This window comes from Canis aureus, chromosome 18, assembly GCF_053574225.1.
Source record: "Canis aureus isolate CA01 chromosome 18, VMU_Caureus_v.1.0, whole genome shotgun sequence".
In the NCBI taxonomy this organism is placed as follows: Eukaryota; Metazoa; Chordata; class Mammalia; order Carnivora; family Canidae; genus Canis; species Canis aureus.
Window position 1 is genome coordinate 60,701,212 of NC_135628.1, and position 52,800 is coordinate 60,754,011.

The 52,800-nt window shown below is 56.2% G+C and overlaps 1 protein-coding gene across 2 annotated transcripts; it reads right to left on the bottom strand.

Moving 5' to 3' along the window:
* Positions 1 to 4,289: 4,289 nt before the first annotated feature.
* On the bottom strand, positions 4,290 to 24,923 carry WNT9A (Wnt family member 9A). 2 transcript variants are annotated; one of them, XM_077857449.1, is made up of 4 exons: positions 24,731 to 24,923; positions 9,991 to 10,247; positions 8,799 to 9,061; positions 4,290 to 7,142 (listed from the first exon to the last, which is right to left on the bottom strand). In XM_077857449.1, exons 1-4 carry the CDS (start codon positions 24,823 to 24,825, stop codon positions 6,660 to 6,662), a joined length of 1,098 nt encoding a protein of 365 aa, XP_077713575.1. In that variant the 5' UTR covers positions 24,826 to 24,923; the 3' UTR covers positions 4,290 to 6,659. The 2 variants fall into 2 exon arrangements, with proteins under 2 accessions (XP_077713575.1, XP_077713576.1); XM_077857450.1 differs by lacking the exon at positions 24,731 to 24,923 and adding an exon at positions 18,602 to 18,703.
* Positions 24,924 to 52,800: the final 27,877 nt, after the last annotated feature.

Consider the following 52,800-nt stretch of genomic DNA (forward strand, 5'->3'; position numbering starts at 1 on the left):
AGGCGGGGAGGGGGGCCTCTGGGCCGCGCTGCCCCCTCCAGAAGGCCATCCCCAGCCACACTCCACTCTGCTCTGCGGAGTGCCTTCTGCCTCTTCCAGGGTCGCTCCCAACATCCAGGACGGCCCAGGTGCCCTCCCCACCCAGTCCGGAGAAAGGAGGCACTGGGGGAGAGGGTGGCCCTGTCACTCTGTCCTGCGCAGCCACGGCATTGTAGGAAGCACTTGGGAAGCCAGAGACACCGTGTTCTTCACTGGATGTGGGCAGCGAGGGATCAGGAAGCGCACAGTCCCCTGCGGTGACCACTGGCGGCGACATGCCTGCACAGCACCCGACCATCCCCTGGGGGCCAACGGCCATGTCCGAGGTCCAGACCCGGGTTACAAAGTGACAGCTCCTGGCAGGCAGCCTGGAGCGGTCTTGTGGGTGAGCGCCCACTGCCCTGGGACACCCCCGAGTCCTGCCCAGGTGACAGCTGCAATGGCGCCACTAGTTCTCAAGGCTCCACACAGATGCCTATGTTCTCGCAGGGAGGACAGAGCCCACGGGGCTGCCTCATCACCTGGTACATCTGGTGCTGGGGCATGGGGGGGCGGGGTGTACGGGGCTTCTCCCCTCCCCCTCCCTCCTCTGCTCTCCACCCTCTTCCCCTCCGCCTCTCTCCTCTGCCCTCCCTTCCCCTTCTCCCTCCCCCTCCTTTGCCCTCCCCTTGTCCTCCCCTCTCCATTTCCTTCCTCAGGTCTCTCTCCCTCTTCCTCTCCTTCTCCTCCCCTCTCCCTCCCTCCCCCATCCTCCTCCCTCCCCTTTCTGCCCCTCTTCCTCTTTCCCTCCTCTCCCTCCCCTCCCTGCCCAGCTAATAACCACAGCAGGAGCCTCTGGGCTCTGGGCTCCCTCTCCCCCCCAGCTCCAGCCTGTTTCCATGGATGAGGGCCCAACACAAACACAAGATGGGATGCAGCAGCTCCCCTGCCAGCCCCCGACCCCCCACAGCCCAGGGTTGGTGGGCAGATGAGGTCATGGCCTCAGGGGCCCTCTAGGCCTGGGGGGGCACTATTTGTTTGGTCTTGTTTCTGTGGCAACCTGCTAGACCCTCCTCCACTCTGTCTAAGGGGCAAGGCCTGTGCCCTGAACCCCCAGCTCTGCCTCACACTTGCAGAATCCCAGGCTGTCAGGAAGCAGCTGTGACCTCGGTCCCACCTCCAAGCCATGCATAGGGAAACTGAGGCCCAGGTAGCAGGCAGAGGCAAGAGCATGCAGCACCAGAGCACTTGTCCTCAGACTGGGGACCCCCTTGTCTAGGAGCTCAGACAGCAGGGGTACCCAGGCACAGAACTTCATGCTGCTCTGCCCAGGTCTGTCCTGCCTAGGGGGGTGGTTAGCTCCCCAACCTGTGTACTGCACAGTGGGCAAGAGAAGGTCCTGGGCAGGGAGCACTCAGAGGGCACAGCTGCTTCCAGGGGGAGCTCAGTAGCCAGGCAGGAGGTGGGGACACAGCCACCCAGGGGGCGGGTGCGTCACAGGTGGGGGTGAAGAGGAAGGGGAGGCGGAGGAGGAGCCCAGGAGCAGGGGCAGGTCCAGCCCGCCACGCTGTCCATCCTCCCACAGCCATCTCAGGAGGGGTGGGGTTGACTCAGAGAACCCCCACCCAGAGCAGGTTCCCTGACAGGGGCCCTGTACCCACTGGGAGGGGGCCACAGTGACCTTGACCTGCTCATGGCTTCTGAGTGGACAGTCCCTCCAAGCTCTGGGCCCCCGACTCCTGGGTGGTGGGCTCCTTGCACCCCTCAGGGGCTGCTTCTGGGGCACCTGCTTCCTGCTGCCTGACTGGGTCCCCTCAAGCCTCCCTGGCCACGCTCCCAGTGGTCCCGGGGCACCCCCCCCGCCCCCCGGGTCCCACAGCAAGGTGACCTGGGGCCCTGCTGGGGCCTGTCCAGGCACTAGCTGCCTTTCCTGGTCTCCCCCCTCCCCTCCCCCCACTTCCCCCCCCTTCCTCCCTCCTCCTTCCCTCCTCCCCCATGCTTCTACACTCATCCTCCATCTCTGAAGTCACCAGGGAAAGCAGGCGCTCCAGCTGATCACCTTCCTGTCTGAGACATTACCTAACTGGCCTTACCTAATCCCCCAGACGTCCCCCCCACCAGGGCCGGGCCACCTGTGTGTCCGGAGCTGCCTGGGCACCTGTGCAAGGCAGGGGAGGCCAGGGGCTCTGAGCAGCCTCCAGCCTGCCCTGGGGCTCCTCTGCTCTGGCCCCCTCACCCAATGTGTGCCAGCAAGCCTGCGGGGATGCCACATCCTCTCGAATTTCCTGGGCCTCCTTGCTGTCCCAAGTGGGCAAGAAGCACCCTGCAGCCTCTGGGGTGTCTGCGCACCGGCCAGTGTGCTGGGATGGCCAGGTCTTCTACCTCAGGCTCTGCGCTGGACGTTAGGAGCTTGGCAGCTGGAGGAGGCCAGACACGGGGTGGGGGAGACCACAGCCACCAGTCAGCAGGCAGGGCAGGTGCTAGAGGAGAGGGACAGCCGCCCTATCCTCAGGGTGCTAACACACAGACACACATGCAGACACGGACACACACGGAGCATATCCACATATCCACTGTACACAGAGCCACGGACAGACGGGAAGCCCTGGGGTCCCCAGGCAACAGGAAGGTCAGCGGTGCGGGAGGCTATGTGGCCCTGTCCAGCCCACCCACCCCAGCACCTCCTTTCCTCTGCCTGTCCAGCCCCCGGCCCAGTGCCCCCTTCCTCTGAGGCCTGTCTAGGCCACCCAGCCCAGCGACCCCTTCCTCTGACTGTCCAGCCCACCCCCCCACAGCCTGCACCAGAGCTGTTATCAGCTGCAGGAAGAACAACCCCATTTGGGCCTTCTGTTCCGTGGCTGGGCCACTCACCATCCCCTCCCGCCCACGGGCAGAGGCCTGAGCCCCCTTCCTGCACCCCAGTGTCAGTGCGTGGGGAGAGGCCTGGATTTCCACCAACTGCTGCCCTGTGGGTTCCCCAGCTCCCCCTGCTGAGCAATCACCCCGTACCTCACCTACAGAGCCCAGCACCCTGCAGAGGGGCCTCAGCCACAGCCTGGCAGAGGTCTGACCCCAGAAGTGTCCTTTGTCTCAGCGGTGGCGTCCACGGGGGTGGGGGGAGGTGCCACGACCCTTCTGCTGCCCCCCACAGCCCAAGGGCTCTCCTCATCACCCCCCAAAGGACACAGGCCTTGAGGTGAGGAGGAAAGGGCTGTTCCAGGAGGAAGACACATGCTCTGTCGGGCCCAGCCCAGCCCCACCCTGGCGGAGAGCACAGTACCCACAGTGGAGCTGCCCCACCCACCAAGCTATCACCCACTTTAACCTCAGGACGTGATCTTTTTTTGAAATGGGGGTCTTCACAGATGTGATCAAGGGTCCCCAGACGGAAGCATGCTGAATAGTCAGCAAGGTTCTGCGTCCCGTACGTAACAGATGTAAGGCGAGAAGGGGTAAGTAGAGGCTGGGGCGGAGCCCATGAGCCCAGGACTGCCTGGGTCCCCATAGCTGAGAGGGGAGGCGGGAAGGACGTGCCCCCAGGGGTGAAACCCAGCCCACAGTCTGGTATTTGGGCCTTCAGGAGTGCAAGAGGAAGGCCTGTTGCCAACAGCCCTCTTGGACATGGACACAGTGGCTCCAGGGAGACAAGCAGACATGGCCAGGCCAGGCCCACGGCTGCCGACAAGGCTGGCCAGGCTCACATGGCCCTCCCTGAAAGTCCTGGAAGGCGAGGCTGGGTGCCAGGACAGGGGTCAAGCTGGACAGCCCCAGGGGCCCCAGCACCACGTTGACCTGTAAGCAGGTGCACAGAGCTCCGACCCTGCTGGGACCTCTGCACAGGGGAGGTACAGCCTTTGCATTGAGGACAGTGCAGCACACCTCCACCTCTGCAGCCCAGCCCGCTGCGTGCTGCTTGCCCACAAGGGAACTCCTGCTCCTAAGCCTGTACCTCCTCCCCACACACACACTCCTCCTCCACGAGACCCTCCTCCTTCATCAGACCCTCCTCCACCCTCAGACCCTCCTCCTCTGTTAGACCCTCCTTCCCCTCAGGCCTTCCTCCCCCCTGGGGCCTTCCTCCTCCTTTAGACCCTCCTCCCTCATTAGGCCCTCCTCCCCACTCAGACCCTCCTCCCCCTCCGGCTCTCGGGCTCTCCTTCCCCCCCTCATATCCTCTTCCTCCCCAGGCCCTCCTCCCCACCCCCCTCCCTCACACATTCCTCCCTCAGGCCTTCCAGAACCCCTCTGAAGGGAGCAGACTCAGATGGGGCTATAATTTAAAATACATTTATTTAGTGTCCATTTGGTTTCTGTTCCATTACACAAAGCGTTAAATAAATACATTCTCCAAGTCACTCGAGTACATGCTATCGCTGTACAGATGAGGTAGAGAAATGCTAGGCTCGCAAGAGAGAGACGCACTCGGTGCAGAGATGAGAGCTCGCATGTGAATGCCCGCACCTGGTGCGACCCCGTCTGAGTGGCCAGCGGGGAGCAGGTGGCCGGGACCCGCCTGGCCCTCCGCATGGCTCCCGCCTGTGGCCCCCTCCCCTTCCCAGAGAGGCTGACCCAGGGGCCCAGGCCTGGCCCCAGAATACAGCTTCTTCTAGAGGATCCCTCCTGCACCGAAGAGAAGTGAGCTGGGAGGCTCCATCGGGAGGAGTTGCTTCTTTGTTTAGCATGATATTCTGATATATATTTATACATAAACACACCAGCCAGCAGACGTTTCCAGCCTGCCTTGTTTAAAAAAATACTTTATATTTATGACATAGAGCTAAATGTGGTATCTGGTTAAAACGATCTCCTTCCTCTGGCATGCTGCCTTTGCAGACCCAGAAGTGACTGAGCTACAGTCTTGTCATGGGCGTGGCTGGCTGCACCTGCGCTGGGCCCGGTCCCCCTCATGATGTCCCCCCTCAGGATGCACGTATTCACGGGGAGCTTCTCTGAACCACAGAATAGACTTTACTATTTACACTATGACCAGGGACGGAGCCCCACAGCCACATAAATAGGTTTCCTTTTAAAAACACAGTCCCCAGGGTTCCCTGGAGCCCATGGGACTCCAGGGAACCCCCTCACTCAGTAGTTCCCAAGTCTGCACCGCACCCTCGCACTGTGTCCCCCCAGGGACACGGCCACTCAGCTGGGGGTTGGGGGACACTGCACCCTGCCACCAAACAGCCACAGCTGGAGGACCTGGGAGCCAGGGCTGCAGTTCATGCCAACAGGGGAAGGGCCACTCCACCCTAAGGAAGGACTGCAGGTGAGGTCGCCCCAGCTGACCACTGACCGTGCCAACACAGCGCGCACAGGCACACACCACAGATACACGTAGGCACGTGTTCACCCACATGCACGCATGCGTATCACATGTGCACATGGACACACAACCACACATGCTCTCACACATGCACACGGCACATATGTTTGTGCTCATACAAGCCCCCATGTACTCCCATGTACACTCACACAGATACACACCATAGGCTCACACATTCTCATGTGTGTACACACATAATACATGCTCACAAGCACACACGCAACACAGACACATGCAGGTGCTCATGCACAAACATGCAGGCGCATTCATGCACACGTGCTTCCCACACGCGTGTGCTCATGCACACTCGTGCAGGCATACACACACACATGCACACACACTCAAACCAAACCAGGTCAGTGTCGCCCATCCACTTTCCTTCCCTGCAAAGACAACAGCCTGGCCAAGGAGAGCAGCCCACCCTCTGCCAAATCCTAGCCCCAGATTCTCACTGTCCACACCCGTCCTTACCTCCGCCTCCTCCCACAGTAACACTAACAAGAAGCAAGCTATGGAATGGCCCCTTCCCTTTTGCCCAGCCCCCTGCAGCCTCCAACCCCACGCAGAAGAGCCTGGAGTGCAGGAATGCATGCCCAAAGTTGCCCAGAGTAGGGTCCCTGGGGACAGCTGGCTTGGGCTACTGGATACAACCTGCTTTACTATTTTAAACACAACAGCAACATCCCTCTCAATTTAGTGGTTTCAAACGACAAAGCAGATCAGGCAAAGAGGTTAGGAGGGGCTTGGGGGGAGGGAGGGAAGGAACCCTCCAGACTAGGCTCCCTCCAGAGTAGAGGAAGCTGAGGCCTGAGACAGAGTGGGGGTGGAAAAATAATTATTATATATTAGTTAAATAAAAATAATTTAAAAGTCACCGGTATCACTCCCGAGAGAAGCGCTCCATGTCAGAGGGGATGGCAGTGACCCCCACACCCGGGCAGCTGGGCTGTCTCTCTCCTAGTGGTTTGACTCTCTAAGCCAGTGCTGGAGCAGGACAGCCCACAGGCGGCCACACAGGGGACCTATGTGATCACAAAGATGTGCCTGCCGCTCGCTTGGCAGAGGGAGCCCAGAGCAGGGAGGGGCACCACTCTGCAGGAACTGGCCTCTTAGGGACGGAAACAGCTTAGAAAGCATGGTATAGCGCTCTCAGGTCATGAGGTGGGGGCGGACAGGGATGCGGGGCCACACCAGGGCCACCTCCCACCCTCAGTCTTGGAGAAGGGGGACAGAGGGGCAGAGACAGTCCATCCAGCCCATCCCCAGGCTCCTGCCGCCATGTGCCAGGTGTACCGGGGGCTCCAACCCGAGGGGCTCAGCTCTTGCAGGTGTAGACCTCCTCACGCTGGGTACACTGCCTGCACTCCACATAGCAGCACCAGCGCACCTGGCACTGGCACGGCCGCGTCACCACCCGGCTCTGCGTGTTGTGGCCACGCCCACAGCAGATGCTCTCACAGTTCTTCTCCCGGTGGCACCTGCGGCCAGCGGTGCCTGGGGAAAAGCGGCTGGCCAAGCAGAAGCTCGGCGAGTCATCCAGGTGCACGAGCTCCGGTGTGCGGGGCAACGGGTCACTGCCGCTTGTCCCTGTAGCCCGGCCCCGAGGTGGCGAGATGGCACCAGCCTCACCAGTGGCCTCGTTGGTGGTGCTGCCCACCTTGAGCGCCGTCTCATACTTGTGTTTCAGGCGCTTGCCCACCTCATGGAAGGGTGCCAGCTGCCGCCAGCATGTCCGCACGGTGCAGGAGCCTGACACACCATGGCACTTACACGTGGTCTCCACCCCGGCTTTGATTACCTGGTGGGGGGGGAGGGGAGCTGGGCATGAGGGCCACACTGTGAGGCTGGGTGAACAGCCCCTACAGCTGACCCCCAGGCCCCCCCAGGTCCCAGCCCAACCTGGCGGATTATCACTACCCATCACCCAGGCTCCTGGCTCATGTGCCTATCCCTCCCCTCTCCAAGCCTCTGATGGCCTAGGACAGATGCCTTACATCCAGGACCTGGCCCCACAGTAGAGGCCTTTGGTGGGGACAGTCCCTCCCTGCATCCAGGGCTGCCCGCCGCAGGGGCTGAGCATGCCACCCCACCCGGGGAGCCTCACTACCAACGCCCCACCAGGACCTCCCAGTCTGGTCTCAGCATCCTGCTTCCTGGAGGGAGGGAGGACAAGTGAGTTACTTGCCCAGTCACTGGGTTGGCTCCCAGCAGCTTTCTGCAGAGAAGGGATCCGGGCAGGCCTTGTAGCAGACCCCAGCCTTGATACTGGAGGCCAGTCAGATCCTCCAGAGAGGAGGAGCGGTACCCGCATGTACACACACACAGGGCTGCACGGAGGGGCCTCCTGTCTGACCACCCACACGGGGATCCCTGACAGCAGAGAGGGGAGGCCCTCCCCAGGGCACCCCATCCCCAAGCCAGGCCAGAGCTCCCACGCTGCCCCCAGGGAGGGCCCACTGGCTTGAGGGGGATTAGGAAACGTAGCTGCCCTCTGGCCAGGCAATAGAAGAGTCACATTTAATGACACTTTGCTGAGAAACTCGGACAAATTTAATTAAAGTGCTGCTTCCCTGGCCCAGCAGAGCTAATAGAGCACTTTCCATATTCTGACTTTTCATTAATAGCTTACAAAAGAGAGAATGCAAAAGAAAAGGAGCCTCGCCTTAGGGATTTAATCTGTTCCCGCCCCTCCCGGGAGGGCACAAAGGGGGGCACAGCTCCAAAGAGAAAAGGGGAAATTGATTCTTTAATAAGCACAGGACTCAGAACTCTTGTTTCTCAATAAAGAGGGCTCAGAGCAGGGCTGGCTCTAATTACAGCCCCCCCCAACCAAGGCTGAGCTCCACATCCCAGGGGCAGCCTGCTGAGCACGCAGAGCCCCTGACCATCCCACAGCCCCACAGAGCCTCAGGGGGTGTCTGGTGGTCCCACGTGTGTGGGGGCTATGGGGATGGGGTGCTCTGTCCACATGGGGGGGATGGCCCTCGTGATGGGCACCAGGCCTCCTCTGGCACTGAGGGGCTGCAAGGAGGGTGGAGGATGGCGCTGAGCCAGGCAGCCCCAGGTCCAACCCGCCTGGAGCCAGCGGCCCCCAGAACACCCCCAGACCCCCTACCTCATGAGAGGTCACAGCGGCACCTAGCATCCCCGGAAGACAGTGAGCCTGACAGGCAGGGAGGCTCCAGGGCCCGGCTGGCAGCTCAAGGCTGGCACTGACCCCCAAGCAGCAGCCCCAGCCCATTCCCATGGATGCCCCACCCCGCCCCCATGCCCCGCAGACACCCCGCCCCACTGACACCCCGCCCCCAGAGATGCCCCGCCCCACAGACACCCAGCCCCGAGTGATGCCCCGCCCACAGATCCCCCACCCTGCCCGCCCCAGACAGCCTGCTGCCCACAGACGCCCTGTCCTGTGGACTCCCCGCCCCACCCCGCCGTGCCCCGCCCCGCTTGCCTTCACACCCACGAGGTTGTTGTGGAAGTCCACGCGCGCTCGCAGGTCCTTGCTCGACCTTCGGCCCAGGAACTCCTTGACGAACTTGCTGCTGTACTTGAGGTTGTCCCCACAGCCACCCCACTGCCAGGCCTCCCGGTTCTCCAGGTCCGGGGCCTCGTCGCAGGTGCAGCGCTCCATGCGGCCCGCGCTGCACGCCTTGGCCAGCGCATGGGTCAGGCCAGCAGACGAGATGGCGTAGAGGAAGGCAGTCTCCTTGAAGCCTGCGGGGTGCGGGGGGTGGCGCAGGGACGATAGGGCCGGTGAGCCGGCGGGAGCACCCCCCATGTGGCCCAGGCATAGCCAAGCCGGGGCAGTCCGGCCGGAGCCCTGACTCCTGGCCGCAGGTAGGGTCCATGGGAAGGACCCTGGCTGATGATCGCCTTGGATAGGGGCGTACCTGCCTGGGCTGCCGTGGAGGCCCGCAGGGAGGAGGCATGCTCCCTCTGCCCCGGGGTTGGATGGAAGAGGACACAGAGAGTTCACAGCACCTGGAGACCCAGCTCTGCCCAGGGATCAGAAATTTCGTCCTTCGAGGTCACCTACCCACCAGACTGGCAGCGAGCCCCGCCCTGCCCTGGGTCTCAGGTCCCCAGTTTTTAAAGGAGGCTGTTGAGAAGCTCAGATCAGAGTCCAAGGGAGACATAAGGAAGAAGGCTCTCTACTCACGGCACCAGGTGGACCTCATGCCCAGCCGCTGGGCCCCGGTCACCACCATGTGGCCAGAGCCATCAGAGCTGCCTTAGGCTGCATCAAAGCACCCAAATATGCCTCCTGGGGCAAGTTTTCCCCAAGGAGGGGCAAGGCAAGAGGAAAGGCGAGTCAAGGGTCTGGGTGGGAAGAGAGCAGGGTAGGAGTTAGGGGCAGGTGGGAAGGAAGGGGCAGGGACAGGACCAGGTGGCAGGGCTGGAGACTAGACTGGCAGTTCAGAAGGAGGGAGGAACTGCAGGTGGATGGACGGATGGACCAGAAGGGAAGGGTGATCAAGTGAAGACTGAGCCACGAGGGAGTGAGCGGTCGGTAGGAAGTGAAGCACCCAGGCTTCCTAAGCCACTGGGGGGGGGGGGGGGGGGCTTTAGGACCAGGTGAAGGAGCGGTGCCCCGGGGGCACAGACCCAGCTGGAAGGCCTGCCAGGCACTATGGCGCACTCACCTCGCTTGAGCAGGCTGGCCCGGTAGCGACCCTCCAGAGTACAGTTCCAGCGCTCGAACCGGAACTGGTACTGGCACTCCAGGGCGCTCATGCTAACCGCCTCCACCAGCGTCTCGGCCACACCTGGGTCTCGGCGGCACATGCGCCTCTGCTTGCGCTCCAGCTTCAGTCGGTCGCAGGCCTTGTAGTGTGCCTGCGCTGCAGCCTCGGGCTCCAGGGTCAGCGGGAGGATGGTCAGGGGCTCGCTGCCAGTCAGCCTGGGTGCAGAGGGGCCGGGGTGAGGGCCGTTCAGGAGGTGAGCATCACCACACATACCCACACCTGGGGAGGGCAGCCCAGCACAGCATGTGTGCCGAGGGCACAGCTGGTCAGGGCAGGGAGGGGTGTCAGAGCCCAGGGGGGACCACATGGACACATGTGCTTACCCAGCCGGAGCAGGCACTCCTCCAGGACCCCAGCTGGGGTGGCCCAGCTCCTCGGCCTGCAGCCTCTGGGAGAGGGCCCTGGGCTACTCCCTGCCCACTTGCCACCTCTGCAGATGGCCCTGCAGGACCCAGTGGGGTCTCCCGGAACTCCTGGGCACAGAGGACCTCCCGGCAGAACCCAGGCTGGTTCCTGGTTCTCCTGCAGCTCCACATCTCTCATCTGAGCTAAGGTCCAGACCTTGAGGGTCAACCACCAGTTCTTAGGCTTTCCCCAACCCCCATTTCATATGCTTCACCCAGGGATGGACCAGTTCGGACCTCCTGCCTGCTCTGGGCTCCGACCCAGAGGTTTGTGTCCTCACACACCATTGCCCAGCATCTGCCAGACCCTTAGTCCTCAGGACAAGGTGGGGGGGGAGTGCCCAACCAGATGTGGGTGGGGCTTAGACCCTCCCCACATGCACATCACAGGAAACAAGCCTCCCCACCCCAGCCAACCAGCCCAGAGGAGCCAGGGGTGCCAGGCATCCCCAGACACTTAATCCGACACTTTGCTCCATCCCTCTTCCTGCTGCCACTCGAAAGCCCCCTCAAGGGCATGGTGGCCACTGGGTTGGCTCCCAGCAGCTTTCTGCAGAGAAGGGATCCGGGCAGGCCTTGTAGCAGACCCCAGCCTTGATACTGGAGGCCAGGCTCCCTGGGAACAGCCTAAGGTCCTGGCTTCCAAAGCCCCAGCCTTCCCCCTTGCCCTTCACATCCCCCTGTGTGGCCTCTCCTTGGCCCTGCCTGCTGCGGGGGCTTGGGGTGTGTGTGTGTTGAGGCGGATCCACACCTACTCTGCCAAGGGCAGGGCTTATGCAGGGTAGAGCCCATCCCTGCTCCAAGGGTCCCGGACCCAGGCCCCTGAAGGAGCAGCACCTGTCTTGCCTTTCTGGTCAGCTCCCTGTGGACAGGAGGCCAGGGTGCTAAAGCCCAGGCAGGAGCAGGGCAAGGCTGCGGGGATGCCACCGCAGATGGTCTGGGCCTAGGGTGCAGAGGGGAGCAGGCGGTCAGGTGGCAGATAGGCAGCTCTGCGCACACAGCCTGCAGGGTGAAGCTACGAAAGCAGGGCCTGAGGCCAGTGATGCACCCGGAGGGGAAAGAACCAACCCCACCACCCTCTTCACACTGGTGGCTGGCGGCTTCCTGAGAACAGCCACCCCAGACTTTGGCCCTCTTCCCCATGGTGCTCCAAGCCAGCCAGCACCAGAGAGCTCGTGGGCACGAGCGGAGAGTTCCAACTGGCCCCATGGACAAGGGCGCTGCCGAGCAGAACCCAAAGCATATTCCTACGAGCCTGAGTCCATACAGACGCTGCAGGGCACGTGCCTGGGGACACTCTGGGCCAGGAGGGCCCACTGGTGCACAGTGACCAGTGTGGATGTGAGCCGATGAGAAGCCCAACAGGATCCCAGAGCACAGACAGGCCTCACATGGGCAGCAAGGCCTTTGGGGAGAAGGTACGTGTGAGCCCGGAGCTAGGACACCGTGCTGGATGAGCCACAGGACAGGGAGGAGGCAGTGACACATCCTGGGTTAGGGCTTCACGCCCAAAGACATGGGTATGTGTAGGGGTGGACATTGGGCGGCTCCTACACTCCCAGGCCTCATGCCGGAGCTCAGACAGCCCCAAACACAAGGACAGCTGCCAAGCTGGGCCAGGGGCATGCAGGAGCCTGACGATGCCACGCCAGGGGCTGGAAGAGCCACTCCCCACACAAAGGCAGCTCACACGGTGGCGACTGGTCCCCAGACAGGAATGTCAACAGCTGTGCCCACGACGGCACGCCACCACACATCAGAGAGCTGTGGCCTGCAACCTGCATGTCCCCCAGACTGGATTCTCCAAGATTAACCAGCTCCAGGCTGGTGCCAAGACATCCTGGGTCCAAACAGACCAACTATGGCAAGGCCATCCCCAGAGTACCTGGGGCTGTGTTGGGAAGGGCAGCTGTGGGTGTGGATGAGGAGAGGCAGTGAGATGGTGGGTGACACCACCCCCAGCCCACCTGGAAGTGCTGTGTCCACATGGCCCACAGGGCTGAGGCCAGGGCTCCCCTGGGGCTGGCCTGCATCCACATGGCCCTTAAAAATGCAGTGAGTTCCTGTGCCTCCAAAAGGACAGGAACCTGTGCCCAGCAAAGGGCTGCAGAGTCCAAAAACCAGAAGACATGTCTCAGGGGATACATGGACACAGGAGCCAGCGTCCTCCGTGTGTGCAGGTGCATGCGGACTTGCCTGTGGAGCAGCAACAAAAGGAGCCGGTGGCGAGTGGACATGAGATAGCAGCACGGAGCTTAAGGAGAGGGAACACATCTCGTAAAACTTACAAGAGGCTCCACCCGACTCAGAAACACCACAGATGCATCCTTGGAGGTACAGAGATCAGGACAGTTGGGACACGGTGGGGGCTCAGTCCTGCAGGCTGGGAGTCTGGACACAGGCCCCCCAGGTCTGTCTCCAGAATTACAGGCTCCAGATGTAGGTCGAAAAAGCATGCACACTCATGTCACATACTTGAAACCCACGCCTGCCATGACACGACCCTGGGAGCGCCGTGTCACACCGCGAGGCCCACAGCTGGCTGAACAATGGGGCTATCCATACCGTGGAGCTTGGCAGGTACCAGGAAGCCACAACCTGCTGCACCAGGGGGCCCAGGGCAGGAGTCAGCCCAGAACACAGGAGGCCCCGGGCAGCAGCAGCTCGCTTCCATCCCCGAGAGCTTGTCACATGTGCAAGGGACGGCGGGGGCCCATGCAAACCAGCAATGCTCCACATGCAGCCCCGCAGGCCAGCCTCCACCTACAGGGCCTGTGATCTGATGCTGCTTGGTCCAGCCCCAATGGTGCCCCAGGCCCCTGGCACAGCTCAGGCCCTGCCCAGCTGCTCACCCTGACCCCACCCCAGCTGGCTGCCCTCTGCCCGTGCTGGGCCAGGAGGCTGAGCAGCAGCCCCACACCATGTGACAGGTACGGGCCCTGTGCTGGTCGGTTCCTGACCAGGAGCGGGACATGCAGCTGAGCCGACGTGAGCTGGCCTCCTGTGCGCCCACCGTGTGGGGATTCGCCTCCAACAGCATCCAGAGGCTGTGTCCTGTCATGCAGTCTGCAGACAGATGAGGCTGCTGGCTTTCTCTTTCCATCCCAGGGACCCTTGCTGCCTTCCTGCTCCATGAGGGCTTTGAGCACCACGGTGCACAATCTGCCCACTGCTCCGTGGGGCCCAGCGCCTCGATGGTTCCTCGTGCTGGCAGGGAGGTGTGCCCTGCGTGAGAGAGAGACACGGGCTCCGGGGCCAGGATGCAGGGAACCTCGCCCTTGCTCACCTGTACCACATGCCGAAACCTGCGTCCCTGCCACCCAGACCCAACCCCGGGAGGTGCAGAGGCCCTGCAGGTGACGGAGCACCAGAGGCCAGAGCCGGAGCATCACAGTGCTCACCTGGCCGGAACACCATCGCCGCAGACACACCGCCATCCTGCCCGAGGGTCTGAGACATCACAGGCAGCCACAGCATCCTTGCCTGAGTCCTGGTCCTCATGGGAAGCTCTGGCCGTTTCAACCACGAGCATGTGGTTCGAGGCTGCCTCTAGGCTAAAGAAGTTCCCCCCACTTTACGTCTGCTCCAAGCTTTTCAAAACTCACCAATGGATGTTAAGGGTCATCAGAGGTAGCCCCTGCCCCTGCGGGCATGTGACTCCTGTGCTGTCATCTGTTTAAACCAGCCACTCCCTGCTCTCCCGGAGTGACAGCGGGGTGCCTTGGCCTCCCTCACACCCTAGCTGCTGTCCCAGGATGCTGTGTCTAGGCCCCTGCATCTGCATTTCTAATTTTCTCTTCCACACTCATCCTGCCAGGTTTCCAGGTTTCCGCACCTCAGCAAGAATTCGCTCTATAACTTTGCTGGAAGACAGGTCAGACTAGCATCATGTTGTCCTAACTGTTTGGTAGGACTTGCTGCGAAGCCACGTGGCCTGACCTCTGCTGGATGAAAAGATCTTCCTTCTGATCCAAGTACTTTTCTCTTTTCCAATCAGCTTTGCAGAGGTATGATTCACATGCCATAAAATCACTCACCTGAGGTCTCGGAATCAGGGTCTTGCACACATTCCCAGATGTGTGCAAACACCTCCAGGTCGACTGCAGGGCATTTCACAGTCTCATAAAGAAAGGCACTGCTGCGGCCCCCACCTCTGCCGCCCACTAATCCATTTGGTGGGTTTGCCTGTCCAGACGTTTCGTCCCCAGTTTTCTGCGTTTCCTCAGAACCTGCAGCCGCACTGGCATCTAAGTGTCCGGCATCCCTCTTCTGTCTGCAGAATCTGGGGGACTTCCTGGTAGAGGAGTGCTCTGAGTGTCTCCGCTGCATCTGACTCATCACATCTTCCCAGAGAGTGATTTCCTCATCTTAGATGCACAGGTGTCACGTGTGCATTTCTGCACTGCGTCTGCGTTCTTCAGGTGTAGCTTACTGTTCCTTTCCTTAAATCCGGGACCGATGCTTGCTGAGTGTTTCCAGGCTTCTCCACTTCTTAAATATGCATTTCAGCAACTACTACACCTGCATCACAGTCAGACCACCCGGTAGAGCCTGGGTCACAGCCTGGAAACTGTGTAGAGCCTCAATCACAGCTCAGGTCACCATGCAGAGCCTGGGTCACACCTCAGGTCACCATGCAGAGCCTGGGTCACAACCTGGGCCATTGTGCAGATCCTGGGTCATAGCCCGAGTCACCGTGTGAGCCTGGGCCACAGCCTGGAGATAGTGTTCAGCCTCAATCACAACTCAGGTCACCATGCAGAGGCTGAGTCACACCTCAGGTCACCATGCAGAGCCTGGGTCACAACCTGGGCCATTGTGCAGAGCCTGGGTCACAGCCCGAGTCACTGTGTGAGCCTGGGCCACAGCCTGGAGATAGTTTAGCCTCAATCACAACTCAGGTCACCATGCAGAGCGTAGGTCACAGCTCAGGTCACTGTATAGAACCTGGGTGACAACGTGGGTCATCATGCAGAGCGTAGGTCACAGCCTGGGTCACTTTACAGAGCATAAACTATAGCCCGAGTCACCTTGCAGAGCCTGGGTCACCGCTTGGGTCACCATGCAGAGCCTGAGTCACAGCTCCAGTCACTGTGCAGAGCTTGGGTTACCATGCAGAGCCTGGGTCACAGCCCCAGTCATTGTGCAGAGTCCAGGTCACCATGTAGAGCCTGGATTGTGGCGCCCACTGCTTCTCTGTCCCTCCTATAGTTCTACTCTCTCCCTAAGGTCCACTGAGTTGGTGTGTCCTCTCTCCATCCTCCCAAGTGCCCTGTGCTTACATCTGTGTCGCCCACGAGCCCGCGATAAGACTGAGGAGCCCGCTACAACCCCGATCCTCTCTCCTTGCAGCTGGGGCATGTCCTGTACTGGGTGCTGGGGCTGTCGCTTACCTTTTCCACTGGCCACACCTATTGTTTCTCTTGTTTCTCTTTCTGCCTTCCCTGTGGTGTTTCAGTCCATCTGCCCCCGCAATCTGAAGTTTCACATTCCCATTACTTTCATGTCTGCTGCACATGGACACCCGTCTGTGGCTCACCCACATCTGGCGGCAACTCCAGGCCTGAGGACACAGGCCAGCAGGCTCCCCAAAATGTGTGCCATCATGCACTCCACTGTTAGGACCCGACGAGATGCTGTTCAGCACCCACATACCCAGTCCTGGGCATCCTCGCTCCTGTACAGCATCCTCGTCCCCAGGGTAGCTTGTACTTGTTCGAAAACACCTCCCTCGGACGCCCCAGGAGGTAGCAGTCCGCACAGCCCCTGTGCACCTTCTCCTCCGCAGCTCGTGAGACCTTATCTGCATCTGTTTTCCTAGGTAGCTCTTCATCTTGGGAATTTTGCATTTCCAGTTCCTTATGTTCTGGTATGATTTTTGCATTTTCTGCTTGAGACTCCTTGGGGCCTCCCGAATCCTGTAGTGACCCTAACAAATTCTGAGAATTTCGGAAAATCCCAGGCCATTCTCTTCAGACAGGACCTCTGTCCACCAGCCCGAGTCTGGCATCTGGCCTGCAGGGACACTGAGGGGACCCCCGGGGCCACGGCCCCTCTCAACCTCCACGGGCCATACTCGGTGCAACCTCTCCTGCCCCACCTTCCAACCTCAGCTATTCCCTTCAGCTATTTCTAATCTGCTTTCAAATCAATCGACAGATCACATCTCCCCCACCCCCCAATTCCATTTGGTTTTCCAAACCTGCAGGGTTAGTTTTTGTGGTCTTTTATTCCTTATAGAAATTCCAAGCTTAAAAAAAAAGAAAAGAAAAGAAAAGAAAAGAAAAGAAAAGAAAAGAAAAGAAAAGAAAAGAAAAGAAAAGAAAAGAAAAGAGAAAGAAATTCCAAGCTTATCTCACTCAAAGCACATGGAGAGCGTCCACCGAGCCTGTGAGGCCAGGCTCATAGGGCTGCTGCCACACTTCGTGGGGCGCACAGAGGCTTCTCCATGCATGCACGCCCAGCTACCTCGACCCATGTTGGTCACCATATGCCAGCAGCAGAAGACACAGGTCCCCACATTCACACCCTCTGGAAGCTTGGAATGTACCCTGTTTGGAACGAGGACCTCTGTGGATGTAACTGAGAAAAGGCTCTTGAGAGAAGGTCACGCTGGACAAGGTTCTGTGCTGCTGAAGGCCCATCCTCCTGACCAGCCCAGAGCAGCTCAGAGGAACGCCCAGCCCAGCCCAGTCCCACCAGGAGTGAAAAGAACCCAGGACAGATACAGCCAAGTCTGGGGCCCATCCCCCTCCACAGGCCAGGCCTCAGACTGTTCAGTGGCCTAGGGACGGGGCCGCCCCTCCAAGCACCTAGCTGGTCACATACTGTCCCAAATCTGCCCCCAAAGGCAGTGAGGTGGCTGGACTGGCAGTGCTGGCGAGGGGCTGGGAGGCCCTCGTCCTCAGGCAGAAGCCTGGGAGCCTGGGAGCCTGGTCCCCAAAGCGCTTGCTCCTTCCCACTCCACAGTGGGAGCGGATTTCAACGGCCCTTCCTCCTGCCAACAGGCCAAGCCACCCCAAGGGCCACCCTGCCCACAAACCCAGCTCCCTGGGCTGGGCAGAGGGAGAAGAGGCCGGAGTTCCAGAAGCCACAGCACCCTGCCAAGGAAACCTCAGCCCCACCAGACGGCGTTTAATTTCTGTGTGAATCAAATTCAAAACAAATTCCAATGCTGAGAAACTGGTTCTGAGATTAACCCTCCGTCCTCCTGAGGCCTGCTGCCTGACGCCGTCCTGCCCAGTTTCCTGCCCAAGCACGTAGGTCGAGGGGGTGGGGCGGGGTGGGTGCAGACATCCCCGGACCCCAGGTGCTCCCGGCAGGCTCCACTGCCATCTGGGGCCCTGATAGACAAGGAGGTGGCAGAGGACACCGGCCACGGCAAGCAGGGCAGGAGGACGGCCCCGGCCAACAGGCCACTCGTGCGCTCTGGGCGGACAGGCCGAGCACCCTTGTGTCTGTGACAGCTGTCACCACCGTCAGCTGCGAGAGCTGCAGGGCCCCACATTCCAGGGCCCCGCGTCCATGCAGGCATCCTGGGTGGGCAGCATGGATGCTCCAGGGTAGCTCCTGGCTTGGGTTGGGCTGGGGGTCGGCTGGCAGACACAGGCCTCGGCCACACCTGGCAAACGGCACTGCACAAGGCCTGCTGCCCCTGAGCCCCACAGAAACGTCCCTGCACACGCTTGGCACCCCTGGGGCCAACAGCACCCCCAGGACAGCAGAGGGCAGAGGCGGGAAGCAGCCAGGACACCCCCATCACCCCGGCCCAGGCCTCACAACAACAGGAGCCCAACGAGCTGTGACAGAAGGGACAGGCAGGACCTGGCACAGGTCCTGGGAAAGCTGCCAGTGGTGCCGCCTCCACGGTGTCACCTCCGCGACCCCCTTGCTGCCCAGAGCTGACCTCTCACGTGCCCAGCCCCGAGGGGGACACCGGGGCAGCCCAGCCCCGAGGGATGTCCTGCCCCGGGGGCTGGTGGTGGTGCTGGGTGGCTGCTGCGGCTCCGCAGGCCAGGAGGGGGCCGGCCGTGACGCGCGCAGGTCTGGGCGCCCCTGGGGGCCTCCCCCCTGCCCAGCCAGACCACTTCCCTGGCCGCGTCTACCTCAGGTATCGCTAAGAAAAACAAACGCAGCTTGAGGCTTGCGTTTTTCCATTCTCTCGTCCGGCTGCCGGCCTCGAGATGCTGGGCCTGCCAGCTGGGCGGCCGGGTTTCCTCCTGCGGCCAGAGGCGCTGGGCCAGCCAGGAACCGCGCCGGGAGGGGCAGCGGAGGACGGCGGGCCGGGCCCACGGGTCACGGAGCCGGGCGGCCCCCGCCACCCAGGTCGGCGCTGCCCTCCCGTGGAGGCCCCTGCCGCGCAGCTCCCAGCTCCCACCCAGCCCAGGGGATACCCTGGGCCCCAAGACACATACACTCCGCCCCCTCGGGGCTCCAGGGGCCCACGATGCCCGCATCTGACGGCTGGGTCTGGGTCTGCGGCGCCAGAGGGAGGGTAGTGTGGGTGCCGCGGGGGACACAGGGCCGGGGGGGGCGGGGGGGGGGCGCTGCGGCTCTGAGCACAGAGCCCTGCTCTCCAGGGCAGCCCAGAGAACAGCCCCGCAGGCCAGGGGCGACCCTGCCAGGCTCTGGCTGGCTTCCTGGAGGAGGCGACAGCTAAGGCCGACCCTGGAGCAGCGGAGGCCACCCGCTGCCAGAGGACACTTGCAGGGGGGCCCAGGCCTCTCGCCCTCTCGGCCCCCCCCGGGGGCAGCGCGGGTATGGCAGGGGCGGCCCTACCGCCCAGGGCACAATACACAAAGGAGCCTGCAGCCCTGCAAGCCTGGACGGGGGTGGGGGCCGGCTCTGCTGACAGGTGTCCTCTTTCTGTGTCCAGGAAACCAACCCAGGCCCCTGATCAGCTCATCTCCTGCGTCCATCCAGGTCCGATGGCCCCAGGGCAATCGTAGGTGTGCATTCTTCCCAGGAGTGAAACTACCCACTCACTTCTCTGACTGTCCTTGACACCCAGCCCAGGCAGGGTCCCACAAGTGCCCCCAACACAGTGGCAAGGATGGGGGTGAGATTAGGCCAGCTGTCCCCCCGTCCAGACGGCTGCCGGCTGTGGCAGGACATCTGCTCCCACAGCTGCGGGGGGCCAGGTGGCCATGGCTTCCTTCTCACCTCAGGCTGGCCACGAGGCCTGGGCTGGCGCTCAGCACCTGCCTCTACTGCCTCTGTGCTGGGGCGGGGGGTGGGGGCACAGAGCCCGCAGAGCAAACTGGCCCGGACAAGACAGGAAGGGACAGACTGTGGAGAACAGAGAGGATCCGGGGCTGCATCCCCACCCCTGCCTACTTGCTCCATCCACCTGCCTCTCCATGCCTGCTCCTGCCCCAGGGTCCCGCTCCCCCGCCCACTGCCCTGCATCCCCTCTTCCCCAGAGCCACATCCCCTCCCCACGTCCCCCTCACCCACAGGGCCACTCCCGAGGGTCCTCACACATTCCCTGCGGCCCCTTGTGTGGGTCCCTACTCAGCTCCCACCTCAGACCCCCCTCTGCACGCCCCCCTCTGCGGGCCCCCCTCTGCAGGACCTCCCCACCGACGCTAGACCTGAGGCCTTGCACAGCTGCTCCGGGCACACCTGTCCTGCCTGCTGCTTACACGGCTCCCACCGCCTGAGATAACCAGGACACCTCCCCGGCTGCCCACCGCCCTTCTCTGCCACGGGAGGCTGGCTCCCCCCACAGGTGACCTCGAGCACCTGGCCCACCACAGGCCTAGTGAGCAGCCTCTTAGCTCTACAGGGGGCTCCCTCCTCCTGCCCCAGCCCTTCCCTCTCCTCCCTCCTCCAGGGACCTGCTGCACACACCGTCTCCAGGCAGGCAGCAGGCATTGACCACACAGGATTCCCAGCTGGGCCTCAGGCTCCTGCAGAGGGGTGCCCCTGCCCCCTGGCCCCTGCCCCCTGGTGCTGACCCCACATGCACAGCAGTGCTGGAGAGCAGGACCAGGGCAGCCTCCTGGGCACATCCTCAGAACCCTTGGCTGGGCCCCCAGACCAGGCTATAGCAAACAGATGGTCATGTGCACCACCCAGCCACGCTGGCGGCCAAGCAGGATAATGATCCCTGGTGGAGGCCCACGCGAGCAGCTTCTGCACACACGGGTGAGAGACGGCGTGCCAGCTCCTGGTTCAGGTTGTCCTCTGCCCAATAATATATGCAGATATATAAAGAGTTCTTAAAAATCAACGACAAAGATCCACAACCTTGCCTAGAGCGGGGCAAAGGAAGTGAGTTGAGATTCCTCCAAAGAGGACATACAGACAACCCGCATGCCCACGAAGGATGCTCATGGTGCCAGACATCAGGGACATACAAACCAAAGCCCCAAACCAAACCAAACGTACAAACCAAAGATACCACCCCACATCCCCTGGGATGACTAGAATAAAAAGCAAAACAGAACAACAAAAATAACAGAAATAACTAGAACTGGTGAGTGTGTGGAGATACTGGCCCTCCTCTGCATTGCTACTGGGAGCATAAGATGGCACAGCCAAACCAGTAGAGCAGCTCCTCCAAACAGTCACCCCGGATCCGCACTCCCACCTCGAAGCACACACCAGGCAGAACTGCAAGCCTCTCACGGCAGCGGGATGAGAGCAGAAAGGGGCCAGCCCCCCGGGTGCCCACAACAGGAGCACGGAAGAACAAGACTGTGGAGCGTCCACACGACCGATAATAATCTGGCCACAGAGGGAACCAAGCACAAGTTTACACCACACCGTGGATGAATCCTGAGAATGGATTGTTTGGTGAAATAAGCCAGACACAAAGGCCACATGCTGTATGATTCCACTTATGTAAAATGTCCAGAACAGGCAAATCCAGAGACAGAACGTGGATTAGCGGTTGCCAGGGGTGGGGGGCAGGGGCGGGGACAGGATATGAGGTTTCTGGGGTGATGGAACACTCTGGAATTAGATAGAGGTGCCGGCCGCACAGCCTTGTAGATGTACCAGAAACCACCAAGCTGCATGCTCTCACGGGGTGGGTTTACAGGATGTGAGCTGTGTTTCCATCGCAGAAACCCCGGCTGGCCCCTGAGCCCCTCAACTGCCTTTCAGACAGGCTCTGAGCACCCCTATGCACCAACGGCCGGCCAGCGTGAGAACCCCCAGGACCGTGCCTCGCACGCCCTCCTCTGCACAGACCTCCCAGTGGGGTCCTGCTGCCCGCAAGCCAGCCGGCCAAGGTGTCTCATAGAATGCAGGGTACCAGCACCAACCCTGAGAGGGTCCATGGGAGCCTTTACTAGTTCCCTGAGGATTACCCACCGTAGAAGCCCGAGGCAGCTCCACGGGGGCAAGGGGTCTCCACGGGTGCAGGCTTGGCACCCTAGGGATCTCTAAGAAAGGGCAGCATGGCACCCTCTCTGCTGGACCCAGCCCCTGGCTCCATGCTAGGCGGGGACAGCAGAGCGCCTCAGCCTAGGTCAGAGGGCATCCCTTCCTGCATGGATCTTCAGCACACAGGACACCCCTCAGCTCCATCCTCTTATCTGTAACACCAGGGGCAGGGCTGGGTGCAGGCGGAGCTTTCAGCCCACCCAGGTCCACAGGGGATGGGGAGGTGGGACTCTGAGCCTGTTTCCCAAACTCACCAGGAGACCCGGGACTGGCCCCTTTCTGCTGGGAGCCAGGCACACACCCCCTTCCAGGAGGGCACCGGACCAGGCTGTCTAGGCCCCTGGAGAACCAGATGGAAACGCCACCTGCTAATCACACCACCAAGAAGCAGGGCCAGGCCATGGAGGAAGAGAGAAGAACCCCGTCCCCATGGCCAGGCAGCAGCCTGGCGGGTCCTGCCTAGCAGCCAGAGGCGGACAGGGCAACAGGAGCAGGGTGGCTTGGGTTGCAGCCTCGGGGAGGGGGCAGGGAGGGCTCTTGCTGCCCACGTGACACCCCCCACCCCACCCCAGGCCAGCCTCTCTCGGTTTCTGGGCTGTAACTGGAGCTGCCCTGCCTGCTTGCAAGCCTTCGTGCCAGGCAGAGCTTACAGAGAGGGGGAAGGGAGGAGGAAAGCCTGAATCCCTGCTCCTTCCTCCTGCTCCGTCTCCACACCAGGCTGGGGGGAAGCCCCTGCCCTGCCCTGCCCACCTTGGGCCTCTGCTCCCCCCAGTCTTCCAGCTCCTGCCACATCACTGGGCCAGGACCACAGGCCCCAGACCGGGGCCCAGCAAGTCACTGCTGACCAGAAAGCCTGGGCCTCCGTGTATTGAATAGACCACAGCATGTCCTGCCCTCTCCTCAGGAATCAGGGAATCACTTCCCAAGGAGCCCAGGGGTACAGACCCCTCTAGCACCAGCACCCTTTCCTCCTCTCCCTCCAGCTGGCACCAGGCCTGCTCCTGCTCCAGAACGTCTGTCCATCACACAGAACCCAGCTCTCCTGCCAGGAGCCCGGGGGATGGCAGGGGCCCCAGCAGAGCCAGCTGTCCCCAGAGCAGCACGTCTGCCACCCATGCTCTCCATGGGACCGCCCCCTGGAGACAAGGCGCTGGGCAAGGGGACCAGCCAGAGAAGGCCCAGGGACAGCAAGCCCTCCCTGCGTGCCCCCCACACGCCCACAGAGCTCGGCGAGTTCCCCAGAGGTGCTGAGTGCCGTGCTGCCTGCGGTGGGGGTGGGGGGTGGGGGGCCAGAAGCCAGGACCCAAGACCCCCACCTCCCCTCCACACAGGCAGCAGGGCTGGCAGCAGACATGCTGCAGACAAGCGTAGGGTGTGTCTGAAGCCTAGTAAGCAGACCCGAGGCCGGGCCGGCGGCAGAGCGGGAAGGCACAGCTGGCTGCCGGGCTGCCGTGACTCACCGTGGACCTGCGGCCAGACGGCCATCCTCTGACCCTCCCTCTGCCCGCGAGGGCGAGGCAAGGCTGCACAGATGGCGTGCAGGGGCGTGCCAGCCCCTGCACAGCCCAGGCCCTAAGCAGGGCCGGGCCCACTGCCGCAGCCAGGAGAGGGCTGGCGGGTGGGGTCTCCAGGGGAAGGAGACACGGAGCTGACCCTGGAAGATGACCCAAGAGAAAGGAACAGAAGGAGAAAGGGGGGAAAGAAAAACACAAAGGGAAAGTTTCCCATGAAAATATTTTATTTTCTTTGAGAACAGGATACACCTGCAGGGCTCCTCGCCCAGTGGCCTCTCCCCGCCCTGGCCGTGCCACATTTCTGGACCAACGGGGCCCTCTGCTGGCCAGCGGCCGCGCGACGGCGCCCGGGCCCTGGGCTAGGGAACAGGTGACGGGCAGAGGGCGGCAGCCAGGAGCCGCCAAGGGGCGCCCTGGGCAGGGGCCAGGGCGCGAGGGTGGGCCGAGGCTCCGGGGCAGCGCCGGGCGGCAGGAGCGGAGGCTGAGGGCCCCAGAGGGCTGTTCGCGCGGTGCCAGCCCAGACCTCGGGGTGCCCATCTGCGTGGCACAGCGAGGGAGGGTCCCCCCAGGTCTCCGGGCTGGGCATCCCAGATGTGGGAGACGGAGGCGAGGTAGGGCAGGAAAGACCGGCGGAGGGCGGCGCGCCGAAACCACGCACAGGGCTGCTGCGGGGCAGCGTGGGGCAGCGACCCCGAGACAGCGCGGGCGGCGTCACGGCCCAGCCCTTCGCACCCGGCCAGTCCCACTGAAGCGCTCCCGCGGGCCGGGCCGAGCGGGCGTAAGAAGCAAAGCGCAAGAAAAATAAATTCCTCCAGCTTGGAGAGATTTTTTTTCCCCTTTGGGGCTCCGTGCAAGGAACATCTGGATTTTGTACGTATTTTTTTGTTGTTGTTAAATTAACTTCTCGAGGAGAGAAAGGAGGGGGGAGCTGCAAGGGGGGTGGATGGGCAGGGGCCAGGAGAGGCTACAGCCATTCCACCAGAACCCGGCGGCCTAACGCGAGGCCAGCACCAGGCTTGGTCCCCGTGCTCCAGGGAGGCCGGCGCACGGGTGCGTCGCGGCGACGACGACTCCGGGGTCACGGAGGACCGCGGCCCCGTGCCAGCCCGTAGGGCACGCCGGCCCATCTCCCCACGCGGCGCCGCGAGGACACGGACTCGCTGACCGAGCAACGCGCACGCCGCAAACAAACAGCGCCCGGCCACGCGTTGGCCACCGCCAGCCGCCCGGCCCGCGCACCTGGGCCTCCCGCCTCGCGCCCCGGCCGCGTCCCCGTCCCCGCGCGCCCGCCCGCCTGCCTGCCCGCCGGGCCGCCGAGGCACCTACCCGAAGTAGGCGGCCGAGGGGCGCAGCGCGGCAAGCAGCAGCGTCAGCGCGAAGGCCGCGGCCAGCCAGCGCGCCAGCAGGGGCCCATCCAGCATCTTGCCGCGCCTCGGCGGCTGACCATCGCGCTCCCGGCCCCGCGCAGGGCGCCCCACGGCCGCCGCCCTCTTATAGCGCCCGGAGCGCCGGGCCGGGGGCGGGGCGCCGGCCAGCTGGGCCCGGCCCGCCCGCGCCCAAGGAGGGGTCACGCCGGCGCCGGGGGCGGGCCGAAACCCGAGCCGAGAGCACCGCCCCGCCGCGCCGCCGCCCGGCCCTTCGGGTGTCGGGGCGCGCCCCGCGCGTGGAGGCGGAGCGCGGGGGGAGGGAGTGCGGAGCAGTGCGGGGGGGAGGGGCCGGGGCCGGGGCGGAGCGCGGGGGGGAGGAAGTGCGGAGCCGTGCGGGGGGGCGGGGGACGGGGCGGAGCGCGGGGGCGGGGACCGGGGCGGAGCGCGGGGTGGGAGTGCGGGGGCCGGGGCGGAGCGCGGGGTGGGAGTGAGGAGCAGTGCGGGGTGGGGGGGCGGGGGCCGGGGCGGAGCGCGGGGGGGGAGTGCGGAGCAGTGCGGGGGGGAGGGGCGGAGCGCGGGGGGGGGTGGGAGTGCGGAGCAGTGCGGGGGGGCGGGGGCTGGGGCGGAGCGCGGGGGGGGGAGTGCGGAGCAGTGCGGGGGGGTGGGGGAGGGGGCGGGGGAGGGGGCGGGGGCCGGGGCGGAGCGCGGGGGGGGGGAGTGCGGAGCAGTGCGGGGGGGCGGGGGACGGGGCATAGCGCGGGGGGGGGGAGTGCGGAGCAATGCGGGGGGGCGGGGGCCGGGGCGGAGCGCGGGGGCGGAGTGCGGAGCAGTGCGGGGGGGCGGGGGACGGGGCATAGCGCGGGGGGGGGAGTGCGGAGCAATGCGGGGGGGCGGGGGCCGGGGCGGAGCGCGGGGGCGGAGTGCGGAGCAGTGCGGGGTGGGGGGGCGGGGGCCGGGGCGGAGCGCGGGGGGAGTGCGGAGCAGTGCGGGGGGGAGGGGCGGAGCGCGGGGGGGTGGGAGTGCGGAGCAGTGCGGGGGGGCGGGGGACGGGGCATAGCGCGGGGGGGGGAGTGCGGAGCAATGCGGGGGGGCGGGGGCCGGGGCGGAGCGCGGGGGCGGAGTGCGGAGCAGTGCGGGGTGGGGGGGCGGGGGCCGGGGCGGAGCGCGGGGGGGAGTGCGGAGCAGTGCGGGGGGGAGGGGCGGAGCGCGGGGGGCGTGGGAGTGCGGAGCAGTGCGGGGGGGCGGGGGACGGGGCATAGCGCGGGGGGGGGAGTGCGGAGCAATGCGGGGGGGCGGGGGCCGGGGCGGAGCGCGGGGGCGGAGTGCGGAGCAGTGCGGGGTGGGGGGGCGGGGGCCGGGGCGGAGCGCGGGGGGGAGTGCGGAGCAGTGCGGGGGGGAGGGGCGGAGCGCGGGGGGCGTGGGAGTGCGGAGCAGTGCGGGGGGGCGGGGGACGGGGCATAGCGCGGGGGGGGGAGTGCGGAGCAATGCGGGGGGGCGGGGGCCGGGGCGGAGCGCGGGGGCGGAGTGCGGAGCAGTGCGGGGTGGGGGGGCGGGGGCCGGGGCGGAGCGCGGGGGGAGTGCGGAGCAGTGCGGGGGGAGGGGCGGAGCGCGGGGGGCGTGGGAGTGCGGAGCAGTGCGGGGGGGCGGGGGACGGGGCATAGCGCGGGGGGGGGAGTGCGGAGCAATGCGGGGGGGCGGGGGCCGGGGCGGAGCGCGGGGGCGGAGTGCGGAGCAGTGCGGGGTGGGGGGGCGGGGGCCGGGGCGGAGCGCGGGGGGGAGTGCGGAGCAGTGCGGGGGGAGGGGCGGAGCGCGGGGGGGGTGGAGTGCGGAGCAATGCGGGGGGCGGGGGCCGGGGCGGAGCGCGGGGGGGAGTGCGGAGCAGTGCGGGGGGGTGGGGGAGGGGGCGGGGGCCGGGGCGGAGCGCGGGGGGGGGGAGTGCGGAGCAGTGCGGGGGGGGGGGGGGTGGGGGAGGGGGCGGGGGCCGGGGCGGAGCGCGGGGGGGGAGTGCGGAGCAATGCGGGGGGGCGGGGGCCGGGGCGGAGCGCGGGGGGGGGGGGGAGTGCGGAGCAGTGCGGGGGGGCGGGGGCCGGGGCGGAGCGCGGGGGCGGAGTGCGGAGCAGTGCGGGGGGGCGGGGGACGGGGCATAGCGCGAGGAGGGGAGTGCGGAGCAGTGCGGTAGGGGGGCGGGGGCGGAGCAGTGCGGGGGTGGCGGCGGGGGCCGGGGCGGAGCGTGGGCGCCGCGCAGGGGCGGCGGGGGTGGGAGGGCCGTGGGGCGGCCTCGGGGGCGGGGGCGGGGCGGAGCGCTGGCTCTTGGTGGCCGGCGGGCAGGGGGTACCCAGGGCGGCCACGAGGCGGGGTCGGGAGGCGCGTGGGGCCCGGGGGCGGGGCGGAGCCCGAGGCTGGGGCGCGGGCGGTGTGGTGGGTGGTGGAGGACCCAGGGTCAGCCCCGACCGGAGGGCGCGCGCCTGCTCCCCTGGGAATTCGCGTGGACGAGGAGCCCCCGCGACAGGTGATGCCCTCGCTCTGCGAAGCCGGATCGCTCCGGGAGCGAGGCCGCAGGGGCGCTGCTCCCTGGGAATGAGGGGACCTGGCCAGCGGAGGGGCAAAGGCCGAGTCGCTTAACCTTTGGGACCTCTGTCTCCTCGTCCTTATTAAAGAGACGGAGGCTTGAGGTCGCTGCCAGAGTCGGTGCTCGGACGACCCCGTTCTCACAGCCTCTGTCCAGCGACAGCCCGCAGCAGAGAACTCGGGGATCAAAGGGGTCTGGCGCGGCCAGAGGCAAGAGGAACCCCAGTGGACATGGCGGAGACACTGCTGAAACGAAGCGGCGTCAGAGACCCCAGAGTCCAAATTAAACAGACGCCAGATTGGGTTCAGGGAGGACCCCCTAGAAGCACCACACCCCCCCCCCCCCCCCCGCCCCCGGCCAGGGTTCTCCGAGTCAGCAGCGCATATACCAAGGAAGAGAGCACAGCACAGCTGTGGGGTTTGGGCTGCGCTGTAGGTTCCCAGGAAACGCACCCTCCGGATCACGTTAGAGACCCCCTTGGACTAGCCAGGCCCTACACCGGGCGGCTGCTCTTGAGCCTACTCCCCATCAGCCTGTCTCACCTTGGAGGACCAGCCTCTGGGCGCGGTGAGCCTGGATCTGGGGGTCTGGGCACCTCCAGAGGTTGGGCTGGGGGCTCTAGAATCTGCCACTCACTGAGCTGTCTTGGAATTGAGCAGAGGCAAAGCCGGTGAGGGGTGGGAATGTGGGCACCGTACCTCACTGTGACCACTGGGAGCCAGCGGCTCTTGGGCTCCTGCCTAAGACATGTCACCCCGGGGGGCATGTCCAGTCTTGCCTGGGGAGGGAGGGATGGGTGGGGAGGACACGGGGCCTGACCTGGAGAAGTTACCACCTCTCAGGGAACTCAGTTTCCCCATCGGAGGCCCATGTAACTCCAGGGAGCTGTGGCTCTTTCTGAGTCGTGATGTCATGTTGCAGACACCCCCGCCTTCACATCATTCCCTTGTCAGGGACCCCTCCTGGGGGGGGGGTGTTCTCCCTAGCCTTCATCTGCTCACACCCTGCTTGGCCACCTCCCCAGTGGCAGGGCTGGCTCCGCAAAAAGAAGGCCGACCAAAGGCAGCGCCAGCCCACCCAGGCTGCAGGGCCACCTGCGGGAGGGGGGGGGCAGCCCCCGCCAGCGACTGCAGCCGGGTGCAGCCTGCAGGGCCTCCACCTGAAGCCTGCCTCCCACACCCGGGAAGTGCTGGGAAGGGGTAATGGGGGGTACAGAGAGTGATGACATGTTTAAAGGCACAGAGATTGCGTCCAAGAAAAATGAAGTGTGAGATTGTAAATGTATGTCTGGAAAGCGCTGCATGCATTACGGAGCTCTCTCCTGCAGGGAGTGGAGGGCTCTCCTCTTGGTTGTCCAGTGAGTCCTGAGGCCAGAGGTGGCAGTGGCAGTCCCAAGCCAGGACCTGTGACAGTGGCGGGGCCACAGCTGGCAGAGGGAGGCTAGAAAGGCTGAGAACTGTCTGTGGACTTAGGGGGGAAAGGTGGGCTGGGGGCTGTCAGCTCACAGCAGCTTGAGGGAGCCCAGGCCAGCCCAAGCTGCCCTACCGCACCCCATTTGAAGCCATAAGGAAGCCACCCCAGCTATTGGCAGGGGAGGGGCTCTGAGAGACCCCTCAGGTCTGAGGAGCCACGTGGCAGGACCAGCAGGCTTTGCCGGCCACAGAGCAGGAGGGCCCAGGGGCTCTGCAGTTTGGCTGTGCCAGCCCCCAGCCCCTACACCCTGGAGAGACAGCAGCAGATGCACGGGGTGCCACCAGTGACCGCAGTGCGATCCTGCAGTCAGGCTTTGTCTCCCCAGCCGCAGACTCCACCCTGCCTTGACCCATGTACCCCGCCCCCCCTCCCCGCCATCACTGATGGGCCTTCACAAACCTGGGCACTCCCCACCTCTGTGCCTACATGCCTGCCTCTACCCACACTCAGCCCCAGACCAGCTCTCCAGACCCTCGTCCAGCTGGAACACTTGCCCTGGCCCATCCTCGAGACCAGCCACTCTGCGTGGAGCAGCTATCAGCAGACCCGCATGGCTCATTTGACTCTGGGGGGTTAACTGAGGCCCAGAGAACCCCAGGAAAGGATGCACAGCAGGCTAGGGACACAGATGCCTGATCCTGGCCTCCCAGCAGACAATCCCACATGCCTCTGCACAGCGAGAGGAGAGGATGCTGTCCAGAGAGGGCAGACTTTTCTCATTGGCACCCTTGGCAATGGCAAGTGGCATTTGGGCAATAGCAAAGTGGCCCCATGTCTCTGCTGAAGAAGCCTGGGCTTGGGGCATCCCTGGCTGGAAGCACTTTGACGCTCCTATGGCCACCTAGGCCTGTCTGGGCACAGGTCAGCTTGTAGGGGAGGATATCCAGAGCCAGGGGCAGGACAAGCTTCCGCCACTGGTCCAAGGACTGCAGCTGCCCTGTGAGGCTGAGGAATGGCCCAGACCAAGCTGGATTGTTTCTGCTCACATCCTCGCATCCCTAACTTGGGTCAGGATTGGGAAACACCGTGGAGCTGTCCAAGTGGGGAGGGGTGCAGGCCCAAGAGGGCTGCATCAGTGCCACAGAGGGACTTATGTCCCGAAAAGAAGCCTACCCTGGGAAGAGGAAATGAAGGCGATGGGCCTCAGTGTTCACTAGACCTGATGCTTTTGCAGATGCCTACCTTCATGCAGAGCCCAGTCCGTGAATGGCTGCAGTCTTGCCCCACAACAGGCCCTGAGCGGGTCCCTAGCCATGCATGGGGGCTGCCAGGACTCAATCTAGAGTCAAGGTGTCACCGTGTCCCCAGGCAGGGCAAGGGCAGGACTACTGGTCGTCTCCAAAGCCCCCTGTGGATACGGTGGCTGACGGTCTCGGTCCTCTCCTCCCCAGGGGGAGGTCAGGCAGACACACAGACAGACGGAGGGGAAGAGGACAGGAGGAAGCCAGCCTTCCCTGCTGGCATCCACCCAATCCATACCCCCACTGGGACCCTCAGTTTCCTAGTCAAAGGCAATGAAGGTGGAGTTCTGGGAGACTCGAGGAGGCCAGCCTGGGGAGGTCTTGCCAGCTACTGCCAGGACAGGGTGGGGGTGCAGTTCTCCGGGTGGTCTGGAAGGCGCGGGCAAGCAGCGCTTATCAGGAAATATTGCCTAATTGGGAAGGTTTATGGGGCCAAGTGGGGGGTCCCCCTGGGGGCAATGCTGAAAGCCACTCATGAGTCATTTTAAACTGAGCTGGACAAAGAGCTCAAGCAGAAAGGATCCCACCCAGCCTGCCAGCCGTGGGCAGAATGAGCTCATGGGCTGTGGGACACGTGTGTGTGTGTGTGTGTGTGCTCATGTGCCTGTGTGGGTGCGCACACTCATGAGAGACAGAGGAAGGAAGAGAAACTAGTTCTCTCACAGCTGGGACTGGGAAGCTGAGCCCAGTGAAGCCTCCACCATGGCCCATCCCTATGTGGCCAGGCTGCCCCCTGCAGGTCAGCTGGCCCAACGTCCCAACCAGTGCCCAGTCCAGTATCCCAGCCAAGCATCCTGGTCCAGTAACCCAGTCAGCATCCTTGTCCAGGATTCCAGCCAGCATCCATGTCCAGTATCCCAGCCAGCATCCTGGTCCGGCATCCTAGTCAACCTCCTGGTCCAATATCCCAGCAGCATCCTGGTCCAGTATCCCAGCCAGCATCCTGGGCCGGCATCTGGGCCGGCACCCAGTCCAGCATCACAGCCAAGCATCCTGGTCCAGGATCCCAGCCAGCATCCCAGCCTGTGCACCCACCCTCTGGGCAGTGCCCAGCACAGGACCTGTCCTGAGACATGCCAATGGACATGGAACTTTTTTCACATGGTGGGATACCATCTGTTCACACCACCTCGCCCTCTGTGAGGTGCGTTGGAAAACCTGGGTGCATAATAAACATTTCTTAACATGTTTCAAAGTTTTTTAAATGTGTTGTTTTAAAAGAACTGTAGATTCACATATAATTGTAAGAAATAATAAAGGTGGCCCCTGTACTCTTCCCCTGGCTTCCCCTGGCGGAAAAACTGTTACAAAATCTAGGACAATATGACACCCAGGAAACTGACACAATCTGTCGGACCTTGTTGCGTGCACTCATCCATGTGCCCATGTGTTCAGTTCCATGGGCTGTCATCACACATGGGGGCTCATGTGTGCACCACCACAGCCAGGTATGGAGCATCTGCATCCCCACAAGGTCCCCTCGCTTCCCTATTAGGGCCACACCCACCCTGCTCCCTTCCCCTGCATCTGCTAACCTATTCTCTATCCATCGCTTTGTTACTTCAGGAAAGCCACATGCATAGAGTCATACAGTGACTAGCTTTTGGGAATTGGCTTTTGCCCTGAGCCTAATTCCCTAGGGATCCATCCAGGTTGTACATTCCTTCCTTTTTATGTCTTGTAAGATTCCACTCTAGAGATGGACCATGGTCTGTTAAGCATTCGCCTGTTGAATGACACCTGAGCCTGGTCTAGTTTCTGGGCATTATGAGTTTAAAAAAACGCTGTAGGGCAGCTCCGGTGGCGGAACAGTTTAGCGCCGCCTGCAGCCCGGGATTTGATCCTGGGGACCCTGGATCGGGTCCCACGTCGGGCTCCCTGCATGGAGCCTGCTTCCCCCTCTGCCTGTGCCTCTGCCTCTCTCTCTCTCTCTCTCTCTCTGTGTGTGTGTGTGTGTGTGTGTCTATGAATAAATAAATAAAATCTTTTTTAAAAAAAACGCTGTAAACATTTGTGTAAAGGTATTGTGTGAACAAAAGTTTTATTTCTCTGGGATGCATGCCCAGGAGAGCCACGGCTGGGTCATATGATGGCTGCAGGTCGAGTTTTGTGGGAAACTGCCAAACGGTTTTCCAGAGTGGCCGCACCATTGTGCACTCCAACCAGCAGTGTATAAGAGATCCAGTTTCTCCGCATCCCTGCCAATATATGAGTTTGTCGCCGTATTCTTATTCTAGATGTTTTTATAGGCATGTGGTTGTGTCTCATTGTGGTTTTAACTTGTATCTTCCTAGTGGCTAATGATGTTGAACATTGATGATTTTTATTCGCCATCTGTGTCTCCTCTTTGGTGAAAGATCTGTTCATCTTTTGCCCGTTTTCTAATTGGATTGGCTTTTTTTAATGCTGAATTTTAAAAGCTCTTAATAAATTGTAGGTATGATTCTCTTGTCAGTCGCCTGGTTTGCAACTGTAACATCCCAGGGTCTGCAGTGTGTCTCCATGGATACCACACCATCTTCCTTTCAGCAGTTGTATGGTAAGCATTAACATCGAGAAGCCTGGTTCTTCCACTTCATTCTTCTATTTCAAGACTTTTGAAATAGTTTAAGATAGTAGATCTGTGCCTTTCCACATAAATTTTAGAATAAGCTTGTCTGTGCCTGATGGGGGGAGGGAAAAAAAACCTTGCTGAGACTTTTATAGGGATTAAACCTATAGATCAATGTGGGGAGACCTGGCACCTTTCTTACTGAGTCTTCCAACCCCTCAATACGAACATGTCTCTACTGAGTTTTCTTTGAATTCTTTTCTCATTGTTCTGTCATTTCAGCACACAGATCTGGTATCTGTTAAGTTTATCAATGAGTGTTTCCTTTCCTTGGAGTGATTAAAATCATATTCCTTGGGGTCCCTGGGCGGCTAAGTCCATGAAGCATCTGCCTTCAGCTCAGGTCATGACCCAGGGTCCTGGTATCCAGCCCTGCATTGGGCTCTCTGCTCCAGGGGTCTGCTTCTCTCTCTCCCTCTGCTCCTGCTATGTCTCTCTCTCTCTTTCTCTCTCTCTCTTTGTCTGTCTGTCTGTCTGTCTGTCTCTCTCTCTCTCTCTCTCTCTCATACACACACATCCTCTCTCAAATAAATGATTAATTTTTTTAAGGAGAAGCAGACAACCCAGTGAGCAGGGAGTCCAATGCAGGACTTGATCCTGGGATCCTGAGGTCATACCTGAGCTGAAGGCAGTTGCTCCATGGACTGAGCCACCCAAATGCCCCTAAAATCATATTTCATTTCCTCATATTCATTTTAAGTATACAGACATGAGGTTAATTTTGTGTGTTGATCTTGTGTCCTACAAAACCTTACAGAATTCACTCAGTTCTAGAAAGTCTGGTGAGTTGTTCTATTTTGTTTTCAAGATTCATCAGGAATTCCTGTGTGGATAATCACGTCATCTGCCAATAATCTTTTACCTATCTTAACACAGTGACCAGAACTTCCAATTCTGTGTTCAATAAGAGAACAGATATCCTTGCCGTGTGCTCCATCTTGGTGGGAAAGCTTTCATTTTTCACCATTTAGTATGTTACCTACAGGGTTTAGTTTCCTTTTTTTTAAATGGTCTTTATCAGTACAAGTTCTCTTCAATTCCTAGTTTTCTGAGAGATTCCATCATGAATGAGTGTTGGGTTTTTTCAAATGCTTTTACTTCATCAATAAATACAATCACATGATTTTTCCCCCTTAGCCTATGGCTGTGGTGGATTGCAGTGGTTGGTTTCCAAGTGTGGATGGAGATTTCAACATCTCAAGAGAATCCCACTTGGTATAGTGTACAATTCCTTTTACACATTGCTAGATTCAGTTTGCAAATATTTTGCTGAGAATTTTGCTTCTAAGTTCATAAGGAATATTAGTCTGTCACTTTCTCTCGCTCTCTCGCTCTCTCTCTCCATTGTCTTTGCCTTGTTTGGACATTAGAATGGTAGGTAATGTTAGCATCTTAACACAAGTTGGAATCTATTTCCATCTATTCTATTTCCTAGGAGAAATTGTAAAAAATAGGTGGTTTTTTTTTTCCTTAAACATTTGATAGAAATATTCAGTGAGGAGCTAGGGGGCAATATGGTGTAGGAGTAGGGATCCTCAACTCACCTGGCCTCACCAACTTACCTGGATAACTTTTAAATAATCCTGAACACCTACAAATTCACCCTGAGATTTAAAGAAAGAGCAGCCAGAAGCTACAGAGAGAAGGATTCTATATTCTATCAAGAATCATCTAGGGTGAAATTTACTTAGTTCCTGGTTGATATTCTTGACATAGACCACTCATAAAGCCACTCTACACTGAGCAAAATGACTAAAAGGAAGAATTCACCACAAAAGGAAGATTCAGACACAGTGCTGTCTGCCACAGAGTTACAGAATTTGGATCACAATTCTATGTCAGAAAGCCAATTCAGAAGCATAATTATAAACCTACTGGTGGCTCTGGAAAAAAAGCATAAATGGATCAAGAGACTTCATGACTGCAGAATTTAGATCTAATCAGGCCGAAATTAAAAATCAATTAAATGAGATACAATCCAAACTGAAGGTCCTAACCACAATGGTTAATGAGGTGGAAGAGTGAGCAACATAGAAGACAGGTTGATGGCAAGTAAGTTAGCTGAGGAAAAAAGATAAAAACAACTAAAAGACCATAAGGAATGGTTAAGGGAAATAAATGATAGCCTCAGAAGGAAAAATCTACGTATAATTGGGGTTCCAGAAAACACCGAGAGGGACAGAGGGCGAGAAAGCATATTTGAACAAATCATATTTGAGAACTTCCTTAATCTGAGAACAAAACAGGCATTTAGATCCAGGAGATAGATAGATCCTGCCCCAAAATCAATAAAAACCGTTCAACACCTCGACATTTAATAGTGAAACTTGCAAATTCCAAAGATAAAGAGAAAATCCTTTAAGCAGAGAGACACAAGAGATTCCTAAAATATATGGGGGAAAATATCAGATTAACAGCAGACCTCTCCACAGAAACCTGGCAGTTCAGAAAGGGCTGGCAGGATATATTCAGGGTCCTAAATGAGAAGAACCCGCAGCCAAGAATACTTTATCCAGCAAGACTCTCATTCAAAATAGAAAGAGAGATAAAGATCTTCCAAGATAGGGAGAAACTGAAAGAATCTGTGACCACCAAACCAACTCTGAAAGAAATATTAAGGGGGACCCTGCAAAAGAAAGAGGAAGCCCAAAGAAATAATCCACAATACAGGGACTGAATAGGTATTATGATGACACTGAATTCACATCTTTCAATAGTTAACTCTGAATGTGAATGGCCTATGATCCCATCAAAAGATGCAGGGGTTCAGACTGGATAAAAAAGTGAGACCATCTATATGCTGTCTACAAGAGACTCACTTTAGACCTAAGGACACCTCCAGCCTAAAAATGAAAGGGTGGAGAACCATTTACCATTTAAATGGTCATCAAAAGAAAGCTGGGGTAACAATGTTCATATCAGACACATTAAAGTTTACCCCAAAGACTGTAGTAAGAGATGAAGAGACACTATATCATACTTAAAGGGTCTATCTAATGAGAGGACCTAACAATCATGAATATTCATGCCTCTAATGTGGGAGCTGCCAAGTACATAAATCAATTAATAACCAAAGTAAAGACATACTTATATAATAATACACTAGTGGTAGGAGACCAACATGGCACTTTCTGCAAATGACAGATCTTCTAAGCACAACATCATCAAAGAAACAAAGACCTTACATGATACACTGGACCACATGGATTTCACAGATATTTACAAAACTTTACATCCAAATGCAATTGAATACACACTCTTCTCAAGTGCACATGGAACTTTATCCAGAATAGATCACCTACTGGGTCACAAATCAGGTCTCAACTGATACCAAAATATTGGGATTCTTTCCTGCATATTTTCAGACCACAATGCTTTGAAACTAGAACTCAATCACAAGAAGAATCTGGAAGAAACTCAAACACATGGAGGTTAAAAAGCATCCTGCTAAAAGATGAAAGGGTCAACCAGGAAATTAGAGAAGAATGAAAAATATTCATGGAAACTAATGAATATGAAGGTACAACCATTCAAAATCCTTGGGGTATGGCAAAAGCAGTCCTAAGAGGGAAATACATCGCAATACAAGCATCCCTCAGAATATTGGAAAAAACTCAAATACACAAGCTAACCTCACACCTAAAGGAACTGGAGAAAGAACAGCAAATAAAACCTACAAAGGAGAAGAAAGATTATAAAAATTCGAGCAGAATTCAATGAAATAGAGACCAGAAGAACTGTAGAACAGATCAACAAAACAGGGAGTTGGTTCTTTGAAAGATTAATAAGATAGATAAACCATTAGCCAGCCGCATTAAAAACAAAAGAGAAAAGACTCAAATTAATAAAATCATGAATGAAAGAGGAGAGATCACAACCAATACCAAGGAAATACAAGCAATCTAAAAAACATATTATGAGCAGCTATACGCCAACAAATTAGGCAATCTAGAATCTAGAAGAAATGGATGCATTTCTGGAAAATCACAATCTACTAAAACTGGAACAGGAAGAAATAGAAACCTGAATAGGCCAAAAACCAGGGAGGAAATTAAAGCAGTCATCAAAAACTTCCCAAGACACAAAAGTCCAGAGCCACATGGCTTCCCAGGGGAATTCTATCAAACGTTTAAAGAAGAAATAATACCTATTCTACTAAAGCTGTTCTGAAAGATAGAAAGGGATTGAATACTTCTAAACTCATTTTATGAAGCCAGCATCACCTTAATTCCAAAATCAGACAAAGACTCCACCGAAAAGGAGAATTATAGACCAATATCCCTGATGAACACAGATGCAAAAATTCTCACCAAGATACTAGACAGTAAGATCCAACAATACTTTAAGAAGATTATTCATCAGGACCAAATGGGATTTATCCCCGGGATGCAAGGCTAGTTCAACACTCATAAAGCAATCATTATGATAGATCTTATCAGCAAGAGAAAAAACAAGAAGCATAGGATCCTCTCAATAGATGCAGAGAAAACATTTGACAAAATAAAGCATCCATTTCTGATCAAAACTCTTCAGAGTGTAGGGATAGAGGGAACATTCCTCAGCATCTTAAGCCATCTATGAGATGCTCACAGCAAATATCATTTTCAATGGGGAAACGCTGGGAGCTTTTGCCCTAAGATAAGGGACACGACAGGGATGTCCACTCTCACCACTGCTATTCAACATAGTACTAGAAGCCCTAGCCTCTGCAATCAGACAACAAAAAGACATTAAAGGCATTTACATTGGCAAAGAAGCAGTCAAACTCTCCCTCTTTGCAGATGACATGATACTGTACCTTGAAAACCCAAAAGACTCCACCCCAAGATTGCGAGAACAAATACAGCAATTCAGCAATGTGGCAGGATACAAAATCAATGCCCAGAAATCAGTGGCATTTCTATACACTGACAATGAGACTGAAGAAAGAGAAATTAAGGAGTCAATCCCATTTACAATTGCACCAAAAGCATAAGATACCTAGGAATAAACCTAACCAAAGAGGTAAAAGATCTATACCCTAAAAACTACAGAACACTTCTGAAAGAAATTGAGGAAGACACAAAGAGATGGTAAAACATTCCATGCTCATGGATTGGAAGAATTAAAATTATGAAAATGTCAATGATACCAGGGCAATTTACACATTTAATGCAATTCCTATAAAAATACCGTGGATTTTCTTCAGAGAGTTGGAAAAATCATCTTAAGATTTGTGTGAAATCAGAAAAGATCCTGAATAGCCATGGGAATATTGAAAAAGAAAACCAGAGCCAGGGGCACCACAATGCTGGATTTCAAGTTGTACTACAAAGCTGTGGTCATCAAGACAGTGAGGTACCAGCACAAAAACAGACACATAGATCAATGGAACATAATAGAGAACCCAGAAATGGGCCCTCAACTCTATGGTTAACTAATATTCGGCAAAGCAGGAAAAACTATCACTGGAAAAAGGACAGTCTCTTCAATAAATGGTGCTGGGAAACTTGGAGAGCCACGAATGAAACTGGACCTTTTTCTTACACCATACACAAAAATAAACTCAAAATGGATGAAAGATCTAAATGTGAGACAAGAATCCACCAAAATCCTAAAGGAGAACACAGTCAACACCCTTTTGAACTTCTTGCAGGATACATCTATGAAGGTAAGGAAAGCAAAAGCAAAAATGAACTATTGGGACTTAATCAAGATTAATAGCGTCTGCACAGCAAAAGAAACAGTCAACAAAACTCAAAGACAACCTACAGAATGGGAGAAGGTATTTGCAAATGACCTATCAGATACAGGGCTAGTATCCAAGATATACTAAAAACCTATTAAACTCAACACCCAAGAAACAAAGAATCCAATCATGAAATGGGAAAAAGACATGAACAGAAATCTCACAGAGGAAGACATACACATGGCCAACAAGCACATGAGAACATGCTCCGCGTCACTTGCCATCAGGGAAATACAAATCAAAACCACAATGAGATACCACCTCACACCAGTGAGAAAGGGGAAAATTAACAAGGCAGGAAACCACAAATGTTGGAGAGGATGTGGAGAAAGGGGAACCCTCTTGCACGGTTGGTGGGAATGTGAACTGGTACAGCCACTCTGGAAACTGTGTGGAGGTTCCTCAGAGAGTTAAAAATAGAGCTACTCTAAGACCCAGGAAATGCACTTCTGGGGATTTACCCCAAAGATACAGATGCAGTGGAAGGCAGAGACACCTGCACCCCGATGTTTCTAGCAGCAATGTCCACAATAGCCAAACTGTGGAAGGAGCCTCGGTGTCCATCGAAAGATGAATAGATAAAGAAGATGTGGTTTTTGTATACAATGGAATATTATTCAGCCATTAGAAACGACAAATACCCACCATTTGCTTCAACATGGATGGAACTGGAGGGTATTATACTGAGTGAAGTAAGTCAGTCAGAGAAGGACAATCATTATATGGTTTCATTCATATGGGAAATATTAAAAATAGCTAAAGGAATTATAGGGGAAAGGAGAGAAAATGAGTGGGAAATATCAGTGAGGGTGACAAAACACAAGAGACTCCTAACTCTGAGAAACTAACAAGGGGTAGTGGAAGGGAAGGTGGGTGGGGAGGATGGGGTGACTGGGTGACGAGCACTGATAGGGGCACTAAGCGGGATGAGCACTGGGTGTTATACTATATGTTGGGAAATTGAACTCCAATAAAAAAATATACTTTAAAAAATAAGAAGAAGAAATCTTCAGTGAAACCACTGGGTTTGAATATTTCTTTCTTTCTTTCTTTCTTTCTTTCTTTCTTTCTTTCTTTCTTTCTTTCTTTGAAGCTTGTTATTTACACAAATCATTTGAATGGTCAGAAGAGTATCCTGGTGGCTTCCTTCATCCTTGTTGAATTTCAGTCATCTATAGTTTGAAAGGAATTGGTCCGTTTTTTGTAATTTGAATTTTTTACTGTGAAGTTGTTCCTAACATTACCTGATGCCCCTGGCGATGTCCTGGGATCTGTAGTGATGGCTCCTATTTCATACTGAACTTCTTTGCTCTTCCTTTACTAGTTTCTTGAAGCAGGAACTCAGAATTTTGCCTTGAGGTCTGCCTCCCTTTCTGATGTGAGTGCTATGAATTTCCTTCTCAGTACAGGTTTTGCTGTACCCCACATGTTTTAATATGTTTTATTTTCCTCTTAACTTCCAAATGTTTACACACATTACAACAGAGCCTCAAAACCCACAAGGTAAACATTGTCACAGCTGAAAGGGGGTGTATACAATCCACAATTGTTGCTGGGGACTTCAGCCTTGGTCAGCAGGTGCCTGAAGTACTAGACAGAAAATCAGCAAGGTGACTGAGGAACCAACACCACCCTTGACCAAGGGTCTGATCAATACCACCCAACAGCAGCAGAACATGCATCTTTTGCAAATACCTTAGAACATCTGCCAAGAGAGGCCATACTTTGGGGCATGAAGTAAAATTCACCAAACGTGAAAGAATTGAGATCATACAGGGTGTGTTCTCTAACCTCAGTGGGGTCAAACTGGAAATCAATACCCCAAAGACACCAGGGCATTCTCCAAATGTTTGGAAAATAAACAGAACACTTGTAAATAATCCATGGATATGGAGCACCTGGGTGGCTCAGTGGTTGAGTGTCTGCCTTCAGCTCAGGGCATGATCCTGTGGTCCTGGGATCGAGTCCCATATCCAGCTCCCTACAGAGGGAGAAGTCCCTCTGCCTGTGTCTCTGCCTCACTCTGTGTCTCTCATGAATAAATAAATAAAACCTTTAAAAGAAAAGAAATGAAAATAAAATACATAACTTTCTGTTGACATCAGGATGAGAAAGCCTTTCTAAAGCATAAGAAGGAAATGGTGGTGGTGGCAGAGGGCAGAAGGCTGCATGAGTTTTGTAGGGCATCTGGCCACATAGCACAGAAGGTTCAGCCTCGTCAAAGCACTGGCCCAGTTTCTAGGCATTTATATGCTAGAAAAATAGCAGAGATGCACACACATTCCCCAGGACAGGGATCATGACCAAAGCATTATTTGTGATAGCACAAAATTACAAGCATTATAAATGTTCCCCAGAGGAGATCTGTTTTCACATAATGTTTCCAGGAAAATTCAACTGTTTAAAGATAGAAGAAAACTTCTGGTTGAGAATGGCTGTGGAGCTCACACATCGATGTCTTTCTCAGCCCCAGGCCTCACAAAAATGGTCACCAAGGAATGAGAAGATACCAGGCCTGTGGGGCAGAGTCATCAGAAGAAGCTGGGCAGAGATTACAGCAGACTTTCAGAAGAAAGAAACCAGATGGGGGATCCAGGGCTTCCAGACAGCAGTGAAGTGGAGTCCAGCAGACCCCCCAGCTGAAGGGACAGCTGGAGCCCAGAGGTACCTGTGGGCTGGACGGTGGCCCCCCAAAATTCACATGTGGGTGCCCCTGCCTGGAGGACATCAGAGTGTGACTGTATACGGAGGCACAGCCTGTAAAGACGTGATTTGGGTAAACTGAGGCCATGGAGGGCCTTGATCCAAGGGAGTAAAGAGGAGGGGCACAGTCCAGGCCACACACTTCTGTATCTATCCACAAGCATGGAGGCCTCAGGTGCCCTGCCCCCCTGCAGGCGTCTGAGCTGACAGGCTGTGGTTCCTTATTACCTGGCATCCCAGGGAGTAAGACCCTGCCGTGGCATGGACCAGGCATGTGTCTTCCTCATGCCTGGCAGCATCAGCAGTGGGTGGAGACCACTGATCTCTAAGCCCATCCCCTGGCAGAAAGGTCCCTGAGACCATGGTCCTGCTGAGCATCTCCACGCTGTGGCTGTCCTGTGTGGGCAAAGCCAGCGGACGGTGACTGTGCTTGGATATGGGGCCTCAGGCAGAGAAGATTCAGGGTAGGGCCTTCCCCCACAGGGAGAGGTGTACAACCCTGCACAGCAGCTCCCTGTGCACTTGTCACAAGTCACGCTTGGGCCCCAGCAAGTGCCTGCGAGGCCGGGGGTTTGTCTCGGGCATGCACGGGAGAACACAGTAGACAAAGGGCCCTTCCCCTCCTGGGAGGAGCCCCAGCAGCCCATGGTGGGGCTCCCACAAAGACTGAATCTCAAGGGGTCACTGCAAACAAAGTGTTGGCTGTGTCCTTCATGGTGAGACAGCGGATCTTCGGCAGATGCTGCATGTGGCCACTTAAATGTAAGTTAAAATGAGCTAAAACTAAACGCTGAGGTCCTCGGTGGACTCGGCCGCCTCTTGGGTGCATGGAAGCAAATGTGGCCAGTGGCTACCGTGGTGGGCAGAGCAAGTCTGTCAGGGAGTCCTGCTGCTCAGTGCTGCTTCAGACACGTTTGCTCACTTGATCAACAAGTACTGGTCGTTTCCTAGGACTGTGAAGTTTTCTGTGGCCTGCAGGGAACAGGAGAGCAAAATATGGCCCTCTCATCTATCACTGCAGGGAGATAGACAATCAGTCAGATGGACGGGTAGACAAACAGATTGATAGATGACAGCTAGATCACGGACGATAGATAGGTGACAGACAGCCGCCTGTGGTGACACACGGCACAGGCAACTTAAACCAGGGAAGAGTGGTCAGGGGTCAGAATGAGCTTCTTGGGACCGTGACACCTGTTCCAGCCCTGTGGCAGTGAGGGGGATGCTCTGAGCAGCCCTGTGGTGGGCACATGGGGTGTTGGAGGTCAGTGGGGCAGTGAGCGAGGCCTGGGCAAGGGGCAAGTCACACCAGGCAGAGCCAGCACAGGAGTGGGAAGCCAGGGAGGCTCCAGCCAGCCCTGCAGGGACAGAGGGCAGGCTTCCTGACACCTGCACATATGCGAGGCCTAGAGCCAGGTAGCCCTAGGCTGGGCTGCCCTTGCTTGGCTCAGATGGAAGCACCAGCAACGCAACATGTGAGGTGTTGTGTTGGTCACAAACATCAAGGCTGAAAATGAGGAAAGATGGTCATTGACATGGTAAATTAAAACAAGCTGCAGCCCCCGTGTCACAAATTCAGCCCTGGATTCCAGAAACTAGGACACCTGTAACAAGACAGACGCCACACCATAGCCACACAACCCAGGCAGCAGCCCCAAGGTGGCAGGGAGAGGCCATGTGACCTGTGGACCTGCATGTCCCTTGGCAGAGGCACCTGCTCTGAGGAGCCTTGTCCCCAGTCTCCCAGAACCAGGGACCTCGCTGTCTAAAACCACCCGGTGAGAGGGGCACAACCCATCCTTGCCTGAAGAATCAAAGCCCCGTGCGTTACTCTGACGTAGACAAGCAGCATTGGTTTCCAAACCCAGTGTGGCGGGCAGCAACCCAGGATGTCCCCAAGATTCCCAACCCCAGGTGTGCACACCTTGCAGGGGCCCCAACCCTTGAGTGGGGGTAAACCTGTGAGTATAATGGGGTCAAGTTACTGACCAGTTAGCTTTCAGAAGGTTGAATATCCAGGTGGCCCTCATGTAATCAGGTGATCCTGTAGCTGGGACCAGTCCTTCTAGAGGTCACAGAGCCTGGACATGTGAGAGGCCAGGAGATCAGGACATGAGGATGGCTCTTAGCTGCAGAGGCTAGGCCCCGGTCAATAGCACTGAGACCCTAGAACCACAAGACATTAGTTCTGCCAGTGACACAGGGAGACTTGGGGCAGCCACTTCCTCAGTCCAGCCCCAGAGGAGGACACAGCTTGCCCACCCCTTCGGTTTCACCAGGTGAGGCCCAGAGGAGAGGACCTAGCCACACCGTGCCCAGACTCCATCTACAGACTGATGTGATAAGTAAGGTTGCGTGCTGGTCTTGTGCCGATTCGCTGTGTGTCAAAGGGAAACGGACACACCAGTGCTGAGCTTCGGTCAAGGGGCTCCACACTTGACACCCCATGATGATTTCTTCTTTTTTTTTTTTTCAATTTTTATTTATTTGTGATAGTCACAGAGAGAGAGAGAGAATGAGGCAGAGACACAGGCAGAGGGAGAAGCAGGCTCCATGCACCGGGAGCCCGACGTGGGATTCGATCCCGGGTCTCCAGGATCGCGCCCTGGGCCAAAGGCAGGCGCCAAACCGCTGCACCACCCAGGGATCCCTGATTTCTTCTTAAGGTTCCCACTGGCAGAGGCCATGGGAGCAGCATTTCTCCCCAGGCTGCACTGACTAGTCCTTCCCTCCAGCGCCCCACCCCCCCGCTGCCGCTCACCTCCATGAAGACTGCCAAGACCTCAGTTACTGACAGCCCATGACCCAGAGCTGACCTCTATCTCACAGATGCTCTCAGGATCACCCAGCACAGCAGCAGGCGCCCTGGCTCCCTCTGCAGCAGTAAGCCAGTGAACTCACTGAGGTCTCCCTGAGGTTGCCTCTTATGGTCTTATCTACTAGACTTCATTATCAGGCAGGAAGAACACGTCCAGTGTCTGATCTTGGCTTTTCCCATTGTCTAAACCTGCCTCTTGGGCAGAGACAGCAGTCATGAATCCCGACCCCTGTTCTGGGGTCCATAGATGAATAATCTTAGGGCTTTCTGAAGGCTCTGGGTGGGAAGGACACAACAGGTGTGGGCCACCCATGGCCCTCGGCAGGTGGAGACAGCAGCTCCTGGTTTGTGTGTCCCTGAGTGTCTGTTCCTGTCACAGCAGAGCATGGAGTGACGGCTCTGTGCAGGCCTTATGCCCAAGGCTCTGGGCACCACCGTGCCATCTTCTTAGGCTCATGGATTGACCCAGACCAGGGCTGGTTTTGGCCTTCCTCACTCAGTCTACTTGGCAGGGAGCTGGAGCCCTCAGAAGAGCACAGACCTGAAATGTCAGCCATACCCAAACATAAGCCAACAGACATCATCATCATCTGAAGCAGACGTAGCATGACACACAGTTTAAGGAGATGACACAGAACATGAGCAAGAGACCAGTGCCCTTCAGTGCAGGCAGAGGCTATGTGAGGAGCAGGGGGGTATGGTAGGAGCTGTGTCTCCCCACCGCACCCCGGCGGGCAGCAGTGAGGCAGCATTGAGGCAGCATCTCCCTGGCCCCAGGGGCTGGTGTCACAACGGGCCTGCAATACAGATTTGAATGTAGCACAGATGCTCATGCCATTAAGAACCAGGAAGTCCTCACCCTGAATGACAATCAGTAGACACCAAAATGACTCAGATATTGACCTTATCTGACAAAGAATTTCACAAAGCCACCAGAAAAGTGTTTCACAGGCAATTACAAATGGACTTGAAATAAATGGGGGGAAATTGTCAGTCAAGAAATAGAAATAAACGAGAACCAAACCAGAAATTTTAGAACTGAAAAATGCAACTAAATAAATATCTCAAAGCACAGGCATGTCAGCTGAACAAAGAGGACAGAGAAAAGAATCAGGGAATGTGAAGACAAAACAATTGAAACCACCCAATCTGAAGAGTGGAAAGAAAGCAGAAAGAAAAGAACAGAGCCCCAAGGGACCCGAGGACAACAGAACGTCTCCTGTGTCACCGGGATCCTGGAAAGACAGGAGAAAGAGGGCTGGGCTGAGAGAGTTGGTGAAAAACATAAACCTACAGACTGGAGAAGCTGAGCAAACCCTGGCCAGATCCATGGTTACAATGCCCACCAGGACTCATCAAAGTCAAACCTGGGAAAGCTAAGACAAAGAAAGAATCTTGAAAGCATCAAGAGGAAAGAGACACCTTACCAACCTAGAAAACCACTAGAGTGGTGTTTTTCTTATCAGAAACCACAGAGGCCAAGGAAGTGGTATATGTTTCAAGCACTGAGAGAAAAGAATTGTCAACCTAGACTTCTATAGCCAGTCCAAAAAAAAAAAATCCTTCTGTAATGAAGAGAAAGTGAAGACATTGCAGAAGAAGGAAAATGAAAAGAATGTGTCCCCAGTAGACCCAGTCTGAGAAGATGATAAAGAGAAGTTCATGGAGCAGAAAGGAAGTAGTGGATGGAATCAAGGAATATTATGAAAGAAGGAATAAAAACGTAGATAAATACAATAGAATTTCCTCCCCCACTAGAGTTTTCTAAATTGTGTTTGATGGTTTGAGCAAAAATTATAAGATTGTGTGGTGTGGTTCTCAAAGTTTGAGGAGAAAATGTTTAGGATGATTATATATTTTTTAAGATTTTATTTATTTATTCATGAGAGACAAAGAGAGAGAGAGGCGCAGGCAGAAAAAGAAGCAGGCTCCAAGTAGGGAGCCTGATGTGGACTTGATCCCAGGACTCCAGGATCATGCCCTGGGCCAAAGGCAGACGCTAAACCACTGAGCCACCCAGGGATCCCCTAGGATGATTATATTTTAAATGAGGGATGGCAGAAGGATGCTCTGGAACCAATACAATGTCTTGTAAAGGAATGTAAGCTTTCTACACAGTACTCAAACTGGCAAGATGTCTACTCCAGTAGCCTGTGATGTTATATACACACCTAGACCAACCAGTAAAAAAGCTTTACAAAGTCATACATTCACAAGCACAGTAGTTAAAATGGAATTTTAGAAAATGTTCAAGTAAACCACAGGAATGTAGGAGAGAGACAACAGAGAAAGAGGGAACAAACAGAAAACAAAGAAAATGGCAGACATAAGCCACGACATATCAACAATTACATTAAATGTAAATGGCCTACTTTATTTGTAATGGCTAAAACAATGCAAACAACCAAAATCCCTGAGTAGGTGAATGGCTCATCAAACTCTAGGATATCCATTCAATGTCATATTTACCAATATAAAAAAATAACTATTGATCCACACAACAACCTAAATGGATCTCAAGGACATTGTGCTAATGAAGAAGCCAATCTGGTCACATGCTGTGTGATTCCATGTGTACAGCCTTTGTGAAATGACAGAATTATAGAGATGACAAACAGATTTGTGGTGCCAGGGTAGGGATTTGAGGGGAGTGGTGAGTGGGTCTGTAAATGGGTAACCTGAATGGGAGCAGTGTGGTGGTGCAAGAGGTCCCTACCTTGATTGTGATGGTGGTGACAAAGTGCAGATGAAATGAGAAATGCTAACAGACATTATACCAATGCCAGTTCCCCACTTTTGACAACTGTACTGTAATGACATAAAATGTAGCCCTGGAGGGAAAGTAAATGAAGAGCCTATGGAAACTCTATGCACTACTGTTTGTGGATCTATGGTTATTTTTATTTATTTAGTTAGTTTTAAAGATTTATTTATTACCCACCATTTGCTTCGATGTGGATGGAACTGGAGGGTATTATGCTGAGTGAAATAAGTCAATCAGAGAAGGACAAACATTATATGGTCTCATTCATTTGGGGAATATAAAAAATAGTGAAAGGGAATAAAGGGGAAAGGAGAAAAAATGAGTGGGAAATATCAGAAAGGGAGACAGAACATGAAAGACTCCTAACTCTGGGAAACGAACTAGGGGTGGTGGAAGGGGAGGTGGGCGGGGGTGGGGGTGACTGGGTGGCGGGCACTGAGGGGGGCACTTGATGGGATGAGCACTGGGTATTCTATATGTTGGCAAATTGAACACCAATAAAAAATAAATTTATAAAAAAAGATTTATTTATTTATTTATTTATTTATTTATTTATTTATTTATTTATTTATTTATCTGAGAGAGGGAATGTGTGAGAGAGAGAGAGAGAGAGACTGGGGGAAAAACAGAGGGAGAGAGTGAGCAGAAGCAGACTCCCCACTGAATGCAGAGCCTGCCTTGGGGCTTGATCCCATGACCCTGAGATCAGCACTTGAGCTGAAACCAATGTGTTGGACATTTTAACTGGCTGAGACCCTGGGCACCCCAGATCTATGGTTATTTTTAAATAAAAAAGGTTTTTTAATGCATAAGAGATTTGAAAATATATGTCACCAAAGAGGATACCCAGAAGGCAAAGTGGTCCATGAAAGGGTGCTTACCCACATTAGCCATTGGGAAATGTATGTGAAGACCATGATGAGCAATGACTACACATCTATTAAAACAGTTAAGATTTAAAAAAGGAAAAACAACCCTGACGATGAAATGCAAAGTATTAACCAGGAAGCAAAAACAACTGGAATGTATATGTTGCTAATGGGAATGCAAAATGGTGCAGCCAGTCTGGAAAACAGTTTGGTAGCTTCTTATAAAGTCAAACACATGTTTGTCATGTGACCTTTCATCCTACTCCTAGGTATTTACTCCTGAGAAAAATAAAACTTTGGTTCAGACGAAAAAACACGCACACTGAAGTTTAGAGCAGCTCTACTCACAATTGCCAAACACTGGTAAAGACTCACATGGCCTTCAACAGGAGAAAGGGCAAATGAGTAACAAACATAGTGCCCCCCTGCGGTGGGGGCAACAAGAAGGAATGAACTATTGATAAACACAATGATTCAATGAAGCTCAAAGGCATTCTGCCAAGTGAAAGACAGTCTCAAAGCGTCGCCTAGCACATGATTCCTTGATATGACATTCTCAAAAGGACATTACTGAGAATGGAGGACACACCAGTGGTGGATGAAAGGAGCCACATAGGGAGGCTTTTGAGGTGACGGAGGAGGTTCACAAGACCAGGGTTCTACACATGTGGTGAATTTTCATGAAACCACACTCACAGAACTTGCATCCAGGATGTATAAGGAACTCCTACAAATAAAAAAATAGGCAAAAATCTCAATAAAACAATGAGTAAAACACTCAAACAGATACTTCTTTTTTTTAATTTATTTTTTTTTTTGGTGTTCAATTTACTAACATACAGAATAACCCCCCGTGCCCGTCACCCATTCACTCCCACCCCCCGCCCTTCTCCCCTTCCACCACCCCTAGTTCGTTTCTCAGAGTTAGCAGTCTTTACGTTCTGTCTCCCTTTCTGATATTTCCCACACATTTCTTCTCCCTTCCCTTATATTCCCTTTCACTATTATTTATATTCCCCAAATGAATGAGAACATATAATGTTTGTCCTTCACCAACTGACTTACTTCACTCAGCATAATACCCTCCAGTTCCATCCACGTTGAAGCAAATGGTGGGTATTTGTCATTTCTAATAGCTGAGTAATATTCCATTGTATACATAAACCACATCTTCTTTATCCACTCATCTTTCGTTGGACACCGAGGCTCCTTCCACAGTTTGGCTATCATGGCCATTGCTGCTATAAACATCGGGGTGCAGGTGTCCCGGCGTTTCATTGCATCTGTATCTTTGGGGTAAATCCCCAGCAGTGCAATTGCTGGGTCGTAGGGCAGGTATATTTTTAACTGTTTGAGGAACCTCCACACAGTTTTCCAGAGTGGCTGCAAAAATTCTCAACAAGATACTGGCCAATAGGATCCAACAGTACATTAAGAAAATTATTCACCATGATCAAACAGATACTTCAAAGTAAGAAGATACACAGATGTTATGAGAAAAAGTGCAAATCAAAACTGCAGTGAGCCACCACTTTGCACCCACTAGCAGAACTAAAATCAATGTGACTGACATCAAGACTTCTGCTTCCATCCCAGGCAGAGTAATGGGGAATGGATTTACCTTCTTATATAAAACAACAACAACAAACAACAGAAAAGTAATGGGGAAAATACACGAAACCACAGGGAATGAGTGTCAGCCATTGTAGGACAGTCATCCTTAAAAGACGGATAAAAAGCAAGGTAGGAATTGCCAGGCCAATGGGAGAAAGTCCCCTATGCCACAAGGAGAAGGACCCAGCCCTCCTGGATAAGGAGAGAGTTGGGGGTCTATGAATCCAGATTGGCTGGAGCTCATAAAACAGAGCACCAGAGAGGACAAGACCACATGGACAGCACTCCCAGGACCTGCAGAGTGCTCCTCAAGTCATCCCTGGGTGCTGACCAGCACATGTTCTACTAAACATACAAGAAAAATACTAACAATTCTCCACAAACTCTCCTAGGACATTAAAGAGGTTGTGATATTCCTAAGGAGTCCGTGTGGACCAGGATTATCCTGATGCCCCAATCAGACAGATATTATAAGGAAAGAAGATACCAGACCAATATCCCTCATGAACATAGATGCAAAAATTCTTAACTAAGTTTTAGCATTTCCAATTGAACAGTATATAAAGAGGACAGTACATCATGACCAAACAGGGTTTATCCCAGGAATGCAAGGTTGGCTTGATATTTAAACATCAGTTAATACCATTATGTATATTAACAGACTAAAAAATAAAAAATAAAAACCATCAATTGTCTCAATAGATGAAGAAAATCAGTGGGCAAATTCTGACGTTTGGATAAAAACTCAGCTCATGAGGAATACAAGGGAACTTCCTCAACCTGATAAAGAGCATCTATACAAAATCTTCCACTGGCATCATATCTAAATGAAACAGTGCATGCCTGTTCAGAATCTGCCCCTAAATCAAGAAGAGGGTCTGGTTATTGACCCTATCCTGTCATTTCCAGCTAATGTAATAAGGCAAGAAAAAGAAATAAAAGGTATCCCAAATTGAAAGTGAGATAGAAGTGTCTCTATTCACAGATGACACCATGTCTGTGTAGAAAATCCTCCAGAACTTATGAAAAAAAAACCAGTAGAACTAACAAGTGAGTTTACGAAGGACACATGTTCAATGTACTAAAATCAGTGGTATTTCTACATAGTAGCAACAAATAATGGAACTGGAAATGGGAAGAAATGATACCACTTAAAGTAGCACCTAGCCTCTAGACTAAGAGTGGGGAGCTGTGAACAGGTGGAAAATTAGAGACAGGGGGTGATTGCTGAGTGGGAGGCAGGAACACATGCTTTCCTGACTCTCCTGGACCAGCCTGGCAGCTGGAAACACTGTCTTCTTGGGCAGAGGAGGAGCTGATGGGGAAGCTGGGCAAGAGGACCTGCAGAGCAGGTGTGTGTGTGTGGGGGGGGGGGGGATGGAGCTTTTCAGGACACATGTCACCAGATCCCATTTCAGCTGGAGAAGAGCAAGGTTGAGGGAGTGGCCAGTGGAGACACTGTCAGTCCCAGCCCTGGGCCCTGACCTGCCCACCCCTCCTGACCCACTGAGCCCAAAGCTGAGGTGTGGGGAGGTGATCCTGCTTCCTCAGCCCAGGGAGCCCCAAGGTGGCACTAGGGGTGCACACAAGAGAGTCTTGGGTAGGGGGAGTCAGACATTGCGGGCAAGTCATGGGCAGCACAGGGAGGACACCACCGCCCAGGCCGTGTCCTCATTGGACACTGAACACTCACCTCACGAACCTCAATCTTGACCCCCGGGGTGGCCTGAGCTGTGACTCCTGCCCTGGGGGTAGTGACACCACGTCTAGAGCCATCTCAGCATCACGCAGTTCGCAAGCCACACCTAATGTGGGCACCACTGTTGCCAGGAGGAGAGTGTGCCACCAGGGGGCAGAAGGGTGCTGAGCCTGCTCCATCTACAGCTGAGCCCCAGGCCTGCAGGCCCTTTGTGACTCTGGCAGCGACGCCACCACACCTCCCTCAGCATCTCCACATGGTGGTGCTGTCGGCCCAGAAGCAGCTGTCGTGGTCAGTCCAGCTGACTCACGTTCTCCTCTTGCAGGTGGGTGAGCGAGGACCTGGTGCCAGCATTCAAGCCCCCCCCCACACACACACCTTCCTGGCCTCCAGGACAGCTGACTACACTGCGCTGCTGGCAGGACTGCAGGACCACTCTGCTGATTTTTACCCCATTCTCTGTTTCTTCACTGTCCTAAGACTCTCCCTGTGGCTCCCTGCTTTGGGAAGCAGTTGATGCCGAGATCCAGTGGCTCTACTTTCCAACTGCTCTGGGTCTCCTGCCCCTGTGGCTGGGTGATGCCAGCATGTCCAGAGCAAATGCTCCTTCAGGGACAATGCACTGTGTGGCTACTTGGGGAGCTACAGCCTGCTGCCCCCCTTCCATGACACTGGGATTCCCACATGACCAGGCCACTTCCGTCCATCCGAGTGACCGGGAACAGCAGGCTCAAGTACAATGCAAACTGCAAGGGGCACAGGGTCTGCCAGGGACCTGCAAGGTGGCCCTGTCCTAACCAGAGCCAGGGGCAGGAGGCTGGGCAGTGAGACACAGGAGCCAGGGTTGCACAGCCCAGAATGCACACAGGAGTCCAGCTTCGGACGACATTAACTCACCAAGCCTCTGAGGGCAGCCTCCCATGGGACACCCAAAGGGGCAGGCTGGGTGGCTGCTGATTCCCCAGCACGAAGCCATGGTGGTCGCTGGAGGAGGTTCCAGACACCCCCAAATGCAGTTCCCCTGTGCAAGGAGAGGCTGGTCCGGGCTTTGGTCTTGGCCCAGGCTGGGGGAGCGCCCATCGTGGAGGATAACTTGAGATGATGGACAGGTTGGTTCCCAGAAGGACCACCCCACACTTCGGCAAGCTCCCAGTCCTGGGGAACTCCAGCGCATGGGGAGAAACCACATGGATCATACGTGCTCCCTGCGGGAACACGCTCCACACACACCCTCTCTGCCCCACCTTGAGGCCCAGAGCCCCATCACTGGCATTCAGACCTGGAGGGACTTACTTCTGAGGCTAACATAATCCAGAGACACCACCACCACCACCCTCATCCTGCCTGGAGTCTGTCTGGGGTGTGAGGAAAGTTGGCAGTGAGCTGCTCTGAACTTCCCTGAACGTGGCTTCCCAGGATGCCAGGCAGGGCTAGGACCCCAGGGCACATGGCATCATCACTGTGCTCAGAGGGTCTCAGAGAAGTTGTCTGATGGGATAGCTTGCAACTACAAGGAGAATGTTCTGGAAATCAAGAGCGAGTAAAATTTGACCCAAATCTGGGCTGGAGAGGAGGCTCTTAGAGCACAAGATGAGAGGGAACGTGGCCCAGTGTGACGGCAGACCTCCCCTCCCCCAGCCCCTGCTGGTCCTGCTTTTAAGAACCATGGTTCCCAAATGGTGTGCCAAGGCACACCAGGGCACCCCAGCAAGTCCCCAGGGCACTGCAGACCCAGAGCTGGGGCATTATCCATGGGAGAGATGCCTACGGTCTCTGCTGGGCCCTGGCTGCTTCCACAATGAAAAGCCAGCAGCAGTGACATGAGACGCTGCGGCAGACACAGGAGAACGGGTTACACATTGTGTTTCTTTCAGAGACCTCCTGAGTCCTATGTTCAGTGTTGGACCAAGTGGCTGCTGAGTTGGGCAGGGTCTCTGGGA

Bases quoted from the DNA above. Each gene is read 5' to 3' on its own strand.
- WNT9A (XM_077857449.1), bottom strand. From the start codon at position 24,825: ATGCTGGATGGGCCCCTGCTGGCGCGCTGGCTGGCCGCGGCCTTCGCG. The intron at 10,248-24,730 runs GTAGGTGCCTCG...CTCTGCACCCAG, and splicing joins CCCTCGGCCGCCTACTTCGG to GCTGACTGGCAGCGAGCCCC. The intron at 7,143-8,798 runs GCAAGCGGGGCG...CCCCCCCACCAG, and splicing joins ACAACCTCGTGGGTGTGAAG to GTAATCAAAGCCGGGGTGGA.